Below are 60948 nucleotides of genomic sequence, written 5' to 3'. Positions count from 1 at the left end.
AAATAATAATAATCAAATTATTAGGTAACAAATAAATAATACAAACAAATAATAATAATGAAATTAGGTCACAAATAAATAATACAAACAAATAATACTAATGAAATTAGGTCACAAATAAATAATACAAACAAATAATAATAATGAAATTAGGTAACAAATAAATATACAAACAAATAATTATAATCAAATTAGGTAACAAAATAATAATACAAACAAATAATTATAATATATTCTTACCTCATCCGCATAATTTGCCCCACTTCGAACATTACTACTAGCTTGTGTCAAGGCATCTCTCCACGTACTAAAGAAATGGCAAAGTATTTTCCAACGACTGGACATCGATTCTTTGGTTCTTTCCCATCTATTTGCTCAAGAAATTTGGTATGAATTGAACTCCACATTTCTCGCAACTGCATATCATTACCCGTAAGGGAATTATGAGTAACTTCAACCCAGCTAGTGCATAACGCAACATCTTCAAGAAGCGACCAATTCGTACCTGCATCAGTAGTCATTTTGTGGAAAAAAATTGGATTGAAACTTTGAGAGAAAGATAGGAATTTGATTGAAAGTAGTTGAGAAATTTTGAAATTGTGGTGTAAGGTAGATGGAAAAGAATTGGTATTTATAGAAAAGTAAAAACAATTTTTTACATATTTTTTTTCAGATTTTTTACAATTTTTTTTAATTTTTATTCAAATAATTAATCTCTGCCGTTGGATTTTAAAATTTTTGAATTCTAACACTCCAGATTATGCCACGTGTCACAACGGTAATTTTTCTTAATTTTAAAACTATTTTTTCTTTTTTTTTTAATTTATAAAGTAGATTAATATCAACCGTTAATCTCAGATTGAACGATTGATATAAAATCAGTTTTTTTTTTATTATCGTTGCAAATCGGACGGCTCGTATAAAAGAGCCGTTGGGATCGAACGGACCATGGGAAGTCACGTGGCTTCCCAACGGTCACTGGGTTTTCTACCTCGCGCGGGCCCATGCCCTGAAATCCTATCGGGCGACGTGCCCCCACTCACGAATGAGGGGCACGTGCCTGACACAAAAAAAATAAAAATAAAAAGGCCGGACCAGGCCTGACGTCACGGGCCTTAGGCCACATGCCTGTCAACTCACCACCCCCCCGGGCCTTGGACTCCCACCCTCACTCGGGCTCTCCAAGGCTGGAGGCCTACCAACCGGCCCTCGGGCCCTTTCCGGGTGCCTGTCCCCCGACGAGCAATCACAAGGGGACTTGCTCTTATTAGCTCAGGAGAGGATCCTGGTCCCTGAAGCGAACCCCCCAGCTCACCTTCCAAAAACGAAAACACCTCCTGGAAAAAAACCAGTTCACTCCCTCAAACAGCAAAACATGCCAAACCCCAAACTTCCTCTCCCGATCATCGTCGTCGTCATCATCGCCGTCGTCATCACTTCATTCCCGCCCTCCCTTGCACCGCAACCGTCCAATTCCCCCTCCTCCTCCAAATGGGCCCCACGCTTCCTGGGCAAATTCTCAACTACTACGCCAAAACCTCGACCGCCGCACCGGCAACAACAGCAACCGAAAATCCGATACGAAACCCGATATTTCGCTCAGCGGCTTGACCACTTCAGCTTCACGGACACCCCGAAGTTCCAGCATCGGTATCTGATCAACACCGAGCACTGGGTGGGCGCACAGCGGCTTGGCCCCATCTTCTTCTACTGCGGCAACGAAGGCGGCATCGAGTGGTTCGCCGAAAACACGGGCTTCGTCTGGGAGCTTGCCCCTCGCTTCGGGGCCATGGTTCTCTTTCCCGAAGTAAGTTTCTGTTTGGTTCCCTAGAAAATTACAAACAAAAAAAAGGTCAAAAGAAGGAAAGTTAATTTGGTTTTTGGAATTGGTTGGCAGCACCGGTACTATGGAGAGTCTATGCCGTACGGGAGTGAGGAAGAGGCGTATAAGAATGCCAGTACACTGTCGTTTCTTACCGCCGAGCAAGCCCTAGCCGATTTCGCTGTACTAATCACGGAGCTCAAGCGAAATTTATCGGCGGAAGGTTGCCCGGTGGTGCTCTTCGGTGGATCGTATGGCGGAAGTATGTGAATTAGTAATGCCCTGTTTTAGTGAAAGTTGAAATTTGTTTTAGATTTGATGAAACCATGAAAATGTTTGATGCTTTGCTTTTTAATGATGTTGAAAACAGTGTTAGCAGCTTGGATGAGGCTTAAGTATCCTCACATTGCAATTGGTGCACTTGCTTCTTCCGCGCCGATTCTTCAATTTGAAGATATTGTGCCAACAGAAACGTTTTACAACATTGTTTCTAATGATTTCAGGGTAACTTGTGCAATTGTGCATCTTGTATGTTTGTTTTGCTTTGTGCTTTTGTGTTGTGCTATGATATTGGCGGAATATTACCTCCATCTTATATCCCGTAGCGCGAAAGTAGTAGCTGCTTTAACACTATAAAAGAGTCATGGGATGCACTAGTAACTGAGGGACAGAAGGATAATGGCCTTGTCCAGCTGACAAAAACTTTCCGCTTATGTCGGTACGGAACATATGTTTTTTAGTGGAGAGTGGAGATGGTCTTGTTTATACTTGAATTCTTCTTAACTGCCACTGGGTTTCCGCTGATCAAAACCATTTTTCAGTGAATTAAAGAAGATAGATGATCTTTCGGACTGGTTAGACTCAGCATATAGCTATTTGGCAATGGTTAACTACCCATATCCTGCTGAATTTGTAATGCCTTTGCCTGGACACCCCATAAAGGAGGTCAGTTGATCATTTTCTCACAGTGCATTGTTAGCTATTATACCCCATGATTATAGTTTGCTTGAAACCAATTATTAACCATTGATCTCGTGTGATGTGAATGTACCATGTCCTATATATCCCAGCCTCTCTGGGATGTGCAAATGAAATGTTCTTGAAAATTATTAATCTAGGAAAAGAAAATGCATCCAAGTTCCTTAATTCCCTATACCAGGGTGTCTTCTGTGTATCTGTTTCGAGTTTATAATTATCTGTCTCAAATAATACAGCAAGTTCAATCATTGTAATCTTTCTCATTGGATTATGATTTCTTCAATGAAACAAGTTTTTTTTTTCAAATAACCGTGCTTGCGAATTGTTGTCACTTTTAGAATAATGGCAATTGGCATTTACATCTTCTTCTTTTTTTCTTTTTTCTTTTTTTCGGTCTGTGGCATTTACATCTTATCTTAGGAATTAAGACCATAAATTTGTGGCAGAGACCGTTTTGCTTTTTTTTAGATATGCATGAATACTATAGAGTTCTAACCGTGTGATTTCCTGTTTCTCTTTAGTCTTCCCTTTCAGGGCTGTGTTGCTTAAGAATATTTGTCTATGAGAATCTTCAGGAATGGTTTTTTCTTCAGCGGTAAATCAAAATAGTCGTTTGGCTCATCTTGTAGGTTTGCAGAAAGATTGACGATTGTCCTGATGGGACTAGCACACTGGAGCGTGTATTTGAAGGAGTAAGCATTTTCTATAATTACACTGGACAAGCTGAATGTTTTGAGCTGGAGGATACTTCCGATGTTGGCACAGATGGTTGGAATTGGCAGGTCTATCAGCGTTACAGGAATATTATGCTCTTTTTCAAATCAACATAATGGTTGAAAATTGGTACCACCAGGAAAAAATAAAAAAAAATCCTTTAATGCAATTTCTTCTTATTATGTCATTTCCATTATACAGGCGTGCACAGAAATGGTTATGCCAATGTCTAGTGGTCGGGATGCCAGCATGTTTCCAACCTATGATTTTAATCTCTCTGCTTTTGAAGACGAATGCTTGAAGAATTATAATGTGAAACCAAGGCCTACGTGGATCACAACAGAATACGGCGGACATGTAAGAGAATGATTCATTATGAATTTATTTGTCTATTCCTCTTTAAAGTCTATTAGCATCTGATCATTTCATTGTTGCTGTTAAATAATAATTACTATAGTGTGAATAGTGCCGTACTGGTTCATTGAATGATGATCTTGTTTTTCTCCCTTATTAATTGTATATTTTCCTACTCTTACGTCACATTGTGGTTTTTTTATTGTGTAACCTCGTATGCATGGTGATAAAGGATGCCAGGCTAGAAAAGTAATGAAGGGTGATTTTCTTTTCGAATAAAGGAGCTGCAATGTACTGATCTTGCAATAGATTTGGATCAACATAAATTTGAACACCTTGGGTACAGTTTAGATTATATTTATATTACCTATCCAAGAGCAATGATTAACTTCCGATCTGCTGTTTTTAAATTACTCGTTTTCACATTTGTTACAACAATTTTTTGAAAATCTCGATATTAGAAATTTGAAGCAACTGCTTCCTTGAATTTTACCTTGCACACTAGTACACCGGTGCAATGTGCGTATCTGCTGTCTGAAGAATGTGGGTTGTTGCATGTACCCGTAGCTACTTAGGTGATTTTTATTCCTTCTCAAATTTATAGTTTGATACTGGTACTCTTGGCTATTGAATTTGAAGGATATTAAGGTCACCTTGAAAGCGTTTGGAAGCAACATCATTTTCTCCAATGGCTTATTGGATCCTTGGAGTGGTGGCAGGTAACTGTATTTTTATCTAATTTTGCAATTATAGCCGTCGAACACTAAATATATGAGTTCTAATGTCTGTGAATGATATCTATTACAGTGTCCTACAAAATGTATCGGAAACTATCATCGCTCTTGTGGCTGAAGAAGGTATCTTCTACACTTGACAGTTGGCTTTACAAAACCATACCTGAGCACTCAGAAAAACAACAGATTGCTCGACGCCTCTTAACTGTTCTTGCTTCTACTAACAGTACAATTCTTTTGTTTTCTGTTTCTCAGGTGCGCATCACTTAGATCTGCGTTTTTCGACAAAAGACGATCCTAAGTGGTTGATTGAGCAAAGGGAAACTGAAATTAAGCTGATAGAAGGCTGGATCGAAAAATTCTACCAAGAACGGAAAGCAGATTTTGACATGTAGCACCGCCAATTCAACGTCCTTGAACGGGTTTGGTTTGATCATGTCCATGGAGACATGATTATCGCAGATAAACTTCCTGCAATAACAAGGTTGTATGCGCACGGTTAGTAAAACATGCGTACTCCAATAATTTCGTACGTACTTTCGTAGCAATTAGAGTATAATTTCTAAAGACATTTTAACCAATAACCACAAACATAATCATAGGAACTGAATCGCCACATGCGTTGCCTTTTTTACTCAACGGTCCAACGGATTGGCTTTTCTAGATTGAGAGCATTTTTTGGCTACACCATTTGATTCTTCATGCTAGACCTTAAAAATAGACAATTCGGAATATTGTTGTTGCAATACGAATATCATATGTTCACCGTATAAATTTTATAATAAGAATCTTTCATTTTCTTAATTTTTATTTGAATATCATCCTTATGAAAAGTCATCAGGAAATCGTTTTGTCATCCAAATTCATCAAATAAATGAACAGTTCATCATGAGTATGTGACTTGATAGTCACTATTGATTTGTTCTATTAATTCGGATGCATAAACAATTTCTGTTTCGCATGATATTTTGTAGGTATGATCTTTAAATGAAAATTAAAAAATTGAAGAGTTCTGAAATCTATACGATGAAGATATGTTATCTGTACGGCGATGAGAAAAATAATGAAAAATAAAAATAAAAAGACAAACAGTCCACTAATTAACAAAAACTAAGAACATGTAAATTATGTTAATTAGTTATAACACACTAAAACGTTAACGAGTATTGTTAATAAACAAAAAATTAGCTAAACCCTTCCAATATAATATAGGAAACCAATGAAAGACCCCTTCAGAAAACAACTTAACAGTTTTCTGTTGTTTCTCAATGTAACAGAAACCCTGAGAGGCTTCTGATCAGCTTATTTATATAACTTACAAATCAAGGTACAATTCCAAAGAAAAATGACGTCAATGGGAAGCCGAGTAACTATTTTAGCAACTATCGTATGCATTTTCATGTGTCTTGAGGCCGCACAAGCTCGTCATCATATTCGCCGTGCTCCGACAGCGAACCCTCATGATTTTCTGAAGGTTCACAACAATTTACGACGGAAAATTGGCCTACCGCCCTTGGTGTGGGACGAAAACCTAGCAGCGGTTGCTAGGATTTACACGAAACAGAGAGCGAGCATGGACTGCAGGATGGTACACTCAACGGGGCCTTACGGGGAGAACATCTTCTGGGGCGGCGGGAATCAGCCATGGGGGGCGAGGTTTGCGGCGAAGTCGTGGTCACACGAGAAGTTGTTCTATGATTACCAGACGGATAGTTGTAAAACCGGGCAGATGTGTGGGCATTATACGCAAATGGTGTGGAAGGACACGAAGCGTCTGGGTTGTGCACGAGAGGTTTGCAGAAATGGAGCCGGGGAGCTCATCATATGTAACTATGATCCGCCAGGAAATTGGGTTGGAGAGAAACCCTATTAGAAATTATGGGATGTGCATGCATGAACTCGTAGCCACTTGGAATTGGATTATTGTTTTGATGATTAATTGATCATTACCAATAGTCTAATCACTTTATTAGAGGTCTAACGTAAATTAATTATTACAAGGGGGTTATTTGTGCTTTGCAAATTGCGTGTACGAGAAAAATACTAAGTAAGAAAATTATGAATCCTCGTTGCCCGTTAACCCCACACTTCTACTTGTTGTGTTTCTAGCTAAGCATCTAACGACTAAAAGACCTTGCGTATCTGCTACTGTGAAGCACCGTAAATAACCTCTATATTTACAATATAATTTGAACTATTTGTGTATTTTAGCATAACAATTTCACTCTCTTAGACCCTATGATCCAAGAAAATTATGATTGTAGAATAATGAGCATGTGGTCCAATATCCCAGTAGATAGAATGTTTGGTTTTTACTCATGTGTCATAGGTTCGAAACTCCTCACTCCTAAATTATTGTAATAGTTCTAAATTTTCCCCCTCGTCTTAATAATAATAAACTTTAAAAAAAAAAAATTGATAGCCATTCAATGAATAAAAGCCGATTAGTAAAAATTTACTAAAACTTGAAACCTCAAATACAACCGTTTTCCATATAATCAAAATTCAAGGCCTCCATAACAGAATTCGGTAAACAATACTCCCAAAAATATGGATTTGCTATGGTTAGGCCAAAGTGAGCTAAAGTCACAAAGTTTGCTTCCTTGAAGATATGGTTTCACCTTACATAAAGAAATTCAAAGACCAACCTAGAGTCCCCTTCCGCCATTATGTCCAACATAGAGGGCACATTTTATCAATATTCCTAACAAATTTTACTCAGCCGAATTCTAGTATGTAATTTTCCACATATAAGGAGCCACACAAAAAATTTGCCTTTGGGGGAATCATCAACTTCCACAATTTTCTTCAGTAACTTATGTCTGCTTACATCCTGATGGTTATGGCTCTCGATCCAAGTTGCCAACTTTATTGAGAACGGTCGCTTCTATTTTGAACAAGAATAATAGTTGTTTTGTGCTGAATATGCAGAATGTCCGCAATGGCAGTCATATGAGCATTGGTATTACTTGAAAAATAAAGATAGGGCTTATGAAAATTTACTTCTTGTCTTGAGGCTTAGCAAACATATTTAATGTGTTCAGAACATTCCTCGTTAGCAAACAATAAACAATCATCTGCAAACACTAGATTTGAAATTCTAAATCCACTAGGGGATAACAGAGTTCCTACATGCGATTTAGGATTGCTTGCCAAAATATTAAAATGTCTAATTAACGATTCCATGCAAAGAATGAAAATATAAGGTGAGAGGGGATCACCTTGTTGTATTCCTTTCTTGGGGTAAAAGTAACAATGACTAGAGCCATTTACCACAATCAAGAAAGAGATAGATGAAATACGTTCCATAATCAGGTTCACCCACATTTTCTTAAAACTGAATCTAAGAAGGACATACGCGATGAACATACCCAATGAACTCCTAATTTCGATAATCATACGTTTTCTCCAAATCCAATTTAATCCCCATCACTCCCATCCCGCCTTTCTTCACTTTTAAAATTGGAAAACATCTCATGAGCAATGAGAATATTATCATGAATAGAACGTCTAGGAGCAAAAACCCCTTAATTACCCAAAATACAAAGATTAAGAAGTTCAACCTCTTAATAATAACTTTGGTAATTATCTTGTAACTAACATTTTACAAAGACTTATAGGTCTATAACTAGTTCAAGGTTTTCCACTTTGGGATAAGAGGAATGTTACTGTGATTAATATCTTGTATTTTTACCCCTAGTTGGTGCCGACATGGTTTCTTCCTGTTTTAGTATTTTTAGCTCATCACTAAGCTTCTTCTCCACCTGCAGCACTCTATCAATGATTTGATTCTTCATAATCGTTTCTTGCACCTCACTAAGAGAACTTAGGATCTTCTTCTTGTGTTCCTTTAAATTACCAAGCGCTATTTTATTCCGGCTTTTCACAAGATACTTAAAAGTAGCAGCACATAGAGGTGGGTTCAAAAAACCGAAAACCGAACCGAACCGAACTCTTTTGGTTCGGTTCGGTTTTGGTGGTCTAGAAACAGAACCGAACCGAACCGAACCGAAATAATTAAATTAATATTTTTTAATTTTATTTATTTAATTATTTGATTTTATTATATTAGAATTTGATACTTCGGACTGGTGCTTTGGTAGGACTTGTTTGCTTTCTGTTTATACCATATTTAAGGCCTCGTATTTAGACCTCGTATAAATACTCGGGGGACTTAAATGTAATTATGTAATAAAGGAATGGGCAAATATGTAATTAGGGGAGGAGCCCTTATTCTATAAAAGGGCCTCCTCACCCTCACAAACCCTAAGTTTCTCCTATCTAGAGCAAAGCTCTCACACTCTCTCCCTCACAAATACTCTCAGATAAATACAATCAGTGTGGACGTAGCCCAAACCTTGGGGTGAACCATGATACATCTTGTGTCATTTACATTTCATGCAGATTCACGGTCGGATTTACGTTGTTCCAAGACCTCCGGTTTTGTGCATCAACATTTGGCGCTGTCTGTGGGAATCGACACAAAAAACTATGTCGGTACCCTTTCATTTTTTCATCAAACCTCACCACTGTGAATCTGCAAAAAACCCAACAACCCAAAGCTTTCCCAGAAAAACTCAAGAAACCAGTCCATCTCTCTCTCTCCTCTCACATAGGAAAGCATTCAATGAGCTACACCTCAATTTTGAATGCTCATTTCACAATGCACACGAGAAGCTTACTTTCACCTTCCATGTCTGGCTCAAATCAGATATGAATAATTCAATGCAAAGCTAAGCTCAACTTCAACTACTGATCCAACTCACTAAATACCATTTTAATTTCTTGGGTTGGTTTAACTTCCAGATTCTCAAGACCCTTTAAATGAGTTGGCAGCTCTGCCAAGTCACCGTTGAAGCCGTGCTGAAAGGCCACCTGCTGCTACACCCATGTCTGAACCCCACATGCCGTCTCCTCCTCCACCGCTTTACAAGCAGTGATCATGGTCCCCGGATGCACACAACGACGAGGTAGGACACCGCTGCAAGAAAATCAACGACATATTGAACCTCCAGCGAAGCAAAAACATCGTTAACGAAGACCTCGACGAGTTGAAAACCTGCATTGAGCTAAGGTTCGGGTTTGACTCGTTGACACTTTTCCCGCTTTGGGACTTTACTACCCTCAGGGAAAAAAACAATCGATCTCCATCTCCACGGAACAAGTGAAGAACAGACCACACAAACAGCTGTCAAATGAGTTTTGTATCTGATCATCTTTGTCACGAGTATGGAGGTGATGAACCAGGGTATGAGCTTGAGGAACATGGGGTTTGATCCCAACCTTCTGGAGACCCTGCACGACTTGCTTGACTTCTCCAATGAGCAGAACCAGCAGAGCCACCTGACCCCCTTCGCGCCGTACCTCACACAAAAACCAAACACCTGCAGATGCTGAAAAAGCTGTTGAATTGGAGGATTTCTCTGCTATTCCACCTGCAGATGCTGAAAAAGCTGTTGAATTGGAGGATTTCTCTGCTATTCCAGTCACGCCAAATATTGCACAAGTTGGTTGTTTCATTCCTTGTGAAGCAACTAATATTTCTGTTAGCGATTGCATTTTTGCACGGGTGGGAGCTGGTGACTGCCAACTACGTAGGGTTTCTACCTTTATGCAAGAAATGCTTGAGACTGCATCTATACTGAAATGAGCTACAGACAAGTCACTGATAATCATCGATGAATTAAACCAAGGGACTTCAACTTATGATGGATTCGGTTTAGCTTGGGCCATTTGTGAACACCTTGTTGAAGTGATTAAAGCACCTACGTTGTTTGCAACCCGCTTCCATGAATTAGTTGAATTAGCTCATGAAAATGGCGTTCAAGAAGCTAGTATGAAGCAAATTGTTGGCGTAGCAAACTATCATGTCAATGCGCATATTGACTCATCAAGCCGTAAGTTAACTATGCTGTACAAGGTTGAGCCAGGAGCTTGTGATCAAAGTTTCGGTATTCAGGTTGCAGAGTTTGCAAACTTTCCTGAAAGTGTTGTTTCCCTTACTCAAGAAAAAGCTGCTGAATTGGAGGATTTCTCTGCTACTCCAGGCACCCCTAGCAGCAACCAGGCCGAAAGAGAGAGATGCAAAAGAAAAAGAAAAAGAAAAATGGAGAATCATGGGGTAGCACATAGGGGACAACACAAAAAGAGAAAGAAAAACAGAGGCTCTCATCGAGAGCACATGGGAAACAAAAGCAGAAAGCAAAGAGAGAAGACATCTTCAAAGACGACACCAAACCATATCTGGAAAGGTCATGTGCTCACAAAGAAGAAAAGCAAAAGCATTGACAGAAGCAATACTATTGGCAGATTTAGATCAAAATCCACTGCGCCTACGCAGAAAAAGAAAAAGAAAGGGAAAAGAGAAAGCAAAAGGGGAGCATGCAAAAGCAAGAAATAAACACACCACTAGAATAATGTAAGTTATTTTTATTATCTTTCGGAAACATCTGTATAAACCCTATCAGAGGGTAATATGTACAAACCCCATCAAAGGATCAAAAAAAAAAAAAACGGCAAAGCCCAAAACAAATGGGCTGGCATGTTGTAGAGGACGAAAGCCCATAAGCTCGAAATAGCACCAACCAGGTCATCAAAAGTACACTCAGTACTCCACAATTATTCGGCAACCCGCCGCTATTACCACCAACCAAGTGATTAAAAGTACGCCCAGTACTCCACAATTATTCGGCAACCCGTCGCTATTATCGCTAGCCAGGTGATCAAATGTACAACCCGTACTCTAATATCATTTGGCAACTAGCCATTCATGCCATCAACCAGGGGATGAAATGTACAACCCGTACTCTCCTTCATGCCACCAACCAGGTGATCAAAAGTACGTACAGTACTCCAAATTATACATAAGCATTACTCATGTCATTCATACATAAACATTCATGAGCATCACTCATGACAATCATACATAAATATTCATGACCATCATTCATGTCAACATTCATGAGCATCACTCATGTTAACATCCATGAGCATCACTCATGACAACATCCATGAGCATCACTCATGTCAATCAGCTTCAAAAGCTTTATTTACAGAGCTCTAGCTTCAAAAGCTTCATTTACAAAAGCTCCAGCTTCGAAAGCTTCATTTACAGAACTCTAACTTCAAAGCTTCACTTGCAAAGCTTCACCTACAAAGCTTCAGTGCAGGGTATACAAATACCACCTTTGAACAACTGCCACTTCGGCCCATACATGGATTCAATTTGAAGTCTCCAGCCAACAGACTCTATTGACCGAAGACTTGGGGGACTACATTATGTACCATATATTGGGCCTCAATTGGGCCTCAACTAGGCCTCATGAAAAATACTTGTGGGACTTAGCCCATTATTTATGTATTGAGGAGCGAGCCCTTATTCAATAAAAGGGACTCCCTCACTTTCATTAGAGAGCACCCATTATTCATGTACTGAGGAGCGAGCCATTATTCTATAAAAGGGATTCCCTCACCACCATTAGAGAGCATCGCCACCTACTGAGCAACCGCCTCGCCGCGAGCATCAACTCTAGCCCATCATTTATGTATTGAGGAACGAGCCCTTATTCTATAAAAGAGGCTCCCTCACCATCATTAGAGAGCATCAACTCTAGACCATCATTTATGTATTGAGGAGCAAGCCCTTATTCTATAAAAGGGACTCCCTCACCTTCAAATGCCGCAAGCCGAGCCAACCAAGGCAACATAAGCCACGAGCCGAGCAGCCTCGCAGCATGTGCTACTTCTAGTTGAGCGTCATTTCAGATTGAGCACTGCCTCATATCGAGCATCAGTTCAAGACAACATCTAGTTACTTCGGCCCACACATGGACTGAATTTCAAGTCTCCAGCCAAAAGACTCTTTTGATTGAAGACTTGGGGGACTACTGTTTATACCATATTTAGGGCCTCGTATTTAGACCTTGTATAAATACTCGGGGGACTTAAATGTAATTATGTAATAAAGGAAGGGGCAAATATGTAATTAGGGGAGGAGCCCTTATTCTATAAAAGGTCATCCTCACCCTCACAAACCCTAAGTCTCTCCTATCTAGAGCAAAGCTCTCACACTCTCTCCCTCATAAATACTCTCAGATAAATACAATCAGTGTGGACGTAGCCCAAACCTTGGGGTAAACCATTATACATCTTGTGTCATTTACATTTCATGTAGATTCACGGTCGGATTTACGTTGTTCCAAGGCCTCCGGTTTTGTGCATCAACACTTTCCAATTCAATTTGTCTTCTCAGCTTCTACATCTACAACAAAAATTAGAACTTATACCATTACATGCAATATATCTAGTTTATATCATTAAGTGTAACACGTATATAAGAACACATATCTCAACTGCACTGCAGTTGATTAGGGAAAGCAAACAACGTATAAAAGTCTCATGAGTTTATTAAAAACTACGAGATCAAAAACAAAATTCAAACTTTCTCACCTATGGCCAAGTATAGTAGCTTCCGTGGCCTAACAATTTTGAAAAGTATATCAATATATTCAAAAATATTGATGACACCTCTTCAAAATTTGCTGGTGGGAGAAGCTGAACACATAATGTAGAAATTATATTATGTAACCATATATATGGATAAAAAAAATTCGGACCATAAAGATAAAGAAAATATCAAAAATTGTTACCTAGACAATAATCAAAATAAATAGTATATTATAGAATGTTTATGAGAGAGAGAGAGAGAGAGAGGAATGAATAAGGTCGTACTCCATCATCATCGTCTAAAAAGAAATCTATTTACAGTTAAACTTTAAACCCAAAATATTAAAAAAAAAAACCTTTATGTTATAATTCTAGTTGAACTTTAAATGTTTATTTTCATTATCTCTAAGTCTAGTCGGAATATTTATGTTATGATTGTGTTGGATATGTTAAAATTTAAGATTTCAAATTTTTTCGTTTTTTGAAAATAAATCGAAACCGAACCGGAAAAAACCAAACCGAAAAAAAATTGAACCGAACCCACCCTTAGCAGCACATGTCCTAAATTTATCAATTGGGGCAAACTCCCCATTACAACGCCATGCATTTTTAACAAAATCCTTGAACTCGGGAAGAAGAAGCCACACTGCTCCAAATTTAAAAGGGGTTATTTTAATTTCATTAATCATGTCGTAGGTTAACAGAATGTGGCCATGATTAGAACCATAAATTGGATAATTATGAAGATTGTAATCAGAGTACTTAGTTAGCCAGTAAATGTTAACAATACCTTGATCAAGTTTTTCATAGATTCTAGTACCATTAGAGTGACCGTTACATCAAAGTATAAGGAACTCTCATCATATTCAACGATATAAGGTTTCTCTTATTCAAGAAGTTAATAAAATTGTTCATGTAAGTCGTCGTATTTTGACAACCTCCTCTTTTTTTTGACACATCCACAAGATTATTGGAATCACCAATGAAGCATAACCCACCAGCCCTTGAAGTGGGATTACAACAAAACACCATATCAAAAACTTTGTCATGGAAGTTCCTTGGGATCTTATCCAAATTCATTTTAGCTTCACATAAACAAAAAGGGTCCGGTACTTCCTTCATGAGTCACTACATTCTGGTGATTAAGCATACAAATACCAGCAAACATATTCAGGCAAGTCAAGTTCCAGCCCCCAGTCAATTGAATCAAAACCAATAATCCTACTCAATTGTCGTTTAATACTCTCAACCATATAGAACCCTAAACACTACAAGGTACACACCTCCCACAACCAGTCAAATTGAAGGACTTTTGCACGAGTAGATTGCAGACATCTAAATAACCTGCTAATCCAACTGAAAGGGCTCATTGCCGACGATTTGTATAACCCTCTTCGAACTTATGATCGGAGACCATCTAATCCCTTTATTGAACAAAGTTTTTATTTTCTCTAAATACTCAACCCTAATTTATTTCCTTTCCCCAATCCTTCTTACCCATAAACCCTAGAGCCCCCATTCTTTCTGCTGACATTACATATTAAATTCGTGAACTCGAGGGGTTAGTATATTAGAAACCAAACAAAGATTTAGACATTCAATTCGAGTTTTATCTTCTGCGCATATATTTATTTGGTGTATCAAACACTATTTTAGCGGTTGATACGAGTGCTGAAAATATGTTGCAGTAGACAAGTGGTATATGGGTTACATGGAGAGAAAAAAATTAGTCTGTCATCAATTGTCGTGGAATATCTTTTATTTTTTTTAATACATCGATATTTTTATACTAAGAAGAGGGAGAGTTCAGCTAAGCTACACAATAGGCAGCCTAATTTGGCATCGAATTCGCTATTTACTAGAAAGGATATCATTTTTTTTCTTTTCTACCAAATGTTGAAAATCTAGCCACTTAGTATTACGGTCTAATGATATTCTTCTTCACATGTAAGTGATAGGTTTTAAATTCAATTTCTTACCAAATGCGAATTTGAATCACATTAGTGCTAGTTCATTGCGAGACTAGTGTAGATAGTTTAAAAAAATGTTGAAAATCCAAATTAAATAACATTTAACCAAATTGATGACGTGGAAAGTTGACTCCAGTTAGCTTCTATTGGAACAGTGGGATCCCGTCTCGCACGTCACATTCCCCAAGTAAATTGAATATTAAATCACAATTTGTGCCGCTAATCGGAGAATTAAAAGGCGGCTTAATTACCAATACCCTCTTTAAACGACGTCGGCTCTCCTATCATACAAAAGCTCACCCAACTCAGTCCAAAGAGTAAAAAGCTCTGCTGACCCAACGCACGGGACAAAGGCATCCAAAAAGCAGAGAGAGGAGAGATAGATAAAGAGAGAGAGGAAGAAGAAAGAACTTCGCTTCGAAAAAGAGAGTGAGTGAGGAGAGGGAAAGTTCAAGAAAAAGCTGCGGAGTGGGAGATCAAAAGGTGCTGAGAGAGAATCTAGGGTTTCGTTTCGTGGTACTGAACCCGTGATCCGACATCGTAATGGCGTCTCCACAGTCGGAACCCTTCGGGAGGACGCCGAGTTCCGCCAGAGCTCTCTCAATAACTCCGGGCTCTAGGATTTTGCAGAGCCCTGGCTCCGTCAGCGATGAAACGATCTGGAAGCGCCTTAAAGAAGCCGGCTTTGACGAAGAATCGATTAAGCGGAGGGACAAGGCGGCGCTCATCACGTATATTGCGAAGCTTGAAGCCGAGGTTGTTTTCTCAACTCTGTACAATTTTGAATTTTGTGTTTTGAAATTTGAATTTTTGAATTCTACTCTCTAATTCCAACCGTGGGTATTTTGTTTAGTTGAATTTTTTGGATATAGTTTGTGGGAGGTGTGTATTGGCCGAATGTAGGATTTGGAAATTAACGGAATTCAATTTTTTTTTTAATTTTAAATAAGGAATACAATTTGCCGAATGTAGGTTGAGTTCAATTTTTTATATAGATGAGTTTCTTGTTAGTTTCTCTGTTTGATTCGATTCGATTCTATGGCTGGTAAAGGTTGGAGATAGATAAATGAAATAGTTGAAAAAAAAAAAAATTATATCCTTTCTAGTGAGTTTTGATTGGTCTCAGAAAATGAATATCGTAATAGAATGTGCTTGGACATGTTGGTATGTATACAATGAGTCCTGATAAGAAAACTATTCTATTTGATCCGAAGAAGAAATGGCATAAGTCGATATCAATTTCTACTTGGACCACAGAAAACCAATATAATGAATGGATCATAAATTTTTTTTTCTTTCTAGGAAAGTACAACATTGAGTCTTTTTTGTGGTATTACTTTTGGTGGTGGGGATATTCTTTAATTTTTTTTTTTTTTTTTTTTTTGAAGTGAGAAACTTGAATATGTTGTTCATATATTTTTGTGTGTGGTAGAAAATTTTCTTTTTGTTGTTTTGCTGACCAGTTTAGTTTAATTTAGATTTTTGACCACCAACACCACATGGGCCTTCTTATATTGGAAAGAAAGGAGTTGGCATCCAATTATGATCAAATTAAAGCCTCTGCCGAGACAGCTGGACTTCTGCATAAGTGTGATCAAGCTGCACATTTATCTGCTTTGGCTGATGCAAGGAAACGGGAGGAGTGCCTAAAAAAGACAGTAGGAGTCAAGGAAGAGTGTATAGCTAGTGTAAGCTTTCGACTGAGAATCTTTATGGTAACCATCTCCTTCATTTGCATGTGATGATAACATGTTCTTGCATGGAAATGTAGATTGAGAAGGCGATGCATGAGCTGCGTGCAGAATCTGCTGAAACAAAGGTTGCAGCTGACTGTAAATTGGCCGAAGCACAGAATATGGTGGAGGAGGCTCAGAAGAAATTCACTGATGCTGAGGTAAAGCTGCATGCAGCGGAATCTTTGCAAGCAGAAGCTTGTCGTTTTCACCATATTGCTGAAAGAAAGATGCAAGAAGTCGAAGCTCGTGAAGATGATCTTAGGAGGAACATTCTGGCCTTCAAGACGGAGTATGTGTTTTAAGTTATTTTTAAAATAATGATTAACTTTCTCAGTCTTAGAATCTGTCAGCTTTACCATCACCTGTCAGATAAATACATTTCAGACAAATTCTCATTTGCGGGGCTTGAATGAGGGACAAGTGAGGAACAATGCATCAAGGGATGGATTCACTTAAAATGAATTATTAATTCAACAGTTGTATTAAATCTTGCCATTAAATGCATTGTCCCCCACCCATCCCTCAATGTAGGTCCTTTAGGTGAGTGCTGTTCTAGGCAGGCTAGCTCAATACACAATTTCTGTATCTTCTATGCATAACATCAGTAGATTTTTTTTTTTTTTTTGGGACTTTATTGATTTTGATTTTCTTTTGATTTTGTAGTTGTGAAACAAAAGAGAAAGAGATAAGCCTTGAGAGACAATCTTTAAGTGAAAGGCAGAAATCCTTGCAGCAAGAACAAGACAGATTACTTGATGCACAAGCTCTGCTTAACCAAAGGGAGGATTTCATATTTGGTCGATCTCAGGAACTGAATCGACTTGAAAAAGAGTTAGAAGACGTAAAAACAAAGATTGAGAAAGAGCGTAGAGCCCTAAATGATGGGAAATTGAATCTGGATCTGACTGAGGCTTCCCTTATTAATAGAGAGGAGGTTCGCATTTTTAAATTTTTTTCCCAATCCGAATGTTATTTGTTTATTGAAATCTTCACTAGTGTGATTCTGTTTCGAGTGATTGCAGGCATTGACCAGAAGAGAAGCTCTATTGAACAAAAAAGAGCAAGAGATACTTGCTTTGCAGGAAAAACTTGTGAGCAAGGAATCTGTGAGTAATTTAATAGTCTATTTCCTGTTAAATTTGTTCTGATGTTGACTTAATATCTGTTAATTCTTTCTTAACCTCAGTCTTATATGGATGGTCCAGGATGTGATTAAGAAAGCCATAGCAAGTCACGAAGCTGATTTGAGGAAAAAGAAATCTGAATTGGAAACGGAGCTGGACATCAAGCGGAAATCATTTGAAGATGAAATTGAGGCCAAGAGACGGGCTTGGGAGTTGAGGGAGGTGGATCTCAGTCAACGGGATGACCTACTGCGTGAAAGGGAGCATGAATTGGAAGTTCAATTGAGGGCATTGGTGGATAGGGAGAAAGAAGTGACAGGCATGTCAAATCTTGTTGGCAAGAAAGAAAAAACTTTAAGAGAGGCTGAGAAGGAGTTTGAGATGAATAGTGGTATTTTGCAAAGAGAAAAGGAAGAAATTATCAAAATGAAGCTAGAACTTCAAAGCTCCTTGGATTCACTTGAAGAAAAAAGGAAACAACTTGATTGTGCTAGGGAGAGGTTTGAGCTTTTGAAATCTGAAACAAGTGAGCTATCGGATCTTGAGATGAAGCTTAAAGAAGAAATAGATTTAGTCAGGGCTCAAAAGCTAGAGTTGATGGCGGAGGCAGATGAATTGGCTATAGAGAAAGCCAAGTTTGAATCTGAGTGGGAATTGATTGATGAAAAGAGAGAAGAACTGCGTAAGGAAGTGGAGCGTGTATCAGAGGAGAGGTTGGCGTTCTCAAAATTTATCAAGGATGAGCATGACAACCTGAGGCGAGAGAAGGATGAAATGCGAGATCAGCACAAACGGGATGTGGAATCACTTGTCAGTGAGCGGGAGGACTTCATGAGTAAGATGGTCCATGAGCGTACTGAGTGGTTCAGTAAGATGCAGAAGGAGCGTGCAGATTTCTTACTGGAAATTGAGATACGGAAGGGAGAGTTGGAGAACTGTATAGATAAAAAACATGAAGAGTTAGAATGTTCATTGAAGGAAAAGGAGATTGCCTTTGAGCAAGAAAAGAAAAATGAAGTTCAGAATATCAGCTCCCTTAAGGAAGAAGCAGCAAAAGAGAGAGAGCAGGTTGCTCTAGAAAGGAAAAAGCTTGAGTCTGAGAGAATAGAGATAAATTTGGATCGTGAGCGAAGGGATCGTGAATGGGCAGAGCTAAATAATTCGATTGAGGAACTGAAGGTTCAGAGGGAGAAACTAAAAGAACAGAGGGAATTATTGCACGCTGATAGAGGAGAGATTCTTGGTCATATCCAACACCTGAAGGAACTGGAACATTTGAAGGCTGCTTTAGATAGTGCATCTGTGGCTGACATGCAACAATCTAATTTGGGGCCTCGCAGCCGGAAAACTTCTAGACGATATTTGAAGCAGACAACATCTGTACGAGACACCGATGTTAATTCGCATAATGAAGTAAATGCTGCCAACATTAGCATCCCATCCATGCTAAAGACAGGGTTGTCTCCTTCCAGTTCTGCTCGTTTCTCGTGGTTAAGACGTTGCACGGAATTGTTCTCTAAAAACTCTTCTGAGAAGCAACAATTGGAATTTGAAGAAAGCCATGAGATCTCTCGGGGAAAAACAAACTTGACAGTAACTGAACAGGTAGAAACATCAAGTAAATATGATGGGCATCGGTACATGGGAAATGGCAGTTCACCTGCATTTTCCAGCAAGAGACAGAGTGCTTTTGGTGGACCAAAGGTTATTGTTGAAGTTCCCTTTGTTGGTGACATTGCAAATGGAACAAAGGATTCTGAAATTAAGGAAGTTGATGGTGAAAGTTGTGACCCTGTAGTCTCTGAACAAGTCTTCAAGGGAGGAAGAAAAAGAAGAGTGGACAAATCATCATCCAATGGCTGTTTTGATCCAGTACTTGAGCCTAGGCAGAATGTTAAGAAAAGGAGGCAACAGCAGGATGCCATTGTGAACTCCTCAGAACATGCCATTAGCCACTGGTATAACACTTAAACTCTTTACTGTCTTTTGCCAGTATCTCTGGTAAAAGTACCTTAATAATTCATCATTTCATCTACTTCAATTGTTTGAGAAAATTTTGAACTGAGTCATATATGTATTTTGGCTTCAGTGTTGCATCAACTCAGGAAAAAGTGCTGGAGGATCAGCATGTATCAGTGCCATCTGATCAATTTCGTGAAGGTGCTGAAGAGGGTAGTGTTTTAATAGTAGATAAAGTCACAAAGGTTACTGAAGTGATTTTTGAGGAGAGTGTAACTGGCACTCTTTCCAATGAAGACAAATTCGAGGCACAGAATTCTGTTGTGGAACCACACCATGTAAAGAATGGTGTCTTGCCCTGTGACACTAAGGCTCGGTAAAAGATACAAGAATTGAACTTGGGGGATGCTGGACAAGTTGTTGACCACTGCCAGGTATTATTTAGACCACTGCCAGGTATTATTTAATTATGCCTGCTCTGATGTTTTTCCTTGCGGATGTAAAGCATTAAATTCTGCTTCTTAATCATATAATGTCTTTGCATGGGATGCTTTGTGTGATAATTATGTTTGCATATATTGCAATTTGAAGTGTTTACGTTGCTAGCATCAACAGAAAGGACATGGAATTGATTGTGTCAGTTAAGTTAACAATAAGCAGGATTGCTCCCACTGATTTGAACGTTCTTGAAGGCCTCTACTAAAATCATGATTATGTGTTTCTTATTATTTTTTGAAGTTGTGCTTTTGATTGTTTAACATCAATAATTTTTTATTTGGATTATATCAATTAATCGTGTGTGCTTTTGTTGGCTGTGGGGTGATGTCAGTTGTTGAATAGGATTGATTTTAATGTAAGTATAAAACCGGATTTAGGTTTATAAAAAGGTATTTTGTTCTGGCAATGCTTAGGAGTTGCTTGATATCCAGATAACATTTTTTCATTCTATGCGGTTAATATTGTTTCAGACATATTTGGATTCTTCAATGATTCCTATAAATATGCTGTGAAAAGTATGCATAAATTATGGGATCTGATGGAGTGTGCGGATATCTCTCAGAAGATTATCTTACTGGAAGGAATAGTTAGTTTTAATTTCTCTGTGATTGTCATTCCAGACCCCATTTCCCCAATAAAAAGTTAAGAGTTTGTCGGTTAACTGTATTATGTTAAGGCACAAAATCTCTGTATTAAAGTGCGATAATTTTGTTGTTTCGCTTGATGTCAATTATTGCTTGTGATGTTTAATCCCTTTTGTTATGGCTGAAGGAAAATCTATTTTCTATCAATTTTGATTTTTTAAGTTCTATTGGAATCTGAGCAGAGTGCAAGGAATTGCTCAGACGGAGAAGTTATTTATAGGAGGAGATTTAAATGGACACGTGGGCAGGGAGACAGGCAACTATGGAGGTTTTCATGGTGGCCATGGTTTTGGGGAGAGAAACGAGGATGGGGAAGCTATCTTGGATTTTGCAATGGCATATGATCTCTTCTTAGCCAACACCTTCTTTAAGAAGAGAGAAGAACATGTGATCACCTACAAGAGTGGGTCGTCAAAAACACAAATAGATTTTCTTCTAATGAGGAAAGGGGATCGTATAACTTGTAAGGATTGCAAAGTTATACCAGGAGAGAGCGTGGCTAATCAACATCGCTTGTTGGTGATGGATGTACATATCAAAAGAGTAAGACAAAAGAACAAGACTTGGAAGTGCCCAAGGACTAGATGGTGGAATCTAAAAGAAGAAAAACAAACCATTTTCAAAGAGAAGGTAATCACCCAATGTGTGTGGGATAGAGAGGGGGAAGCTAGCCAAATGTGGGATTCCATGGCTAGTTGTATCCGAAAAGTAGCAAAAGAGGTATTAGGAGAGTCCAAGGGCTTTGCCCCACACCAAAAGGAATCTTGGTGGTGGAATGAGGAGGTACAAACAAAGGTGAAGGCTAAGAAGGAATGTTGTAAAGCCTTATACAAGGAGAGGACCGATGAAAATGGTGAAAGGTATAGAAAAGCGAAGCAAGAGGCGAAGAAAGCTGTCAGAGAAGCTAAGTTAGCGGCTTACGACGATATGTATAAACGACTAGATACCAAAGAAGGAGAGTTGGATATCTATAAACTATCTAGAGCAAGGGAAAAGAAGACAAGGGACCTAAACCAAGTGAGGTGCATCAAGGATGAGGATGGAAAGGTTCTTGCTACAGAGAACGCGGTTAAAGACAGATGGAGAGGTTATTTTCATAATCTTTTCAATGAAGGACATGAAATGAGTGCTTCTTTAGGGGAGTTGAGTAACTCAGAAGAGTGTAGAAACTACTCTTTTTATCGTCGAATCCGGAAGGAAGAAGTGGTTGTAGCTTTGAAGAAGATGAAGCATAAAAAAGCAATAGGCCCAGACGATATACCAATCGAAGTGTGGAAACTTTTGGGAGAGACAGGTATAACATGGCTCACTGACCTTTTCAATAGGATTTTGAAAACGAAGAAGATGCCAAATGAGTGGCGAATGAGCACTTTGGTGCCTATCTACAAGAATAAGGGCGACGTACAAAATTGCATGAACTATAGGGGTATTAAGCTAATGAGTCATACAATGAAGCTCTGGGAGAGAGTCATTGAGCATAGATTGAGGCAAGAGACACGGGTTTCGGACAACCAATTCGGGTTCATGCCAGGGCGCTCAACCATGGAGGCAATCTATCTCTTACGAAGATTGATGGAAAGATATAGAGATGGGAAAAAGGATTTACACATGGTCTTTATAGATTTGGAAAAAGCGTATGATAGGGTCCCAAGAGACATTCTTTGGAGGATTTTAGAGAAGAAAGGAGTACGAGTAGCATATATCCAAGCTATAAAGGATATGTATGAAGGAGCAAAGACTGCCGTAAGAACTCATGAAGGACAAACCGAAAGCTTTCCCATAACTGTAGGATTACATCAAGGCTCATCCTTAAGTCCTTACCTTTTTGCGTTGGTAATGGATGAGTTAACACGACATATTCAAGATGATATTCCTTGGTGTATGCTTTTCGCAGACGATATAGTGTTGATAGATGAAACTCAGGAAGGGGTAAATGCAAAGCTTAACCTTTGGAGAGAAGTGTTGGAATCTAAAGGTCTTCGCCTAAGCCGATCAAAGACAGAATATATGGAGTGCAAGTTCAGTGCAAATGGAGGCCAAAACGAGTTAGGGGTGAGGATCGGAGATCAAGAAATACCAAAGAGCGACCGTTTTCGTTACCTAGGATCTATCTTGCAAAAGAACGGAGAATTAGATGGAGATCTCAACCATAGAATACAAGCTGGATGGATGAAGTGGAAGAGTGCATCCGGCGTGTTGTGTGACCGCCGTATGCCACTGAAGCTCAAGGGAAAATTTTATAGGACAGCAATAAGGCCGGCGATGCTGTATGGCACAGAATGTTGGGCGGTGAAACATCAACACGTACACAAAATGGGTGTAGCGGAGATGAGGATGCTTCGTTGGATGTGTGGGCACACGAGAAAGGATAAGATTAGGAATGAGGATATCCGGGGTAAAGTAGGAGTAGCCGAAATTGAAGGAAAGATGAGAGAAAATCGGTTACGGTGGTTTGGACATGTGCAAAGAAGGCCTACTGACGTTCCGATTAGAAGATGCGACTATGGGACAGAGGTTCAGGGCCGAAGGGGTAGAGGAAGACCTAGGAAAACTTTGGAAGAGACTCTAAGAAAAGACTTAGAGTACTTGGATCTAACGAAGGACATGACACAGGATCGAGCACAATGGCGTTCTAAGATTCATATAGCCGATCCCACTCAGTGACTTGGATTTTCCAAGTCTCCAACCGAGAAGTTTTCCTCACTCGGGAAATTAAGGGAACACTACCCCAACCTACATGCTCCACTCAGAAAGCTTCAACATACAAACTTTAACAAAAGAAAATTCAAAGAACTTAGCGAAGAAGGCTTTGGGGTATTTAACACAATACGTTGAAATGAAGGAAAGCTTATTTATTGATATCCCTGATAAGCTACAAATATGTACATATACATGAGTCAAAATAAGCACACAGGAGGGAGCCTTCACAAAGGTTGCTTAGGAGAAGTCTCAGCAGTCGGTAGTGCCCCAGAAAGAGAAGGCACCGGAGGGGGATCATTTGGAGCCTCAGTACTGGACAGAACCCTAGAAGGAGGAGGCATCAGAGGTTGATCATTTGGAGCTTCATTACGCGGTACAGCCCCAGAAGACGAAGGCAATAAATGCCTTTGGAACAAACCCACAAATCTCTGATGATCAAGTAAAACCTGACCATCAGTTTCCTTCATCTGGTCAAGCTTCCTCTTCATGTTTGTAGCATAGTCATGTGCGAGCCGGTGCAACTGTTTATTCTCATGCTTGAGCCCTCTAATCTCCTGTTTGAGACTCATCACTTCAGCCGCCAATGATTCAACTTGGCGGGTTCGAGCAAATAGGCGTTGGGCCATATTAGACACAGAACCTGCACACTGAACACTGAGAGCCAGCGAATCCTTAACAGCTAACTCATCAGACCGTTTGGAAAGTAGTCTGTTATCTTTGGGAGTGAGAAGGTTCCTGGCCACCACCGCAGCGGTCATATCATTCTTCATCACGGAATCCCCAACGGTAAGAGGACCAGTAGGGGAGACGAAGGATGGGCGCCATATGTTGTCTGGAGAAGGCGGGGCTGCCTCTTCAACAAGGTTCAAGTCAAAACGACGGTCGGAGGGGCCAGACATTTTCAAAGGTGTTGAAGAGAGAAGAGGTCGGACAAATCAAGATCTTAGAAGTGCAAGAATGAAGCTTCTACTGGTGGAGATTCAAGTGTGCTTTGGAACTTAATGCCAGCCCCTATAAAAATCTGCACTCGACGAAGCTTCAGAAATCGAAGAGGCGCCTGCTCAGAAATCGAAGAGGCGTTTGCTTTCTCAAAAGCTGGGCTGCTTAGAGATCACGAGGGTTGATCTCAGAAATCGAAGAGGCGTTTGCTTTCTCAAAAGTTGGGCTGCTCAAAGACCACGAAGGCCGATCTCAAAAATCGAAGAGGCGCTCGCTTTCTCAAAAGCTGGGCTCCCCAGAGACCACGAGGGCCGATCTCAGAAATCGAAGAGGCACCTACTTTTCCAGCCTTTTCCAGCCTTGTCAGCACCTGTCACACGCACACTCAGTTTTGCGGAAATTATGGGCATTCTGTCAAAGACTTCTGGGGAAGTAGAAAACACATGAATCTTACTGTTCAATCACCCACTTCCCACACGCAACAATAGCTCATGGGTACCACAGATAACTTTGCCAAAGTTGAGCACGTGAAGCTTGCAGCTCCCACTACATCGCTCTGACCAAGAAGGGTAAAAGAATAGCAAAGAAACAGCACTAACAAAGTTTCGACCCATAAATTTTGAAGGTCTAGCTACCATATTATTACCCACAAGGGTAAAGGAACAGTACCACTGCTGGATAATTGGAAAGTCCCTGTGTGTCAACCTCTGTGCTTCGTGGCAAGGTAGACTAGCAAACATGCCCAACCTTTACTCACATTCGAGAAAACACTCCCAATAAGATTGCTTGCTCCAAAATCGAAGAGGCACCGTCCTCCGAATCTCGAGAGCCAGACTCCCAACATGACTACTTTCTTAAAAATCGAAGAGAGGGTAAAGGAACAGTACCATTGCTGGATAATTGGAAAGTCCCTGTGTGTCAACCTCTGTGCTTCGTGGCAAGGTAGACTAGCAAACATGCCCAACCTTTACTCACATTCGAGAAAACACTCCCAACAAGATTGCTTGCTCCAAAATCGAAGAGGCACCGCCCTCCGAATCTCGAGAGCCAGACTCCCAACATGATTACTTTCTCAAAAATCGAAGAGACACTGCTCCCCGAATCTCGAGAGCCAGACCCCCAGCATGATTGCTTTCTCAAAAATCGATGAGGCATCGTTCTCCGAATCAATCGAAGAGGCGCTCGCTTTCTCAAGAGCTGGGCTGCTCAGAGACCACGAGGGCCGATCTCAAAAATCGAAGAGGCACCTACTTTTCTAGCCTTGTCAGCACCTGTCACACGCACACTCAGCTTTGCAGAAATTATGGGCATTCTGTCGAAAACTTCTGGTGAAGTAGAAAGCACATGAATCTTACTGTTCAATCACCCACTTCCCACACGCAATAATAGCTCATGGGTACCACAAATAACTTTGCCAAAGTTCTCTGCCAAAGTTGAGCACGTGAAGCTTGCAGCTCCCACTACATCGCTCTGACCAAGAAAGGTAAAAGAATAGCAAAGAAACAGCACTAACAAAAGTTTAGACACATAAATTTTGAAGGTCTAGCTACCATATTATTACCCACAACTGTAAAGGAACAGTACCACTGCTGGATAATTGGAAAGTCCCTGTGTGTCAACCTCTGTGCTTCGTGGCAAGGTAGACTAGCAAACATGCCCAACCTTTACTCACATTCGAGAAAACACTCCCAATAAGATTGCTTGCTCCAAAATCGAAGAGGCACCGTCCTCCGAATCTCGAGAGCCAGACTCCCAACATGACTACTTTCTCAAAATCGAAGAGAGGGTAAAGGAACAGTACCATTGCTGGATAATTGGAAAGTCCCTGTGTGTCAACCTTTGTGCTTCGTGGCAAGGTAGACTAGCAAACATGCCCAACCTTTACTCACATTCGAGACAACACTCCCAACAAGATTGCTTGCTCCAAAATCGAAGAGGCACCGCCCTCCGAATCTCGAGAGCCAGACTCCCAACATGATTACTTCCTCAAAAATCGAAGAGACACTGCTTTCCGAATCTCGAGAGTCATACCTCCAGCATGATTGCTTTCTCAAAAATCGAAGAGGCATCGTTCTCCGAATCTCGAGAGCCAGATACCACATACCACTTTTTCAAAGTGCTCTGACAGAGTTAAAACATGTGAAACTGGCAGCTCCCACTACCGTGCTATGACCAAGCAGGGTAAAGGAATAGCATTACTACTTGTTGTTAGGGAGACTCCTATATATGTCGACCTCCATACCCAACGGACAGGCAGACCTGCAAAAATGCTCAACCCTTCATCATATCTGAGAGGGCACTCCCAACGAAGCCTTTCGAAATATTCAGCTTTCTTTCCCCCCGATAATACCTCTGCAAACAAGCTATACTAGAGCAAGAATATCTCATATCATCAGGGTTAAAAGCAAGAGTATCCCATATCATGCTTTTTCCCTGTCTTTTCTTTTGGCCTTGTTTTTACCTGCAAGACAAGGAGAAAGAGAGCAATCAGTCAGCACTTGGAATCAAGCTTCCAGCCAGGAACTGACTGCCTGGAACCCCTTACCTGATTACTTACCTGGCATTGCTCTCGAGTACTCATCTTCAACATCTTATGTTTCCAGGGAAGATTCCGCATCTGCTTGAGGAACAGATAGGGCAAGTGCGAAGGATACAAGGAAGCATGTGGAGACAAGCGTAACAGCACACGTGCCGATACATTCATTACTCTGTCAAAAGCAAAAGTATCCCATATCAGCAGGGTGGAACGTACTCTAGATTTGATGGACTTGTTTTGACCCTCAAATTCTTCAGTCGGCCTTATACTCTGGAGGAAACCAGAAAACTCTCCAGCTCAGTTCAAGAATAAGCCTGTGGAAAGTTACTTCTTCAAAAGCAAAAGTATCTCATATCATCTCTTCTCATTTTTCTTCTCTTTATCCTTCATGCTGCTGCAAGATGGGGAGAAGGTGAACAATCAGTCGGAGCTCTGATTGCTTACCTTGTCTGTCACCTCTTTCAGCAGACCCCCTAGCTCGGCGACTTGGGGGACTCCTACTACATGGTTTGTATCGCGCTTGACCAAGCCTGAAACTACAAGTAAGCCTCAAGTGAAATTGATACATTACCTTGTGCATCTCCACCAGTTAAAGATACCACCCCTGGATGGAGGAAGAGTACTTCTAGAGAAGATGCCACATCTACCTATGAGACAGATAAAGCAAGTCAAGACGACACCACACTCCGATACTTAGAAGTTTCGTGATTACGAGATCATTCTCCCACAATATTTTCTAATGTCATTTGTACTAAATCATTCACTTGTACTCACTAAATGAGAGCTTGAACCTATGTACTTGTGTAAACCCTTCACAATTAATGAGAACTCTTCTATTCCGTGGACGTAGCCAATCTGGGTGAACCACGTACATCTTGTGTTTGCTTTCCTATCTCTATCCATTTATATACTTATCCACACTAATGACCGGAGCAATCTAGCGAAGATCACAAAAAGCGATCGTTTTCGCTACCTAGGATCTATCTTGCAAGAGAACGGAGAATTAGATGGAGATCTCAACCATAGAATACGAGCTGGATGGAAAGAGTGCATTCGGCGTGTTGTGTGACCGTCGTAGGCCACTGAAGCTCAAGGGAAAATTTTATAGGACGGCAATAAGGCTAGCGATGTTGTATGGCACAGAATGTTGGGTGGTGAAGCATCAACACGTACACAAAATGGGTGTAGCGGAGATGAGGATGCTTCGTGGGATGTGTGGGCACACGAGAAAGGATAAGATTGGGAATGAGGATATCCGAGGTAAAGTAGGAGTAGCCGAAATTGTAGGAAATATGAGAGAAAATCGGCTCCGGTGATTTTGAACATGTGCAAAGAAGGCCGACTGACGCTCCGGTTCGAAGATGTGACTACGGGACAGAGGTTCAGGGCCGAAGGGGTAGAGGAAGACCTAGGACAACTTTGGAAGAGACTCTAAGAAAAGACTTAGAGTACTTGGATCTAACGGAGGACATGACACAAAACCGAGCGCAATGGCGTTCTAGGATTCATATAGCCGACCCCACTTAGTGGGAAAAGGCTTTGTTGTTGTTGTTGTTGTTGTTGTATTGGAATCTGAGCAGAGCTGCAATTTTTGTTCCGTACCATTATTTGCGGAGATATTATGCCTGCATTGAATGGTTGTTTCCCAGCCCTCTAAAATTTAGTCTAGTTGTACTGGAGTCAAATTCATGATAGTTTATGAGTCAGTTAAAATAGTTTTAGACAAAAATCTTTGGAACTATGCAGTTCCGCGCGAACTGCACAGACCTTGCATCTTCTATTTATGAAATCGTACCGCTGCTTCTGTACTCTTTATTTTCTTGCGGTTATGGCTTTGAAACTAATGAATGCGTTGATATGCAGATTCAAGAGGAAGATATAACGAAAAAAGAATTTGCAGTCGGAGTGAGATGATATTGGAAAAGTGTGTACAGAAGCTTAGATATGAAGAGACAAATCAGAAAGCTTACATGGTAAAAAGAGAGTAGTGGTAGAACTTTGGTTGTTGATAGTGTACTTTAGTTTGTTTCCTGGATGGTGAAATAGATCGTGCCACCCCTACTGGTTATCGCTTTTTGAATTTCATTAAGGTGCGTGTAAGTAATGCGAAGTCGTTCTTGCTGATGAGATCTAGTTTGGAGTGGGACAATTTGTGAATGTTTGGTTCGTCCGGTATGATATTTGTTTTCCCCTTGGAGTTGGTGCTTCAGGGGAAACGTGGAGTTTGGTGTGGCATGTTGTTTGTAAGATATAGGACCTTATTTTGTTTGATGATCAAGGGATTTGTCTGGTTGTTGCTGCTACACTTCGAGAGGCCAACTATATTTCAAGTTGCAGTACCATTTGTAAACAGTAAGTGATTTGCCAAGCGTTAATTAATCTTAGTTGAGTAAGTTAATTATCGTTGCCGCCAATTATGCCGATTATGTGTATTTAATTACCTGGTTTATGACTTGGGTTTAGTTTATTTTCATGGTCTGGATAAGGATCGGGAGGCCCTAGAATTATCCACGAACTCTTTTTTTTTTTTTTTTTTTTTTTTTCTGTACAATTTTTTTTTTTGGAGAAACTAGGTTTACATCTTTCCTTTTGGTACTTCATTAATTAAAATTCTATTCATTTTTAATTTTTGATCAAGGCCCTTGAGTATTAATAACATCATTAATTATTTGAATAATAAAATATTTTTATTTTTAAATACATACTGTTAAAAATGTTACAATTAGTATATTTATATTTATGGGTAAATTTTTTATTATATATTTTTATTTTTAGTTTGTACCTATTTTTAATTTGCAAATATTTTTTAATTTGTACCAATATTTTTGTGCCTATATATTAGTTTCTTTTTGTGCCCATATTTTTTAAAGTTTTATTTGTGTTTGTACCCATGTGTATACCATTATGTGATATTATATATTTAATCAATGATAGAAAAATTACGTATGGTATATTTATGTTTTATGTCTAAACTTTGTATCATATATTTATATTTTTAGTTTGTACCCACTTTTAATTTGCAACATTTTTTTTTTAATTTGCAGTATTTTTTTTAGTTTTATTTTGTACCTATGTATTAATTTCTTTTAGGGTCTATATTTTTAAAAAATTCATTTGTACTCATAATTTTTTAATCTTTTATATGTACCCTAATTTATTTATAATGTATCCATTCTTCTTTATTAATGTACATATGTGAAATGTGCCAATTTTTTTGTAAAATGTACCAATTTTTTTAACACTATGGATACATTCTTTTGCCATTTATTATTTCTTATTTTTACATAGTTTTTATCTATTTATTCAATCAAAAAGTTTGAATTCTTTTATTGTAACCGTTTCTAATAGTATTATAATGGGGGATTTTAAATTTATAGGATTATAAATCTCATAAAATATCAAACAATTAATGTCAAAATTATAAAACTATAAATATTAATAGTAATATAATGAGGTGTACAAAGTCAAGGAACTTTGATCAAACTTTGAATACTATTAAGGTTTTAATCAAAGAATGTTAAGGATTAGCAACTGCATTCAAAGTATTTTTTTTTTTTTGTTTTTTTTGTTTCGGTCGTTTTTTATTGAATGATTGAAAAGGATAAGAGGACGCAAATTGACAAGGCAACTATGCTTTAGAGATGGAGTTAAACAACATAGACGTTTCATTAAACATGAAAAATGGCTTACAACGCCCATCAACCATTTTGGAACCCCCTTTCCATTTACCCATTATTCTTATTGAATTTAGCAAGGTTTTAAAAGACGCTAGACGTTAGTTGTGCGGCGAGCTGGGGCCATGCGCCTAGGCGGTTAGGCGGGGTTTAGGCTGATTAAACTAAATTCATTACATTTCATGTAAATAAGTGTATATTTATATTTAAAATATATATAATTTCATCATAAATTACAAAATAGAATAACACATATATTATGAAGTATTGGAACATAATGAAAACATGAGAACAAGCATATAATGTGTGCTCATTTAAGTATTCTACAAATCTCTTACAATTTATTGAAAAAAAAATGCAAAATAAAAGTTATCTATTTTCTGCCTAAGTGAGTCGCAACCTAGGCGGGTTTGGGCAGGCTAGGCAGGTGCCTCGGCTGTCTAGGCGGGTGCCTCAGCAGTCTAGGCGGGCGCCTCAGTAGGTTTATGCTTCTTTTCTTAATTTTCAAACGCCTAGGCATTAATCGGGGCAGTGACCAACCATCTAACGCCTAAGCAAGGATTTTTAGAACAGTGGAATTTAGAGTTCTTTAGATTTTGGCTCTTACTATTTTTAGAATTTAGGGCTAAAGTCATAGTTATCTAGTATAGTTTACTCGTGTGATGAGAGAGAGAGAGAGAGAGAGAGAGAGAGAGAGAGAGAGAGAGAGAGAGAGAGAGAGAGATGTAAAGTTATTCTTGAGGATTTAAGCTAATTTGTATAATAACTATTTATAATGATTGTTTTGGTCGAAGAGCCATTTATATTGATTTGAAACGAACTTATAACGTTTTACTTACAAGTGGTGAAATTTTTTGCTAAATCATAATGCAAGTGATTGAATCATGAGTATGCGTTGGTGGAGCAATTTATCAGCTTATTTTGATTATTTATATTATGACTCGTTTACTAATACGTAATTAGAATGAGATGAATTGAATTGAGGATGAGTTGTAATTCGAATGAGTCAGAATTGGTTTCCTATTAAAGTTGTTGACTAAAGTGTTCTGGATTCAGATAATGAATTGTAATTAATTTCATTTAAGTTTTTACTAATCTACTTGAATCGGAATTGAAACTAATATGCTTGCTAAAATACTCGCCCTAAATTAATAATTTTATTTACTAATTAATATAAAAAAATCAAATACACTTTTCTACCAATATTAAAAATGCTACAATGTACTTTAAAACCTTTTTTCAGAATTTTAATTATTCCAATATTTTTATTTTTGTTGTAGGCATAATTTACTGAACAATTATGGAGGCTAGAGAGAGAGGGGTGCGGCATAGATAGAGAGAAAGAGAAAGATGTGTAATTGTGGGTGTGTTCTATTCCACCTCATTGTGCCTTTATTTATAGTAGTAGGAAGGGTAAAACCTTTCCCTTTAGGATTACAACATTTAATAGGTAATATACTCCTAATAGGAATATAAGATACATTCTCATATCTACTAGGATTTACACAATCACATTCTTATTCCAATAAGATTGCAACACTCCCCCTTGAGTATGTAAATACTCAAGTAAATGGCGCATCAAGTCTTCAGTGATGAAGCAAGTATAGTTGATGAAGTCGTCGGCACAATGAGCAAATGCGAGTCTCAGATCAACGGAAGAATGCATAAAAAGTAAAACTCACAAACCTCGCTATGGTAAAACCCAAGGTGGGAGAAAAACCCATAAACTAAGGAGAAAAGTGAGAAGTTGCATTAAGTCAAAGCTATACGTCTTTTGGATGCAAGTATAATAGCTCACAAGGGTATGATCAGCCTAGGATGGGTGCCTCGTTAAAACCTAGTTAGGTAGCAAAAACCCAGTGGGAAAAATGCTTCTAATCGTAGGGAAAAAGAGTACATTAAGATCAAGTGAGTATACTTCTGGATACCCCCCCTGAGTTTGACATAACTTCCAAATAAGAACTACAAGCATTGCATATGAATAGTTAGGCATACCAATTCCTCGGACAAGCTTCTGGGAGGTTGACTTCTGCAGTGACGTCATGTAGAGGTCGGCAAAGTTGTCTGGGATCGGCTTGCATGACTTCAATCTCCTGATGCTTTGCTGATGTAGACGTAGACGCAATATGTCTTGGCGTTGACTTTGTTGATGTATCATGGCTTGGTTTGGTTGATACATGTGGTATAATCTTCATGGATCGTCGTGGGACTCAACGATGGATGAAAACACAGCAAGTACTTCGAATATGCTCAACAAGAACTCATAACCATGTCTTACTTGTGGCGTAGTGAAGTGAGGTGAGTCTTGGAACGATTCGAAGATTTTGCAACTATGGTCATATCGTGGACCTCCAAGATATTGCGATATCCCTAACGGTAAAGACATAACCATTTGGGGATTTACCTTGTGCGAGTTTGATAAGTAACCTACGCCAGCATAACAAACAAGACAAGCATTTTTTTGAGGATTAGGGGGGTTGGATCCGCTAAGATGCATTGGGATTTGCCCATGTAGTACCTTTAGGGTAGTCTTTAATACCAATTCAATGGTTGCGTGTAGGCGCGGTGCTGCATCTTTATCAAAAGCAACAACGAAGGATATGTCCTATCTAAATACAATGAGCTAAGTACAACGAAGCGCAAAGTTGAACTTTAGATATGGAATTTTGGATTCCATAACCTCTTCAAGGGTCTCATTTACATATAACGTATGGACGATCAAGGGTATACTCAAAGATGACACATTCAGGGTGTAGTTCGACTGGTAGACCAAAATACCATTATAACAATGCTTCAACTTCGGGTTAAGGCATAAACGAGTTTTCCCAAGATCCTTCATCTCAAATTCCATCTTCAGGTGCGAGGTAGTTTTGCTCAAGCTCTTCCGGAGTCTTAGTGAGATTCGTGTTAACGACATAAACTGTAACTCTGGCAATTTGGAATAAGACTTCATAGTTTAACACGCAAGGGCGTGATTCATATCCCTGACTGATCAAATAATCATATAGATGGGTATACCACATCCGTCGGATTTTTCAATCCATAAGTGAACGCCTCAAAACAAGTTAAGAGGGTGTTCTGTGGTTTTGGAACTATTTGAACCAGTCCATTTAATTCTTCGGGAACTTACATGTAAATCTCCGTATCTATATCCCCATGGAGAAAACACTAACCACATTTCATAATGCTGCTATCAATCACATGATGTTTGAGAGAAACCTTGCGTCGTAAGGCGTGCATCATATTGTACTATTTCATTCATCTCATAACGCTTCGTTTCCCATTTGTAACACAACAAGGTTATCTTGGGCAGTGTAGGGACAATAGGTCCAATACATACTTTGGTAAGGAATTTAACCTGGATTGTAACTTTAATTGTCCAATCAGTTATACTTTGTCATTTAATCAATGGAACACGGTTCGATATCGTCGCTTTTCATTTATGTTGGTAGCTACCATATAAGTGAAAACATCATCGATGATAATCTCATTTCAATTCCATTTTCTCATCCAAACTAGTATACTGAACCAAGAACTTTAAGTTTTGAGAGAAATCTGGATTAATCTCATGAAATGGAAATGATTTGAGTCAACGATCGAGTTTAGATTAATTGTCATGCCGTATCTTCCTCTTCTAGGGAAGTGAATCCTATGAACCGAATGATCTGTCATGCTCCAGGCCAAGACAGATTGATTGGCTATCCGCCACTGTACCGGACCATCCAATAAGGGCGTCCAAACCGTCCAACAGGGGCGGCACACCTTCCAGGAATGTTGACTCGATGTCCGTTAAGTACATCTATCCTTGCAGGCATGTTTGCAACTGATATATGATCTCGTCACTTTAGCTAGATCAGAGTAATACGTCTGGAGCAACATTTTGAAAACTAGAATTCATCACATTTACTTATCATACTTGTGTGGTATGGGGACCGAGATGAGACATAGTGGACAACGTCCAAGCAAATTCGCCCCATTCTCCAAGAATGTTGACATTCTTATCTCCCCCTAACGACGGGAAGACTGTCTCATTAAGGCGACAACCCACAAATGAGCAATAAAGAGATAGCGTGCAAGGGCTCGAAGAGAGCTAGTGTTAAGGAGAATCATGATCGACAAAAGATACACATCATTCTTTGAGGACCCATGGTGGTACGTTGCGGCGGCGCAACTTGGCACATGGAATGCACACCCAAATGCGTAAATACGAAAATCGTAAGGTTCGTACCCAGTAACCAACTGTAACGTCATATAGGTTGGGTGGCAATGGGCCTCAAGGCAGACCAACATAACTGCGTACAAGGATTGCATAGCCCTAAGCAGAAACCGAAAACGTGGTACGTTTACCAAAATTCGGGCGATCATTTAAATTGCGCTTTATGATCGCTAGGCGAGGCTATTTGGGGTGAACATGAGAATTTAATGTTTAATTATAAACCCAAAATACATGCAATACTTTATTGAAAACCGTCGATATAAACTTTCCAGCATTATCCAGTCTCCCAGATCTTAAGGGATAAGTAGGGTGGTGAACCCTTAATCGGCCATGAGGTTTAGCACTAATGTTTGTGGACAAACATGTGACCAGTTTGTCGATTAATCAACCAAAACCATAAGTAGTTATATGGTCCGCATTTTGGTTGGAGTAGTCCACATATATTCCCTTGAATCCACTTATGAAAAAAGGGTGATTTTGTATCTTTGCAAGGAATGATATAGAAAATCAATTTTCCTAATGAGCAGGCTTCGCAAAGTGTGCTTGTAGGCACAAGATCCTTACTTCGGGTAAAGAGATGCATTGTAGCATCATTGTTCAACCTAAGTGTTCTAAAAGGTCATGCCAAAGCAAGTAAACTGCTTAATCACCTGGCTATAGGCTGGCCATATATGTCGTGTGCCCCAGTTGGGAAACAACCCATTGGCCCCAAATTAAAGCTTCAGGCTCATTGTTGGAGGTGGTGCAAAGATATTTCACTCTATTTTCTTTAGTGGTTTCATTTATGATCATTGTCATCTCGAATATCCTTAAAAACTCAACGTCATGGAGAATGTAAGGTCCCTTAAATGGTGATTCAGTACCATTCATACAACGAGGAGCATGCCAATGCTCTTAATCAGGTTGGATATACTTGAAGTTGTTGTTAGAGATGTGATTTAGGTGTAAAGTTAGTGTGCGTAGTATGCATTCATCCAGACAACTAACCCACATTCCTACCTAATCACGTGTTTAATTGAATCGGTCACATGTATTAAGAAACATGATTCAATTAACTCATATTTGAGGACAATATCAATAAGATTATCCATAAGTAAAACATACACCAAACTTGAATCTAAGAACATGGAAAGATGTTCACAAAGTAAATGGTTTACTAAGGGGATTCGGCCAACAAGGCCATCCATGTCAAAATTCTGCTCTTCCATCGGTGTTTGGTGGAGCAAAATTAGTCTCACATATTGACTACTAGAATGATACTCCTTAACAACATTGGTTGGTGCACGAATAGGTGCTTAACCAATGGCCTATTCCATCGAGACAGAAATAGATTCTGCAAGGTTAAGGTTCGAGAATATTTTTCCTTATTCTTGAAGTTTTAGGTCTTAGGTACCAAGGATCATGCTTTGGGCATGATGCCACACCTTAGCCTGCCCTGATTCTACCATATGTTTGTGGTAGTAATTAGATCCGAGAATTTGGTAAACTTATGCTTTCTACACTGCTGCTTCAGGGGCGAGTTAGAAACAAGGAAGGACTAGAAAAGTATTCTCCAGTCAAAATTTGATCGGATTTATAAACTTCAGAATTGTACTCATTCATGGATGTAATCATGGTGTGCTTCAGGCAATGTCTTTCATAATTAGACGGTCCGTAGAAGCGAGCCAAAGAGCCATGGAATCCTTGTTTGGGAGGTATTTCCATTTGTAATGCTTTGAGTATAAGTCTTCGAATGAAGATCATGGCGGAGGCTTATTTAGCTCTTTCATGCCATTGTTGGCTTTCAATGGTGTCTCAGCTTCTTGATAGTCAAGTAGAGATTCACATCTTGTACCCCACATAAAGTGATTTTTTATAAGAAACGTCCAAATCAGGAAAATCGAACTTGTGAGGGTTCGACAATCCACTGAATTTGGAAGGAACAAGTTTGTGATTGGTGCTATGGGAATGAATCATCCATAAGCATCAAAGTTATAACATTCGAGTTCTAAGACATGGTTTTCATGAAAAACGTCGGGTTTTCATGAGTGTATTGTTTTATGAAAACTTCGGGTTTTAAAGGCACTAAATTTGAAACTACAGGTTCAATTTAGTTTATGAACGTTTAGTTCATAAAAGAGAGGTTCCTGCAAGAACACAGAATGCAATATACAATTACGTGTAGTAGATTTGGGTTGCTTCAGGAACTCAAGTGTGAGTGCTTCGGGACTACGAAAGTGAGTCAATAATTCAAAGAATAGAAATAAATTATTGAATCGTTAATGTCCAAAAGTGATCTTCAGGTCAATAATTTTGGATTCATTATCAGATTAATGGACTGCAGGTCACTTTTAATTAATTCAATAAATCGGGCCATACAAGGTCGATTATAGAAGCAAAATAATATTAACAGACGGGTTAAAATGATTTAGAATGCTAAAATAATAGCATTGGGTCGAAAAATTGCCCCAAAAAATGGCTTTGGGCTGAGAAAACCACAGCCCAACACGTCTTAGCTAGCTGTTTGAGGCACGGCCTGCAAGGCTGCAACAATTCTGCAGGGATGGGCCACTATTGTTGTGCAGCCCAGCTTACAAGGCAAGTTGTGTTGGAAATGTGCCCTAAAACCAATCATATGATGATACTTTACGAACATTTCACATGTTAAACTAATATAGTTTAATATCAAGGGCAAATATTATTGTTTAAGCCGTCTCATATAAATGTTATATGCTTAAACGATAAGTCCAAGGAATATGTGATTGGGAGAATGCGATCTAAAGAAGTTAGATTCATGAGACCATTCTTTCGTAGACACATCCTAAACGTTCCTGATCATAGGATTGCCAATTAGGCATTGACAGTCCGTTAAGATCAGTACGTGATGTGTCTTCTCTCAGGGAGAGTGACTAGTCTCGAGTCATTGGTGTGTGTGACATCAAGACAAGTACGTAGGTGCTCAATAGAGAATGAGTTCACTGAACACGATCAACGAAGAGTTCTCATATTCATGTCACATGAGAACTCATGGTTGGGATAATGCAAAGTAGTCCTTTGACCTGAGGCATCACGTTTGTCTTGTGGTTAAGTACTTGATCTTTGATTATGTCAAAGTCACCCCATCCGCGGGTGTCCACGGCATCGTTGGGATTAAGCTACTTAGCTATGGAGGCAAGTGAATGCGCAACAAGGGATCTCTAACCTTCAAACCGTTTGAGGGAGAATACTCTATGATATGATTTAGAACCTCTGGCCAGAGTATGAATGAGATTTAGGAAGTCGTTCCAAATCACATTCAAGGTAATCATATAAACACACGAATCACATTGGATAGTAGACATGAATAAATAAACTATCAAACCAAACAATGTGGTCAAGAGTATTGTATTAGAGAAAGACCGTATTGCATTTGTAATCCTAAACTGAATAGGTTCTCTACCTCTTCTGATTAGCTTGGGTAACCATGATATGCTGCTAGGTGTCACTCTTGGTTTGTGGAAGCCCTAAACGTGTATAATCACTAAAGGGAGAATTGAAAGTAAGTTTCAATTCACAATCGATTTGAAAGAGTTCTAATCGCCCACTGCCTCGCTAAAAGGAACCTAATGGATCGTACACCGTGTAAGGTGGAGATTGAAGAAACAATGGAGATGAGTAAGAATAATTAAATGGTTTAATTATTTATGGCAATGATTAATTAATATGTTAATTAATTAAACGAATAAGTTCGTTAAAGACCTCGGGATAGTTTTGGACCTTAAGGCCCAATGGGCTTCGAACGTCAAGCCCATTGACTTAAGTTGTATGACAACTTAATTCACAAAGGCCCAAAAAGCCCAAACAAAACTCTATGGCCGGCCATTTAGAGGAGGGTAGTGAACTTGCTTTAATTACAAGTTTGCCACTCCAATGAATAAAGGTATAAATATGACTTTATAGCCAAAATTCATTTAGGGTTTCTTTTAGGAAATTGGAGAGAACACAAAGCTCTCTTTTCTCTCTAAAGAGGCCGGCCCCCTTGGAGGGTGTATCTAGCAATCCTACTCCTCCAATGTCACTCATTTATACTTAAATCTAACCTTGGTGTGGAGACTTAGAGGTTCTCAATTTTGGGAACTTGGAGAACCATATTCTTCCATCCAAATCCATAGATTTTAGATGCAAGGAATGAAGGCCCTCTCTTTGGGTGATTAGCCTTTGCTTATGCAAAGATGAATCTACAAAGGTATATATTTCTCAACTCACTTTGATTTGAGTTGAGTCTTGGTTCACCAATCTACTAGGCTTTGAATTTCATGGTTAATGTTTTGTTTTTGAATGCATGCAAGCATGATTCCGCCTTTTAATTGTTAAATGCATGCTATAGATGTTATTCAAATGAACATGTTTTCACAAAATCATCCTTCAAGTTGCAAGCTTGCAATTGAATGCAGGTCGGTTGCAGATGCAAGCCCAGTCAGCGGTTAGCTGATGGGTTGGGTGGAACGGCTGCAGGCAGTCTAACTTGCAGCAGGGAAGTGGGCCGAGGTGGGGAAAACGGGAAAGCAAAGGTGCAGCAACATGGGTTGCTGGAGGTAGACCATGGCAAGGATGAAGCCCAGCGGCGCTGGCTTTGATGTTGGGCCAGGAAGCAAAAGCTTCAGTAAGGCTGAGATGAGTCGAGGCACAGATTGAGGCTGCAGGCCTAATCGTGTGGAACCCAAGCATGCAGGTTCAGCAACTTCAAAAACCCAGGCTGTGGCCTAGCCCAAAAAATTTCCCTTTTTTTTTTTTCGAAATTTCAAGGATTTGAAAAACCTTAATTGCTTCTAATTTCTTTCGATTCTTTGACTCACAAATTCCACATAGCATAAATTGCGTAGTGCATGAAACAAATATATGAACATAGACACAATATATATATATATATATATATATATATATATATATATATATATATATATATATATCGGAAGGAAAATGTAAACATAGGGGGGTTCATGCATCATGGGGAATGTTTTCATGCTTCAAGGTCATTTCAAATATCCTACTTTATTTTAAGCATACCTGATTGGCAGAAAACAAATAAAAGCCTTTGAATGTGTAAAAGATCATTCTCGGAAGGCCGGAATTGCATCTCCAATGCGTTGTATCACGTTCAACATAGAAAAATAAAATTGAATCAATAATATGTAGATCAATTCAATAAAATAATTAATTAATCATAAAAAGAATGATTAAAACGTAATACTCCCTTGATTGAAGAATAAACTCTCTTTAACGTAACGTCAAGAGCGTAATGATAACGTGTTGTAGGCATAATTTACTGAACAATTATGAAGGCCAGAGAGAGAGGGGTGCGGCATAGATAGAGAGAAAGATAGAGATGTGTAATTGTGGGTGTGTTCTATTCCACCACATTGTGCCTTTATTTATAGTAGTAGAAAGGGTAAAACCTTTCCCTTTAGGATCACAACATTTAATAGGTAATCTACTCCTAATAGGAATATAAGATACATTTTCATATCTACTAGGATTTACACAATCACATTCCTATTCCAATAGGACTGTAACAATTTTAAAAGAAGTTTCATTCTTATTATTTTATTTTATATATTTAAGAGTAAAAAACTCATAGCGGTTGATACCTCTCTCTACTCTCCACCCATTTCTTCAAATTTATTTTTCATGGGCATCAGCTCCAACCCCCAAGCATCCCTCTCTCTCAAAGAAAATGCAAAGCAATGAGAAATAACACTTATAAGAGATAAAATTTTCAATCTAAAAAATATTAAGAATAGATAATTTTTTATAAATAAGTTTATAATAGTTTATGAATTTCCAACTGACAAGAATAAATACGAAGATGAAACTGGAAATACGAAAACTAAAATTGGTCAAATAAATAAAACATAGAGACTACTTGGACATTTAAACCAACTAATAATCAAGTTATTTGACTATACCTAATAATCGCTGACACACAAAATTAGATTTATATCACGTTTTCTAATAAGGAAAAGCCTCACACTCTGACTCAGCTTCTGCTCTCTCTAGTATATTATATTCAAATCGACAGAGACGGAGGAGAGAGATAGAGGGAGACAAGGAAGAGAGATAGAGGGAGGGTTCTGGTGTTTGTTCAGAGAGAGAGATGGAGAGCAGCGCCGTCCTTGGAGGTCTTCAGCTAAATTACCTTCTTTGCCCCTCCCGCAATCCTTCTTCCTCTCTTCCCATCCGCCCCTTCTCCTTCACCTCCCATTCCTCTCCTCTCTCCCTCAAGGTACGCTCCTTCATCCTCTACTTTTTAATCTCAAATATATATACATACATATTGTTTTTATTTTTATTTGATTTCGTTTTCAAGATGGGTTTTGCTCACTGTTTGTTTTGCAGCTCCAGAAGCAGCTTCCCTTGACTTCTCATGGAGCTTCCGCCGCCTCCTCTCCCATTTGCCCATATGCCACATTGTCCGATACATTCGTGTAAATCCTCTTCCTTTCCATTTGGGTTTCTTTTAAATTTTGATATTGTTGTTGAAATGGTGAATTTGATTGATTTTTAACTCATTGTTTGCTTTGATTATGTTGTTGTATCAAACTTTACATTAGTTAATCCCTGCTTTCAGATTTGATTTGATCCTTTTACGTAGTTTTGATTTGGTTAATGTGTTCTGTTTTACTTAGTTTTGATTTCGTTGTCCAATTCGTTTTTCGGGTTTATGTGATTAGATTTGCTATGTTTACATGTTATTGTTGGGCTCAGCAGTGAAACAAGCGAATTAGCTGACATCGAATGGGACAACCTCGGCTTTGCGTTTCTTTCTACCGACTACATGTACGTTATGAAATGTGCTCAAGGCGGAAGCTTTTCCAAAGGTGAATTACAGCGTTTTGGGAACATCGAATTGAGCCCCTCAGCCGGAGTCTTGAATTATGGGCAGGTTAAATACTTAAAACTTTGCACTCTAATGCTATTTTTATTCAATATAAAGTTTTGTACTTTTGGATTCTTACTTTCATGGTAAATTATGAGTGCAAAACTACAATGGGGGTATTGGAGTTTATAATAGTCCATTGATGTGCCTACTATTACACGAGATCTGTGTGCGATGTCTAAACATTGTTTGTTTTTTTTCTTCTGATTTGGAGCATATATGATTATGTATACATTCTCAATTTAATCGTGTACTGGCGTGGGGATCCAGCGTTTCCTCATGTAGTTTTTATTCGTTTATGACAGGGTTTATAACCCTAGGTTATAGAAATTCCATGTAGGATTTATGTTTTAGGGTTTCACTCTCTTATTTGGATGTTAGCCCAAAGTTCGAGAGTTAAACCCTAACACCTAAGCCCTAAATATGCACATTTTTAGTGTGTTCACTGTTTGAACTGCGCCATATGGTGTGGTGTTTCCTGTTTTATTTTTTATTTTTGACGCTTTGCATATAGAGTTGGATGAGCTATTAAAATGAATTAAATATAGCTTGTGTGCTATACAACACACTTTGAACAAGTATCATATTCTGCACCAGTTTAGATGTTCTCTTAATTATTTTGGAGTTTAAGATATATAGGAGTCTGAATCTTAAGGTATCATGTTTAAATGTTAAGGTATTACCATGAACATGCTGAGCCTTGTAGCGCAGTCTTGTAACTAAGCAGGGCATTAAAGTGATTGGTTTCATATATGAAGGATAAGTCAAGGGGGTGAGAGATTCGTTATCATCTCATGTTGAGGGCACACCCACCTCAAATAGGTGGTGATCCCAGAAACTTGAGGAATGCAGTTAAACTGAAAGAAAAGTTAGGGAAATAATTTAGTCGGACTACTTGAATATTGACTAATCTCACTTTAATTTTTCTTTTGTTTATCTCTTTAGGGACTTTTTGAAGGTTTGAAAGCCTACAGGAAAGAAGATGGTACAATACTCTTGTTTCGTCCCGAGGAAAATGCATTGCGGATGAGGTTGGGTGCAGAGCGGATGTGTATGCCATCACCAACTGTCGAACAGTTTGTCGAAGCTGTAAAGGCTACTGTTTTAGCAAATAAACGTTGGGTAATATAAACACTCCTGTGTTAAGAGATTTTCATTTTAAATGTTAGTTTATGTAATGTTGTTAATGAGTTGTCAATCTCTCGATTCAGGTTCCCCCTCCAGGCAAAGGTTCCCTATATATCAGGCCGTTGCTAATGGGAAGTGGTGCTGTTCTTGGTCTTGCACCTGCTCCTGAGTACACATTTCTTATTTATGTTTCACCTGTTGGAAACTATTTTAAGGTTTGTTGTTGTACTTGCATATTGCTACAAAGTGGAAAATGCCATGTCACTGCCCTTGGTTTTCAGGAATTTTATTCTAATTGATTTTGTTATACCAAGTTTAATATTGGCATTCTATTTTCACACTTAATGCAGTCTTGTGTAATTTGCTTACTAACGATTTATTTGAATTTAAAGCAAATTCAATATTGCTGATTAATTGTACATTATGATGTAGTCATGATTGGTACGAGCGTTTTGAAATCTTTTTAGTGAGTCATGGTCGTGAATACTGGAAGTTACATATTAAGGTTTTATCGTAGTGTTTGGTGCTTGAATGTATGATTCAATTAATTATAGGGCAACACTTCTTACTTTTTTCATTGGATATGCGGTTTTTTCTCATTACTTTTAGCTTCAACGTTCTTGTCTTATTCCATTTTTTTAATTTAAATGGTAGTTGTTTTTATGTGGTTTTACCCTATTGTAATCTTTTTGTTCTCTAATTATTTGCTAGTTTTGTTGCATTTCTACCTACAAATATTCAGTGTCTTATATCTATATATCTGGTGGCAGGAAGGCGTTGCACCAATAAATTTGATTGTCGAACATGAATTGCATCGTGCAACTCCTGGTGGTACTGGAGGGGTCAAGACTATAGGGAATTATGCCGCAGTAAGCTAGTGCTTCTCTTATTCTTTAGTTCTTAATTACCTGAATCTTGGCCAAATTCATCTTTGCAAATTATTAGTTGTCTGCTTCTACAACTATGGTCTGGCTTTTCTTGGTGTGAGGTTATAAAACTGTGACCTAATGTTTCCCTGTGCATACGGTTCTTCTTTAGTGCGTCAAGAACTAAAAGCAACAACCCTTTTACTTTCATAAATGTTAATTACAAAGTGATCACATACACTTTTATTCTCTCTTTAAATGTGAGGCTCTGGCTGTGTACATCAATGAAAATCAAATATTTATTCTTTAGTGAATTAAGTCAAATGACTGAATGAAGACTCATTCCAACCATTTTCCTGTGGTTTAGTGCTTCTAAGTGTTTTATCATTTTACTTTGTTAAACTTAAAAGTTAAAACTATAGTATGTAGCTGCTGACCTGTTAAACTTCTAATGTTAAATCGTTTATCTGTAGGTTTTGAAGGCACAGTCTGCCGCGAAAGCAAAAGGCTATTCAGATGTTTTATACCTCGACTGTGTTCACAAAAGATATCTAGAAGAGGTTTCCTCATGCAATATTTTTGTTGTGAAGGTAATGTGACAGGAATTTAGTGGGTGCACGTCTTATTTTATTTGTTATTATTATTTACACTATGTTACTATTGATTGGTGGCTGCCTAGATGTTTCCCTACTCTATGTGCTATGTTTTCATTGTGTTTGTGAGTTCACAAAATGGCATGCTGAATAAGACCATCCACCTGCACTTGCTGCAATCTGGATCCTCATGCAACCACTCGTACAAATGCAGCAGTATGCCAGTATCCAAGCCAGAACTTTTTCTTTTAAGAACCTTACCAAATATCTATATCACTTGGCATGTCTGGTAACCTTAAGCACTGAAATCGACTTATAGAATTGCAACCTTTCCTCAATACTGTTACCATTACAATGGATACTGTAGCATTGCATCATTGTTGTGTCTCATAATCAAAGTAGAAATTTTTACCCCCTTTAGGTTCTGGGACAAGTTCTAGTGTAATTTTGCTCGGTACTTGAACAGCAGCATTGTTTCTTGAATTTAAACACAGCCTAGTGCTTTCAAGATTAGCCAACCGGTGTCTAATATGATTATTAATGATTTTGCTTATTTGGAGATGGTCTGTCGTCTGCTCTCCCATATTCAAGTACATTCTTTTTGTGGAACTTACTGTTTGTTGCAACAAAGGCCCCTGCATCTGGCATGTCATTTGTATTTTCATTAAGCATATATGTCTTATGTTTTCGTTTGAGGTGGTCACACCTAATTTGTCCATGTTTATTGTTTTCCTAGGATAATGTTATCTCTACTCCTGCAATAAAAGGGACAATCTTACCTGGCATTACTCGAAAGAGTATAATTGACGTTGCTCGTAGTGAAGGATTGCAGGTACGTATATGGTACTTATCAATCAGTATGATTGTAATATATGATCAGAGAGTTGGGGATGGGGAAGACATTTCTTGGTGTTCATTTGTTATTGACCTTTTATTTTTGGTGTTTAGATAGTGCAAGGCATACACTACTAGTTATGGAGCTAAAATAATAGCTTGATGTTTTCTTCAATAACTTCATTGCTGAATTCCATCTTGTAATGTGCAGGTTGAGGAGCGCCAAGTGGCAGTGGAGGATTTACTTGATGCTGATGAAGTCTTTTGTACCGGAACAGCTGTGGTTGTATCACCTGTTGGCAGCATAACGTATCTTGGAAAAAGGTAAGCTTTTGTTCGTCTAGCAAAAGTTTCAGAGAAAGAAAACAATTTTTTTATTTTTCTTTGTTGGCCTGCAAAGCAAGTTTTTCTTTGTCCATCAACAAAACAGTAAAAAAGTCTTACATTTTGAAATGTTTCCTCAAAATGGGAAGCAGAGATTTCTTCTTTGGCCTTTTCTTGTTTGCGGGTGAAGAAATTAACGTTATCTTTGATAATGTCATCCTCTTATAAGTGGAAAATTGCCCTTTAAATTAAACTCTGGCTAAAAGTAGATTCCATGTAAAATGTGTCTTCAGTAGCACTCCTGCTTATAAAAATAGAAGATTGGGTTTAGGTGGGATCATCCATATCACATTCAAAGAAACATAATTGTGACCTTTTTCTTGTGCAGGGTTTGTTATGGAGATGGTTTTGGAGACGTGTCGGAAAAGCTCTACTCTGTGCTTACCAGATTACAGATGGGTCTTTCTGAGGACAAGATGGATTGGACTGTTGAGCTAAGGTAAAGCATACTGAAGTGAATTCCACTCAGCAATCTCGCTGTAGGTGCTGCAAACCAGTCAGTCCCAGTTATATCTTGCTTAGTTCTGTTATTTTCTTATTTCCTGAGTTTGTAGAAAGTAGGTTCTTGAACCGGTATTTGGCGTTTCGTTAGAATTTCTTTTGTGTGCGTCACTAACCTCAATATCTACATATTGGTTATTGTTGTGTGCTGGTAAATTCAGCCTCGAAAGATAATAAACTGCCGCATTATGGTAAAGCCTAGATTTCTACATGGAATTTACTTCAATTACTATCTTTCATTAAGTTAGTTTAATTATTCCGTTGTTCATTTTTCCAATTGTGAGAGCTAAATTAGTTCCAGTCACGGAAGTAACAATGGCTGCTACCTGAGGCACCAACGCTTCTGCTGTAGAGGTGTCCCATGATGGTGCTTCTAAGCGCAAGGCATTGGCGGCACCTTGGAAGGGGAAGGGGGAGGGGTAGGAAATAAGAGGGCCTCTCTAAAAGTTTCTACCCCAGGTCTTATTCAGTGGTATAAATTAATGTGCATTTGCCAAAACCACAAAACCAGAACTCAAATAGTGACCAAAATTTTCCTTTTTAACAAGCGGTATTTGAGATGGGAATTGAACTCATGATTTTGGATGAATAATGCTCTAATTACTTGAGTTACGAGCTTTATGCAACTTTGTCTGAACTTTAGAACAACGACCGCCTTTGAAGCCGTTGCTTTGGATGATTGTCTTAGGGCTTGTTTGGTATTGTTGTGCTTTGAAAAAAAGCTGCTGTGAGAATAAGCGGTTGTGCTATGAGAATAAACGGTTGTGAAATAAATCAGCAAAGTGTTTGGTAAATTTTTTTTGTAAAAGTGCTTTTGAAAAAAATAAAGCAGTTTGATAGTGGGTCTTTTCATTAAATGAGCACTGTAGTTCTATTTGTGCTTTGAAAAAAAGTCAGTTTTCCAAAGCTGCAAATAGCAGCTTTATCTTTTTCCTTTGATTTCAGCTTATTCTTACAGCAGCTTTCAAAATAACCTTTTTTTTTAGTTTACCAAATACTTAAAAGTTAAAACCCTCATAGCTTTTTTTCATGGGTATTTTTTTTTAAGCACCTCTCCCAAACCACTCCTTAGTGTATCCAAACTGGATCCCAATTCTTTTCTGTGTTGACATTGGTCTTTTTCAGGACACGTTCAATGTCTTGGATTCTTTAGATATAATTTGAGTTGACAGAGCCCTAACATTTTGCAGTCGCGGTCACCCCTTTCCTACTCTTTCTCCCGCCAGTCTCTTCCTCCCCTCTCGTTCGTGTGTCTTGTCTCTCCACACCTCACCTCCCTTCCTCCTCCCTTCTCCATGGCTGCGCCCACGAGGCCCTCTAATCGTAACCTGCGTCTGCCTGTTCCTATTCTCTTTTCCACCATTTTGCGAACAACCCTCTAAGTTCGACGGAGTAATCTTCTCAAACGCGGGCTGAACCTTAGAACTGGACTAGATCCATGGTTGTGGGTCAGATTTGCGGTTGTGGTTGGTTGGATCTACCTCTTATGGCCCAATTTCCATGGTCTTTGAGCGCTAGCCAACCCCTGGTTGTCCCACCTTACTAGGCCATATCTATAGCGTTGTTGTCCTTGTGAAGGAGACGAGTTTATTGGTGGTCCTTTCTCGGATTAGGTAGTTTTTTTTTCTTTCCAAATTTTAAGCTTTATTTATGTTTTGTGTTTGTGCCGCATAGCGGGGTTGTGTAGCTCCGGCCACCTGTTGTGGCCTCGTTGTTACAACGACGATTTGATGTGGCCTCGCCCTTAGCGGCAGTGTTATGTGTGCATTCGGTGATAGATTTGTCGCATTTATCGTCTTTGTGGCAAATTTATATTGTTTGCACTTAGTTTTTGTGGTAGCCAGTAGGAGTTTAACTTATTTGCTGTGCAAATTAATCTCTAGATCAAGAAATTGGTCACTGGAAAATATGTATTTGTTCGATTCCTATTAATGAAATCACTCTATTGTTGCTTGTCAAAAATAAAAACAAAACTTAACTCTCTCAATCCCCACAAAATAGTAGGATTGTGAGGGATAACTTACTTTCATGACCTATTCATCTTTTGCCTTTAACTTACACAAGATTTGGAAGTTTCGTCCATTTCTTTATAAACATGCATTGAATGCAAAAGAGTAACCCAATCCAATTCTAGACACAAAGGTGGCACATTCTAACCTCATGACTGAACTCATGGTGTGCACAACGAAATTAGTTGAGTCCAACAAAAGCCGTATCTTTGCAATCCTTCTTTTCCTCCAATATATTCTTAAGTTAAATTCTTCTTTCAATGAGCATTCTTCGGTGTTTAGGTTCGTTCTCTGCTCTCATCTCCGTTTTCTTTGTCTTTCTCTTCATTTGTCTAAGTTGTGACTGTGATCGTCTAAAAAGATAACATCTCTCTAACGATCAATAGAAATCTCAGAAGATATTATTTATGTATTTTCATGTCACCCCATTTAATCGAAGCCAATTCTCAGGAGTGTCCACAATTAATACTTTACGTGTTCCGTCATGCTATGCATTACAAGAACAAATGTAGCTAGTGCCTTTTCCTTGACTTTGGATCTTAGCATCCTAGATTTGGAGTTTCCTTAAGGTTGGTAAAGCAAAATGTGCCACCCTAGCCCATTGAGTGCTCTACCTCGAGCTATTCATATCATACGCTCTATTGATGTTGTATCATAAGATGGTTCTTAAGCTCTAAAGTTAAGGTTAAACCAAGAATTATGCAAAATTATTGCATGTGACAGTATCATCATGTGACATACCAAGATCAAAAGCGTAGCGTAAATGAGTTTCCTCATGATTATTGACCATCCTTCTTCCTAAATTACTAGGATGGGATTTTTCCACATATATTCACCTTCTCCACCTCTTTTTAATTGTGGCTTTTAATATTCTTTTGATTTGTTCGATCCAATGACTAAAAAGAAAGAACATGGACGATGTTAAAAAGGATTTTCATAAATCAGTCCCATTACAGGGGACCTGACTCAGTGACTTGGATTTTTCAAGTCTCCAATCGAGAAGTTTTCCCCACCCGGGAAATTAAGGGAACACTACCTCAACCTACATGCTCCACTCACAAAGCTTCAACATACAAGCTTCAACAAAAGAAAAATTCAAAGAACTTAGTGAAGAAGGCTTTGGTGTATTTAACACAATACGTTGAAATGAAACAAAGCTTATTTATTGATATCTCTAAGAAGTTACAAATATGTACATATACACGAGTCAAAATAAACAAACAAGAGGGAGCCTTCACAAAGGTTGCTTAGGAGAAGTCTCAGCAGTCGGCAGAGCCCCAGAAAGAGAAGGCACCGGAGGGGGATCATTCGGAGCCTCAGTACTGGACAACACCCTAGAAGGAGGAGGCATCGGAGGCTGATCATTTGGAGCTTCATTACGCGGTACATCCCCAGAAGACGAAGGCAATAAATGCCTTTGGAACAAACCCACAAACCTCTGATGATCATGTAAAATCTGACCATCAGATTCCTTCATCTGGTCAAGCTTCCTCTTCATGTTTGTAGCATAGTCATGAGCGAGCTGGTGCAACTGTTTATTCTCATGCTTGAGCCCTCTAATCTCCTGTTTGAGACTCATCACTTCAGCCACCAATGATTCAACTTGGCGGGTTCGAGCAAATAGGCGTTGGGCCATATTAGACACAGAACCTGCACACTGAACACTGAGAGCCAGAGAATCCTTAACAGCCAACTCATCAGACCGTTTGGAAAGTAGTTTGTTATCTTTGGGAGTGAGAAGGTTCCTGGCCACCACCGCAGCGGTCATATCATTCTTCATCACGGAATCCCCAACGGTAAGAGGACCAGTAGGGGATACGAAGGATGAGCGCCATATGTTGTCTGGAGAAGGCGTGGCTGCCTCTTCAACAAGGTTCAAGTCAAAACGACGGTCGGAGGGGCCAGACATTTTCAAAGGTGTTGAAGAGAAAAGAAGTCGGACAAATCAAGATCTTAGAAATGCAAGAAGGGAGCTTCTACTGGTGGAGATTCAAGTGTGCTTTGGAACTTAATACCAGCCTTTATAAAAATCCGCACTCGATGGAGCTTTAGAAATCGAAGAAGCGCCTGCTCAGAAATCGAAAAGGCGTTTGCTTTCTCAAAAGCTGGGCTGCTCAGAGACCACGAGGGCCGATCTCAGGAATCGAAGAGGCGTTTGCTTTCTCAAATGCTGGGCTGCTCAAAGACCACGAAGGTCGATCGCAGAAATCGAAAAGGCGCTTGCTTTCTCAAAAGCTGGGCTGCTCAGAGACCACGAGGGCCGATCTCAGAAATCGAAGAGGCACCTGCTTTTTCAGCCTTGTCAGCACCTGTCACATGCACACTCAACTTTGCGAAAATTACGGGCATTCTGTCGAAGATTTCTAGTGAAGTAGAAAGCACGTGAATGTTACTGTTCAATCATTCACTTTCCATACGCAACATCAGCTCACGGGTACCACAGATAACTTTGCCAAAAATCTCTGACAAAGTTTAGACACTTGAAGCTTGCAGCTCCCATTACATCGCTATGACCAAGAAGGGTAAAAGAATAGCAAAGAAACAACACTAACAAAGTTTAGACACATAAATTTTGAAGGTCTAGCTACCATATTATTACCCACAAGGGTAAAGGAACAGGACCATTGATGGTTGGAAAGTCCCTGTGGGTCAACATCTGTGCTCCGTGGCAAGGTAGACTAGCAAACAGGCCTAACCTTTACTCACATTCGAGAAAACACTCCCAACAAGATTGCTTGCTTCAAGATCGAAGAGGCACCGTCCTCCAAATCTCGAGAGCCAGACTCCCAACACGATTACTTTCTCAAAAAGCGACGAGACACCGCTCTCCGAATCTCGAGAGCCAGACTCCTAGCAGGATTACTTTCTCAAAAATCGAAGAGGCACCGTTCTCCGAATCTCGAGAGACAGATCCCCGACAGGATTGCTTGTTCGAAAACCGAAGAGGCACCGCTTTCTCAACTTCGAGAGCCCCTTAGATAAAGCTTGTCTGTAATCCTCACACCGCTTTCTCAACTTCGAGAGCCAGATCTCCTTGGATAAAGCTTGTCTGTAATCTTCACACGTAACATCAGCTTTCCAGATACCACAGACCATTTTTTCAAAGTGCTCTGACAGAGTTAAAACATGTGAAGCTAGCAGCTCCCACTACCGTGCTATGACCAAGCAGGGTAAAAGAATAGTATTACTCCTTGTTAGGGAGACTCCTATATATGTCGACCTCCATCCTCAACAGACAGGCAGACCTGCAAAAATGCTCAACCCTTCCTCATATCTGAGAGGGCACTCCCAACGAAGCCTCTCGAAATACTCAACTTTCTTTCCCCCCGAGAATACCTCTGCAAACAAGCTACATTAGAGCAAGAATATCTCATATCATCAGGGTTAAAAGCAAGAGTATCCCATATCATGCTTTTTTCCTGTCTTTTCCTTTGGCCTTGTTCTTACCTGCAAGACAAGGAGAAAGAGAGCAATCAGTCAGCACTTGGAATCAAGCTTCCAGTCCGGAACTGACTGCCTGGAACCCCATTGCTCTCGAGTACTCATCTTCAACATCTTATGCTTCCCGAGAAGATACCACATCTGCCTGAGGAACAAATAGGGCAAGTGAGAAGGATACAAGGAAGCATGTGGAGACAAGCGCAACAGAACACGTGCCGATACATCCACTACTTTGTCAACAGCAAAAGTATCCCATATCAGTAGGGTCGAACGTACTCTAGATTTGATGGACTTGTTTTGACCCTCAAATTCTTCAGTCGACCTTATACTTTGGTGGAAACAAGAAAACGCTCCAGCCCAGTTCAAGAATAAGCCTGTGGAAAGTTACTCCTTCAAAAGCAAAAGTATCTCATATCACCTTTTCTCATTTTCTTCTCTTTATCCTTCATGCTACCTGCAAGATAAGGAGAAGGATAACAATCAGCCGGAACTCGAAATCAAAACTTCTGATCTGGGATTGATTGCTTGGAGCTCTGATTGCTTACCTTGTCTGTCACCTCTTTCAGCAGATCCCCTAGCTCGGCGACTTGGGGGACTCCTACTACATGGTTTGTATCGCGCTTGACCAAGCCTGAAACTACAAGTAAGCGTCAAGTGAAATTGATACATTACCTTGTGCATCTCCACCAGTTAAAGATAGCACCCCTAGAGGGAGGAAAAGTACTTCCAAAGAAGATGCCACATCTACCTATGAGACAGATAAAGCAAGTGAAGACGATACCACACTTCGGTACTTAAAAGTTTCGTGATTACGAGATCATTCTTCCACAATATTTCCTAATGTCATTTGTACTAAATCATTCACTTGTACTCACTAAAGGAGAGCTTGAACCTATATACTATGTAAACCCTTCACAATTAATGAGAACTCCTTTACTCCGTGGACGTAGCCAATCTGGGTGAACCACGTACATCTTATGTTTGCTTCATGTCTCTATCCATTTACATACTTATCCACACCAATGACCAGAGCAATCTAGCGAAGATCACAAACTTAATATTTAAGATGATATTCTTTGGTGTATGCTTTTCGCAAACGATATAGTGTTGATAGATGAAACGCAGGAAGGGGTAAACGCGAAGCTTAACCTTTGGAGAGAAGTGTTGGAATCTAAAGGTCCTCGCCTAAGCCGATCAAAGACAAAATATATGGAGTGCAAGTTCAGTGCAAACGGAGGCCAAAATGAGTTAGGGGTGAGGATCGGAGATCAGGAAATACCAAAGAGCGACCGTTTTCGCTACCTAGGATCTATCTTGCAAAAGAACGGAGAATTTGATGGAGATCTCACCCATAGAATACAAGGTGGATGGATGAAGTGGAAGAGTGCATCCGGCGGGTTGTGTGACCGTCGTAGGCCACTGAAGCTCAAGGGAAAATTTTATAGGACGACAATAAGGCCGGCAATGCTGTATGGCATAGAATGTTGGGCGGTGAAGCATCAACACGTAGGTGTAGTGGAGATGAGGATGCTTCGTTGGATGTGTGGGCACACGAGAAAGGATAAGATTAGGAATGAGGATATCCGAGATAAAGTAGGAGTAGTCGAAATTGAAGGAAATAGGAGAGAAAATCGGTTACGGTGGTTTGGACATGTGCAAAAAAGGCCTACTGACGCTCCGGTTCGAAGATGTGACCACGGGATAGAGGTTCAGGGCCGAAGGGGTAGAGGAAGACCTAGGAAAACTTTGGAAGAGACCCTAAGAAAAGACTTAGAGTACTTGGATCTAACGGAGGACATGATACAAAACCGAGCGCAATGGCGTTCTAGGATTCATATAGCCGACCCCACTTAGTGGGAAAAGGCTTTGTTGTTGTTGTTGTTGTAGTCCCATTACAGGGGAAATGCAACTCAATTACTCAAAACCATGGCTTCTGCAAAATTTGTTATTTTGGAAAACACCATATATTGGAGTCCTTTTCAACTCCAGCAATCTGCTGTATTTGTCGTTTTTGCACGAGTCAAATTACTTTCTGGTTTCCAATGTATGGAAGATTTGTAGCGTCCCCAGACCTAAACACAATCTCCGGGTTATCAACATGCAAAAGCTAAAACACTAACCTTCAAAAGTAAATGCTAAAATAAATGTAAAGTTTATCTGCATCTTTGTCTTATCTATTTTTTCAATGCCTCTGCACCCCCTTTTCCTCCTCCCCGAAAGAACAACGAAGAAACCGCGTTGCTGCCTTCGTTTTTTAATGGAAAGTAAAGCAAAGCAAAGTTGAGCAGACCAATGATTTTCATAAGAGAAAGGTTCAATTGCTTTCTTCTTAGAAAGTTTTTTGTTGCAGTCAATTATATATGGGAATGCTTCCCTCCTCCGATCCCCTTTGTCACAACACTCACAAAGCATTCGAGATCTGTCGCTGTCCGGCGTTGTCGTCATTACAGAAATTATGATTGCACAGATTTTTTTCTATTTTTACTGTTCAAGTTTGTATATAGAAGATGCTATTTATAAGTAGACTGCAACAAAGTCGGCGTCATGCGTTGGAAATTTTCACAAAACACAAAGGGGGAACTACTTTTGATTTTATTTTTTTTTTAAGTTTTAAGCAAACTTTTGGATATAATTAACTAGGGATGCTGTCCCTAAAAATATACAGTTCCAAAGCTAAGTAACAGTGTAACGCATATCATAAAATCATATGTAATAGTTAAACTGTAGTTTTCGTGCTTCAAAAAGAAAAAGAAAAAAATCTGTTTGTAACCCCTTGTGCGGATCAGTATTCATCATTTGAAGTGATGAAATCCTTGCATATATAGAAAGTTCAACTTCTAGAAGTTCATTTTTTAGATAAACTTTCCATGCATGGGTAATTTGCAGGGTCAAGGTGTGATCAGTGCTGTCTAAGACTGTCGGTCTTCAGAATCCAAAGTTTTCTAGATACTTCATCCAACTACCGAATTGAGGATTTGCAGGTTAATTTTTAGATAGTCATATCTTCTTCCACTTCTATTCTTCGTTTTATTTACAATATGGTTTAATTATATGAAAAAAAGAATAATACTTTGGCTTAGAGGCATGAAGATGCATGCATGGTGTTTAAACTCCCAATTAAATTTTTAGTTTAGTGGACTTCAGTAGACAGTACTTCTAGAAACAAATTAGACGAGAAAAAACAAGACAATCCGTGTTTATAATAGAATTTAGAAGAAATTAGATTCTCATCTCTCTTTTTACCATTTCATTGATTAAAACTTTATTTCATTTCAAATTTTTATCAAGGTCCTTTAGTTTTAATAAACGTCATTAATTATTTCAATAAATAAAATATTTTTTTATTTCTAAATATATTTATTTAGTGTTAGAAATGTTACATTTGAAATATTTATATTTATGACTAAATTTTTTTAGTTTGTACCCATTTTTAATTGCAACCCTTTTTAAATTTGTACCAATTTTCTTTTCAGCTTTAATTTGTACCTGTAACATCCCACATCGACCAACGGAGAGGGGGTGATGTGCCTTATATGTACATGCCCACCTCCTATAGCATGAGGCCTTTTGGGAACTCACTGGCTTTGGATTTCATCGGAACTTCGAAGTTGAGCGAGTTTGGGCGAGAGCGGTCCTAGGATGGGTGACCCACTGGGAAGTTCTCGCGTGAGTTCCCAGAAACAAAACTGTGAGGGCGTGACTGGGCCCAAAGTAGACAATATCGTGTTACAACACAACCGGTTTGGGATGGGACAAAATGGTATCAGAGCCACTTACCGTGTGGTGCGAGTGTGCCAACGAGGACATCGAGCCCCTAATGGGGGTGGATTGTAACATCCCACATCGACGAACGGAGATGGGGTGATGAGCCTTATGTGTACATGCCCACCTCCTATAGCACGAGACCTTTTGGGAAGTCACTGGCTTCAAATTCCATCGGAACTCTGAAGTTAAGTGAGTTTGGGATAGAGCAATCCTAGGATAGGTGACCCATTGGGAAGTTCTCGCATGAGTTCCCAAAAACAAAACCGTGAGAGCGTGGCCGAGGCCCAAAGATGACAATATCGTGCTATGGCGAAGCCGGTTTGGCATGTGACAGTACCCATATAGTAATTTCTTTTTATGCCCATATTTTTTTAAAGTTTTATGTGTATTTGTATTATTTGTACCCATTTTTATTTTTGCTAAATGCACCCATGCTAATTATATGTATTTATTTTATGTTTTAAAATTTATCACTAATTATTTTGTAAAATATGTTAATAATTATGTGGGTACATTATTTTCTTGCTATACTTTTGTGAAGAACAATATTACTCCAATATTTATTTTTAAGTACTTATTATATTTTTTTTTAAATTTCATAATTTGTGGGACATTAAATGCATGAGTAAAGTCCCTTAAATGATGTTAAGGACATTGATCAATATATGTAACTAAACAAGGTTTCAGTCTAACAATTGGGTTGATTAGGAATTTGGAACCAAAATGACCCTAGAATTTATTCTCAGACTAAATTGACAATCTCCAATATATATAGAAGGGAATTGTTATTGACACTCCAAAAATCTCATTCTACACTCCAAACTTTCTATATTTAGAAAGAAAAATACACTTGTGAGGAGTGTAGAATGAGATTTTTGAAGTGCCAATAACACTTCACATATATAATTCTCTCTCTCAGTGCAAAGTCCAATGGTGGGAACCTTACATACATTCACTTCCATCAGAAGCAAACCAATTTCAAAGCAGTATTAGAACACAAATTAAAATCCCCTTCAGTCGTCCAAGGAGAAGACAAGGTGCTTTTAAAACAATACTAGCTAAAATTCAGAGTGCTAAACATACGAGCGAATGAACTACAAAATTAAGAATATTATTTAACTAACTAAAAATAAAGAAATGTTACAAAATTTCTAAGAAAGCAACATAACTTGAAGAGATTACATCTTTCTAGACTTATTTCTAAATGAGTTATGTACATCTTATTTACTAACCCTAATTCTAATAGGCATGGAACCCAAATCCTCTTCCTACAAATAAACTCCCAAATAATAATAAACTAAAAAACCTAACTAATTAACTATTCCAGCAGTACTTGTGTTCTTGCATATATGGGTGCACCTCCTTATAGACCAACTAAAATGAATAATGTATTCAAATCATATAGTAAAGTCCTAATTATAATAGTTTATTTTCTTTATCGCCATTCAAATATCATATTTGTACATCATCAATTGAAGCATTTAGTCATCCACATGTAGTGCATATCCTAACCTTACTACTTGTCCGGGAAATAAGGTTAATTCCACTCGATTGTTGGTGGCAAATAATTAAGTTTCTAATTTGTGGTTGCCAAATTAGTTGATTATATTGCAGCAATTCATGAAAGTTAGCTCACACATGAAGAACAGTTTTGTTTCCATTTCTTGATTGTACTTGTGCTGTATTGCTTTGGTTTGGTTAGAAAAAAAGTCCTCGAGAAGGAAGTGGCCTTGAGCTGTATTGCGCTTTGAACCCTGTCAAAAGAACCCTTTCACACTAAGTTGGTCTACGATCAGGCACAGAAAAAAGAAGATATCAAAAAGTTGAATAAGAAACCATGAGAGAGAGAGAGAGAGAGAGAGAGAGAGAGAGTCAGTTTACTTGGCCTAACAAGAAGACCGTTTCCACAGAGAGAGAGAGAGAGAGAGAGAGAGAGAGAGAGAGAGAGAGAGAGAGAGAGAGAGAGAGAGAGAGAGAGTCAGTTTGCTTGGCCTACATGATGACCGTTTCCTTCATTTTATCAAAATGTACTTCCTTCAACTTCGACCTTACTTTATTACTAGCTACTTTTATCTTTATTACTAGCTACTTTTTTCTTTCATTATAAAACCCAATTCCTAAACTTTATGTATTATTTTCCTTCCAAAAACTTTCATGAACTTGTTGAGACCACATGAGTAATTCTAAGTAGATTAAATTTGTAGATTAGTTTTGCAAACTACATAATGTGTCACAATTAAGAAATAAGCACGTTAAATTAACAATTAAGTAATAATTTAATCATCAACTTTTATATTATTTAATTTATAAATTGAATCTCAATTACATTACCAAACTATGCATATATCCACATGATAAAAAAGAAAATCAAGGCAAATCTTAGCATCATATAAAATCAACCACCATTTTGTACAAGCCCACCTTTGACTTTTACCCTTTCATACTGAGTCAAGTCAGCCAATACTTTCTTCCTTGGTGTCCATTTTCTCTTTTGCTATGTTCTTTCCCTTCAATAATTAAGCTGGCCCTCTCATGAAGAACATTAAAGATAATTTTATAATCAAAAGAATGATACTGATCGATTGTCGTGATGTAAATTTTCTTTCAAATTCAACCAAAAAAAAAAAAATCTTAAACTCTCTCCCTTACTTCTATGTAAATTAGTGTAAAATATCAATTACGAGAATTAAAAAAACTCTATAATAGATACAATGAGAAACGAGATAGATAGGATCAATCATCATTAAATCCTAAAACATAAGCGGAAGAGCATACTGCCGGAATACAACAAAAAAAATACTGAAATCTCTATAAAGTTTAATTGATAATAAATATGAATGAATGTTGAAATACAACCTTTATATAGTTTTATAACTCCAAAAGAAATTTAAAATATGAAATAATAAAATTATAAAGACTTCCTAAAATATAATAAATACGGCATAAGTGTTTATAGTGGAATGGTCACAAGACCAATAATCCAAAAACTTAGTGCAAGTTTCTGGAAAACAAGTCTTGGGGACTAAAGTCTCAGATATTTGTTAACACCGAACCTTGTTCTTTTTTTTTTTCCTCTTGTGGAGCAACCTAAAAGTTTAGAACATTAACTTTCAAGACATGACAACAACAAATAGTATTCGAATTTTTAATTTTTCAATCACTTTTTTTTCATTAAACGTAGCTTCCTCATTTTAATTGTATTGCATCTAAAATAACTCAAATTTGATGCTACATCATAATGAATTTTCACTTAGTACTATGATTTTGCCGTATTCCTAATCTTCATTTAAAAGTTAAAGATTTTAGATTTGACTCTTATAGTTAGTGAATTTGATATTAAATTATTATATTTAACTCACTTAATCAAAATCATGAAAAAACAGACTCCACAATAAATTATTATCAGAAGGTCTATATGTGATATAATAAAATTGACGGTGGAATTCCTGTATGTGACTGGTGGCTGAATGCTAATATAAACAAGTACACTAGTCTCGTAAAGTCTTTGATCATATTTATTATGCCAATAGGGTCCAAATATGGCATGTGTCATTAGCATAATTGGCTGCTTTATAAACTACAATGGTCCATCAGTGTTCAATTAATTAATTAATTAAACCCTTGTTAAACCCATTATTGCTGCCAAGTTTGTTCTGTGGTGTACGTGAGAAGTTTTTGAAAGTGTAGTGTTATTATACACCTATTTTTACTTTTTACATGTTTCTCTTAATTTTTTTGCCATTAGATTAAACGAATTAAAAAATATTAAGACAAAAAATTAAAAAAAAATAAATGTATCAATAACACTATTCTTCTTGAAATCTTTGTAAGCAATATTGTCACACGACACCCGTTGTCATATCTTAGTATCACATCACAGTTTCTGATTTAATCTCATGGTATTGGTAATTTCACGGTGATTTAGTTCTTCTATTGGTGGTGTTTCGTTTACCGTAACGAAATACCTTTCCATTATATTCCACACAATGGTAAATACCTGTGGCCCCCCCGGTACTTCAGCTTTCAAAGTATATAAAGAGAATGGAAAAGTGAATAGTGATTTTAGTGTCAACAAGCTTCAACAATAAAATTTGGACAAAAATGTCCCAAAGACAAAAAATTCAAAAGCATCCCAAAATAATGCATCAAATAAGGCAGAAACATTTTCATCATTTTGATAGTATTTCTTTAATAATTAATTTTTTTGTTTTTTTTTAATTAGTGCCTCATTATAGTCTCGTAATAATATGATTCAATTTCTCTATTTTTAAACACGTTCAAAATATCTAAAGAGCCATGTAATGCCAATTATAAAAAAGGTCTTTCGCGGATAATAATGTGATTAAATTAGTTGTCAATATCTATATATAAAGAGAATGGAAAAGTGAATAGTGATTTTGGTGTCACCAAGCTTCAACAACAAAATTTGGACAAAAATGCCCCCAAGACAAAAAACTTCAAAGGCATCCCAAAATAATGCATCAAATAAGACACAGGCATTTTCATCATTTTAACAGTATTTTTTTAATAATTAATTTTTTTTGTGTTTTTTTTAATTAGTGCCTCACAATAGGCTAGTAATAATGTGATTTAATTTCTCTATTTTAAAACACGTTCAAAACATCTGAAGATGCGTGTAATGCTAATTATAAAAAAAGTCTTTCGCAGATAATAATGTGATTAAATTAGTTGTCAAATGATTTTTTTTATTTTTTATTTTTAACAAACAATATTATCTACACTAAGGGGGAAGGAGATGAGCCGAGCCTCACAATGAGCTAGCAATAATGTGATTCAATCAATTGTTTATTACATATTATTTTCTCTATTCTTAATGTAAATTCTATAAAGACCGATTTTATTATGTGAATTCAGCTGCTTTAATTGGTTTATGAGGGCTTTCTTTTAGCATGATCTAAGATTATTCGTTTACTTCAATATTTAACTTTCCTTTTGTCAATTTACGCTAAATACATTTAAAACGTGTAAGTCGTGCGTATTATGCAGTGATTCAAAAAATGTCTTCTGCATGGGCATGAAAGCTAGTATACATAATGGGAAAATGATTAGAGTATAATACACTTTTAATTTCTTAACCTCTTACTACTACAAAGTTTATAAGAAAAGGTTATCACATTTTCTGACAACATTAGCAACACGTTTCAGTTGATTTATTTTTTAACATGTAGTAACAATAATTGGTGCAATAATCTACGTGTCAATTACATTATAGCTAAATAGTTTGAATCTTTTTTTTTTCCAGACTTTAAGAATATAAGATGTTTATTTTGTCAAATTGTAAATTTAAATCATTGATCACATTTAGTTTTTTCATGCATTTGTTGTCCATACTTATGAACTTACGGTCTACAAATATTATTTGACTCTAACGTGTAAATATGAAAAGAAATATTATATACAAGATGTAAGAAGTTAGAAAAGAGTGCCAATAAATAATGCTAGCCACGAAAGAATTCCCCACTTGTGTT

General features: G+C 38.3%; 5 protein-coding genes across 7 annotated transcripts; all 5 read left to right on the top strand.

The window, feature by feature from the left end:
- The first annotated feature begins 1255 nt into the window (after positions 1-1255).
- LOC126603241 (uncharacterized) lies at positions 1256-5169 on the top strand. The gene is made up of 10 exons (XM_050270018.1): positions 1256-1807; positions 1898-2084; positions 2193-2326; positions 2428-2540; positions 2644-2767; positions 3430-3582; positions 3716-3871; positions 4508-4587; positions 4676-4725; positions 4858-5169. The coding sequence occupies exons 1-10, from the start codon at positions 1376-1378 to the stop codon at positions 4995-4997; spliced, it is 1569 nt and encodes a 522-aa protein (XP_050125975.1). The 5' UTR covers positions 1256-1375; the 3' UTR covers positions 4998-5169.
- On the top strand, positions 4954-6625 carry LOC126603248 (pathogenesis-related protein 1-like). Of its 2 annotated transcripts, none has more exons than XM_050270029.1 (2): positions 4954-5100; positions 5880-6625. In XM_050270029.1, the coding sequence occupies exon 2, from the start codon at positions 5948-5950 to the stop codon at positions 6473-6475; it is 528 nt and encodes a 175-aa protein (XP_050125986.1). In that variant the 5' UTR covers positions 4954-5100; positions 5880-5947; the 3' UTR covers positions 6476-6625. The 2 variants fall into 2 exon arrangements, with proteins under 2 accessions (XP_050125986.1, XP_050125985.1); XM_050270028.1 differs by having other exon boundaries at positions 4957-5100; positions 5930-6625.
- A 3813-nt stretch (positions 6626-10438) lies between these two features.
- Positions 10439-11002, top strand: LOC126602888 (DNA mismatch repair protein MSH2-like). The gene has a single exon (XM_050269717.1). The coding sequence runs from the start codon at positions 10439-10441 to the stop codon at positions 11000-11002; it is 564 nt and encodes a 187-aa protein (XP_050125674.1).
- A 4325-nt stretch (positions 11003-15327) lies between these two features.
- LOC126603238 (protein CROWDED NUCLEI 4) lies at positions 15328-29551 on the top strand. The gene is made up of 8 exons (XM_050270016.1): positions 15328-15773; positions 16496-16705; positions 16789-17042; positions 17417-17687; positions 17776-17859; positions 17959-19835; positions 19967-20270; positions 29017-29551. The coding sequence occupies exons 1-7, from the start codon at positions 15561-15563 to the stop codon at positions 20214-20216; spliced, it is 3159 nt and encodes a 1052-aa protein (XP_050125973.1). The 5' UTR covers positions 15328-15560; the 3' UTR covers positions 20217-20270; positions 29017-29551.
- Positions 29552-41039: 11488 nt separating this feature from the next.
- On the top strand, positions 41040-46440 carry LOC126603243 (branched-chain amino acid aminotransferase 2, chloroplastic-like). Of its 2 annotated transcripts, none has more exons than XM_050270020.1 (10): positions 41040-41284; positions 41398-41486; positions 41767-41944; positions 42884-43060; positions 43150-43281; positions 43837-43935; positions 44406-44522; positions 45262-45357; positions 45571-45683; positions 46072-46440. In XM_050270020.1, exons 1-10 carry the CDS (start codon positions 41156-41158, stop codon positions 46184-46186), a joined length of 1245 nt encoding a protein of 414 aa, XP_050125977.1. In that variant the 5' UTR covers positions 41040-41155; the 3' UTR covers positions 46187-46440. The 2 variants fall into 2 exon arrangements, with proteins under 2 accessions (XP_050125977.1, XP_050125978.1); XM_050270021.1 differs by having other exon boundaries at positions 41043-41284; positions 41770-41944.
- Positions 46441-60948: the final 14508 nt, after the last annotated feature.

Source organism: Malus sylvestris, chromosome 15 (assembly GCF_916048215.2).
Source record: "Malus sylvestris chromosome 15, drMalSylv7.2, whole genome shotgun sequence".
Classification (NCBI taxonomy): domain Eukaryota; kingdom Viridiplantae; phylum Streptophyta; class Magnoliopsida; order Rosales; family Rosaceae; genus Malus; species Malus sylvestris.
Note: the sequence above shows the minus strand (reverse complement) of the source record. Positions and strands in the feature narration are given on the sequence as shown.

What these genes read in the sequence shown, in the direction of transcription:
- LOC126603241 (XM_050270018.1), top strand. Translation starts at nt 1,376, where the DNA reads ATGCCAAACCCCAAACTTCCTCTCCCGATCATCGTCGTCGTCATCATC. An exon ending in AAAACTTTCCGCTTATGTCG is followed by an intron (nt 2,541 to 2,643) that starts GTACGGAACATA and finishes ACCATTTTTCAG; the next exon opens with TGAATTAAAGAAGATAGATG. An exon ending in CAGATGGTTGGAATTGGCAG is followed by an intron (nt 3,583 to 3,715) that starts GTCTATCAGCGT and finishes TCCATTATACAG; the next exon opens with GCGTGCACAGAAATGGTTAT.
- LOC126602888 (XM_050269717.1), top strand. Translation starts at nt 10,439, where the DNA reads ATGAAGCAAATTGTTGGCGTAGCAAACTATCATGTCAATGCGCATATT.
- LOC126603238 (XM_050270016.1), top strand. Translation starts at nt 15,561, where the DNA reads ATGGCGTCTCCACAGTCGGAACCCTTCGGGAGGACGCCGAGTTCCGCC. An exon ending in AGGAAGAGTGTATAGCTAGT is followed by an intron (nt 16,706 to 16,788) that starts GTAAGCTTTCGA and finishes ATGGAAATGTAG; the next exon opens with ATTGAGAAGGCGATGCATGA. An exon ending in AACTTGTGAGCAAGGAATCT is followed by an intron (nt 17,860 to 17,958) that starts GTGAGTAATTTA and finishes TGGATGGTCCAG; the next exon opens with GATGTGATTAAGAAAGCCAT.
- LOC126603243 (XM_050270020.1), top strand. Translation starts at nt 41,156, where the DNA reads ATGGAGAGCAGCGCCGTCCTTGGAGGTCTTCAGCTAAATTACCTTCTT. An exon ending in CCTCTCCTCTCTCCCTCAAG is followed by an intron (nt 41,285 to 41,397) that starts GTACGCTCCTTC and finishes TTTGTTTTGCAG; the next exon opens with CTCCAGAAGCAGCTTCCCTT. An exon ending in GCAATATTTTTGTTGTGAAG is followed by an intron (nt 44,523 to 45,261) that starts GTAATGTGACAG and finishes TTGTTTTCCTAG; the next exon opens with GATAATGTTATCTCTACTCC.